General features: G+C 35.5%; 1 protein-coding gene across 1 annotated transcript; it reads left to right on the top strand.

Moving 5' to 3' along the window:
• The first annotated feature begins 5,263 nt into the window (after nucleotides 1-5,263).
• UBP25 (ubiquitin-specific protease 25) lies at nucleotides 5,264-55,369 on the top strand. The gene is made up of 10 exons (XM_089995373.1): nucleotides 5,264-5,748; nucleotides 6,474-6,963; nucleotides 11,197-11,272; nucleotides 11,360-11,452; nucleotides 30,732-30,818; nucleotides 30,899-31,716; nucleotides 35,574-35,696; nucleotides 54,560-54,679; nucleotides 54,796-54,893; nucleotides 55,063-55,369. Exons 1-9 carry the CDS (start codon nucleotides 5,586-5,588, stop codon nucleotides 54,809-54,811), a joined length of 1,986 nt encoding a protein of 661 aa, XP_089851499.1. The 5' UTR covers nucleotides 5,264-5,585; the 3' UTR covers nucleotides 54,812-54,893; nucleotides 55,063-55,369.
• Nucleotides 55,370-72,089: the final 16,720 nt, after the last annotated feature.

Genomic DNA, 72,089 nt, shown 5'->3' on the forward strand with positions numbered 1-72,089 from the left:
TCTTATATAAACCACCACTATTTTCCCGGTTTAGGAGTGTCCTCCTTGTGTGTTGATCGTAAACATAACAGAAATCTGGGTGAAACTCAAACAAAACATTAGTATCTCTTGTGAAACACTGAACATAAAGCAATTTTTTTTTGTAGTTTTTGAAATATTTAAGATTTCGTTCATTTCAAATATGTCAAAATTTTTTGTAGAACCAGTACTATGAATTAGAAAACTTGAACCCCGATCTTGACAACATCATGTCCCTGATAATCAACATGAATGAATAAATTGTTGATGTCATTAGTCACATGATGAATAGCCCTTAAATCGGGATACCAGTTATCATTCCCGGAAGCTGAAGGAGAAGCATCATAGGTCGACACATTGTAGGCTTGAGGATTAAAGTTCTTGATGTGCAGAAGATTGATATATTGATAACTTTGTCTGGCGGTATGGCGTTGTTTCTCACATATTTTACAAACTGATCTGACAGCAGAGTTATTATTGGAACCACCATTGTTGGTCCGACCACCAACTCTACCACCTCTATTTCTAATTTGAAAACCGCGACCATTGATGGTGTAGGCACAAACTAATCAATAGACCCATCTTCAAATTCATCTTCTTGAATCAGAAGAAGACCATGAAGCTCATCTAAGCTCATTGGATCTGAACAAGTCATGATAGAGACCTTGAACGCCTGGTATTCACTAGGCAAACTTCCAAGAATGCATATCACCAAATCTTCCTCCTCAACTGGTATAGAGGTCATGGCTAATTACTGAGCTATAGACTTGGCCTTATGGATGAATTCATTCGTATGCTTCAGGTGCCTTTCTTCAAATCATGCAGTTGAGCTTTCAATTGCAACACTCTAGATCCAAAGTGAGTATCTCATATGAAGTATTGAGGGCTGACCAAACCTCAAAAGAAGACCTGAGATTTACAAACTGGCTATGAATAGGTTTGGTAAGGGAAGACATAATCCAACTCAAGAGAAGTTGGTCCCTTCTAAGCCAATCGATATACTCTTACTAAACTCTATTGAACCAACCTTGAATTGAGATGGCGGTGGTTTTGAGCCATCAACAAGCCCCATCAAATCATAAGTGATGAGAATGGGGGTAAACTGGGAATACTAGATTAAATAGTTCTTGCTATTGAGCTTGATAGACAAAAAATGCTAAAGGGAATTAGGAGATGGAAGCAATAAGAAAGATGAATTTGTACCATTGTTAGAGCCATTAGATGAAGGTGAAGAACCTGCCATCGTAAATCTCTGTCTTTTATGGGCTCTGATACTATAGAAGAAGAGACCCACAGGAGAACACACAATGAACACTCGAATTTTTAACGTGGTTCGGTCTGGTATAGACCTACATCCACAATGAGACTCCTCTCAAACTCTCAACGAGGAGCTCATAGATTGCCAACAATCATATGAGTTACAAAAGGTGGTTGAGACAAGGCCTCATCAACATGTCATAACAATTTTATCTTTTTTTTTACATGAATACACAATTTTATCTTTTTTTTTAATGAAACTAACAACCCACCTTGGCTTCTTTCACACATATCTTGCCAGCCTCTTTCACTAACCATTGGATTCACTCTCTTTAGGATTGTTAGCCATCAAGGTCACCTGTTTATCTTCATTAGAAAGAATATCACTAGAGCTGATAGCGATCCCCGAGCTGACCCCATCTTTCTTTGGAAAGCTAGTATCTATGTGATCTGAATTGGAGTTGACCTTCACGGGTTCTGAGCTGGATCCAAGAGCTGCACTTAGAACTATATTTGTAACAAAGGTCATAGCTTGTTTTTAGATAAGCTGATAGGCCACTTGAAGATTTATAAGAGTTCTGTGATTAGCTCTCACACTGTATCAGTGACATGAATATCATGATATAGAAAATCATATAAATCAATGCAAGAAGTGAGATATTGCAATATAACAACAATAAAGGTTTTAAGAACCGGAGACTTCGAGAAGGCTGAAAAGGGAATACTGTCTCGCCCGTGCATCAAAGCAAAAAATATGTGCCTTTCATTGCCAACAGATCAAATTGACCCGTCATCCAAAATGGTCATGTTTCCACAGTTTTTCAGCTCCATGAAGCTTTCAGTTTAGGCCACCAAAACCAAATCAATTAATCATGTTGAGAATAGTTTGCTTGTATTAGCCGAATGCAATTTTGACACTTATTAGCAAGATGCCAATCAATTAATCATATCTTTTAATATACCTATGCCAAATCCTTCCTTGCATCATGCCAAACTTTATTTCAAGGGATGCACAACGAGCTAGCTAGCTCGGGTACAACCCATTTAAGTTTGCCTCGAACTCGCTTGAAAAAAAAATGAGTAGAGCTTGAACAAGGATTCATGATCGATCTTTGTAAATGGGTCGAGGTTGAATAGACAGTCCAGCTCGAAAAGCCCAATTAAGCTTGGCTCATATAGTTATGTAAAAAAATTAGATTTTATATATGTATGCATTTTTTTCATTATATATTCATAAAGAGAGGTCTTACCTTAATAGATAAGTCATTGGTCATCTTTGAAAGTGGCATGGGTTGAAATCCCACCGTTTTCCTCTCTTTCAAGTCTTTGGATTTTTTTATTCAATTTATTCTCTTGTATTTGATCAACCTTTTTTAGGGGTGGCAACTAGCTACATCTTGTGTTTAAACCATCTTAACAATACTTGTGATCAAACCCTTTGGGCTTGTGGTTGCCGTGTTTGGGGAGTTATACCTTGGTTGACACGATGTTGTAGGGTTCTAAGGCCTCTACGAACCACTAAATCAAGTAGGTCAAAATTGGACTCGATATGTGAATCGAGAAGAGATTCTGATCAAGATATGAAAAGACATGGTTCAAGGTTTTTAGAGAAACCTAGAGATGTGTGTTAGGGTCTAATATAGGTGCTAGGGGTTAGAGAGGTCAAGCTGTGTCTTTGGAAAGACTGATGATGTAAAACGGGTGAAACTTCATGTTGTGTTGAATCAACAGGGTATGGTTTTAGTATTTTTGGTCTCAAACGTGGGTAGGATACTAGCTAAGGCTGGGATCAATTTTAAGGGTTGTGTAATAGGTATAGGGAGGTCCTAAATGGATTTACATATTCAGGTTTAGTCAAGGTATGTGTAGAAGATTAGAAAAAGCAAAACATCCCCCAAAATGAGATTGTACTACTCCTTTTGGTGCGGTCTTAGCCTAGATGACTTAGGTGACTTTAGAGAAGGCTAGTAACTGGTGTTAAAGTAGTATAAGGGTTTAGGAAGTGTATAAATGCTTGAGATAAGGTTGAAGGGATGATTGATCAGCAGAACTAAGATTAACAAGGCTACAACATTAGCTTTTGTAGGTAAAGAGACACTATGCTGCACTTCAAAGATACGAGAAGGGCTTGCACCCTTAGCAGAGGTGGACAACTAGATCCACATGTCTGATCTACATGTGAGGTCAGAGAAGCGAGAGGAAAAAACGTGAAAGAAGAAAGACAATAGAGAAAGAGACGTTAATTAATGAGGGTAGGGACTTATGAAGAGAGGAGAGAGAAAAAATCATTCAAAGAGAAATGACAACTAACAAAAGAGAGAGAGATTGATAAACTTCAATATATTTTATTAATCTAATTGGGTTTTCCAACCCTTTATTTATAGAGTGGAAACCAAGAGTCCAATCCTAAACTCCTAAACTAACAATGACTTTACAAAGAATTCTATAAGAACATGCAACTTAATAAGAGAGAGGTTTTTAGAGGCTCATCTCAATCAGGACTCTTACATGAATTAAAACTCTATAACAATTAAAAAAACAATAAGTCTCTAACTAATTAATTTTAAGATAGATGATAAAGCCTCTAGAAGTGAGGGATGTCCCATGCTGATCTCTTGGTTTACACCTCCTACGTGAGTCTCGTTGGATGACCCTCGTTGGTTTTGATGCATGCACATGTCAAACTCTTCCTTCTTATGGTTTAAACACATGTTCATTGATTTTTCTAAATGTGAGGACATCAACTATCACATCGCCTCTACAAGTTTCACCTAAACCTGGATGACACTTAATGCTTGCATGAATGATGAAGTCCACATAAAATATAGTCGAATAATGACTAATATTTACAACGATAAGAAGTCCTTGAGGTATATGCAATCTCAGTCTAGTATTTGCATAAAATATAAATGAACTTCATGAGTTATATGTGAACTTAGTCTAATATTTGCGAAGTTACGTGGTTTGTTTAACTCCACATATATTTTTATGAAATTTACATATATAAAACAAAGGTCAAATAAATGTCTCTGTAACAATGTCAAAACTTTGCAAATATTATACATGAGATTCACAAATTTATTGAAGACTTAAATGTGAACCTCTCCATATTTTTGCGAAAGTCTCTACCATCACTAATTGTGATGCTTTGATTTTTAAAACAATGTTTTCATAGTAAAACAATGATGGTTCACATTTTAGGGTTTGTTTTCGCCTGATTTTAAAACATTTGAGGGATTGCTTTTGCATTTTAAGGTTTGTTTGCACTGAAAACAATTTTTAGTGCCGATCAGCTACTGCACGTCCAAAAACATTAAGAGGGCGTGCAGCTGCGTGTCCATTTTTGTTCGCTGCTTATGGGCGTTTGAAGATACACCCTTCTTATATACACCATTTATATCAATAGATAATAAGCGCTCTAGGATGTGAAATCGGAAAATTTCAGAAACGATCAATCCTTTTGACGAAACATAGAGAAAATTCAGAGCTATCGACAGCCGCCTATCCCTATCCGTTAACCTCTCAGACTTTCCATGTTAGAGCTATCGACAGTTGACTAGGAGAAACTGATGTGGGAATAGCTACACCTTACTATCATACCATGCATATCAGGGTCCAACTTGTTTCTCCAGTAATATTCGAGTGCGATCCACATGCATTTAAAGAAATATACGGACATTAAAACTTTGCCAAGTGCATGCATATCTGAGTGGATCCAGGACTTGGATTTAGGTCGAACTAGGCTTTCCAAACTTGTACTCATCTTCTATCCACGTTTGCATCACCTTAGATAGATATTGGGCGTGGGTAACTTCTTATTGGACCCGTAACTAAATTGAACCACTTTCATCTTGTCAATGAAATTTCCCCCAAAATCTCATTTGCTGTTTTCTGTGGAATCCAATGGTAGAGTGTAATTTGGTTGTACAACTGGCAACCTGCCATACGTGGAATTTGAGAGAGAGAGGATCACTACCCTTTTGGGTTGGGGTAACGGGGAAACCGAACCACACCCCGTTTGTGGGAATTGGCCTCCGCCTGCCAGGCGACGACAGGCTGCGGATCATTTTTTCTTCTTCTCACTACCCACCCTCTCTCTCTCTCTCTCCTCCCTCCAAATTGATGGCCGTCACACCCCGTTCGCGGGTTCATTCGTAGGGAAGAGGAAGAGGAAGGAGAGAGAGAGAGGGGCTTGGCTTCCTCCCCCTCTCTCTTTCTCCTTCTCTTTCTCTTATGGAGCCATTTCCCTTGTCTCCCTCCCCTTCTTCTCCTCCTCCTTCTTCTTTTCCTTCTTCTTGCTGCTGCTGTTCATGGCCTTGCAAATGACGTGGATGAACATCCAGAGAAGGAAGAGCCCTCCCATCGGCCTGCGGAACCTCGGAAACTCTTGCTACCTCAACAGCGTTCTCCAGTGCCTCACCTACACCCCTCCTCTCGCCAACTTCTGCCTCAACAACAGACACTCTTCCATCTGTAAGCTCTTCCTTTTTCGTCTTATCTTCTCTTTTATTTTTCCTATTGACAGCACCAACCCAAGCTCTTGTTGGGATTCGATTCCTTTTTTTTTTTGTTTAGATTGCCGTTTTAACTGCCAATAGGTTTCTTTCTGTGCTGGTCCATCATTCTATACTTTAACACCAAGAAATTGTATGTGAAAGAATCAACGCTCCTGATTTCGAGTATTTTCCCTTTTGCTCTATGGTAGCTTCTTCCATTCGAATTTCCCCCTTTCTTTTTCTACGCCTTAATTCTCATCCTTTTTTTGTACTTTGTTCACTATTGTACTTCCTTGCTTTACTCTCCGCAGTCTGCTAGTTGAATCTGGTTTTTTTATTTTTTCTTTTCTTCAAGTTTCTTATTGGTACTCGAGCTTGATGTTTTCCTCCTCAGGAGGAGTTTCTTGTTGTCGCATATCTTTTGTAATCGTGGTCTCTTTTTGACTTTGAAAAGAAAATTAATATTTTCTTCCTGCCAATTTCTGCTCTTTTCCATGTGTGATTGGTGTCCCCTCGGTTATTCTTTGTTTCGCAATGGTACCGCAATTATAAAGCATTGGGGAAATCATTTCTGTTTCTCTTTCAATTTGCTATTGGAGTGTGGATAAGGAACTTTGTCACTGTTTGTGTTGGGAAGTCATGCTTCTGTTTCTTTTTTAGGTAAAACATTGAGTTGTATGTTGAACCGCGTTTGTGATACAGGCGAATCATCTAATGTGAAAAAGAAACATGAGTGCCCATTTTGTTTGCTGGAAAAGAGAATAGTCAGATCTCTCAGCATTGAGATCCCTTTGGATGCACCGGCCAAGATCCAGAACTCCATACAGATTTTTGCTAAACATTTCCGGATAGGTAGACAGGAAGATGCTCATGAGTTCCTCCGGTACGTGATTGATGCTTGTCATAACACGTGCCTGAAGCTGTTTAAAGTGCGGAATGGGGTGGTATATCAGAATGGTCAGGCGAATGGAAAGACTGAAAAAGTTGAACCTAGTACCATAGTTAAGGAGATCTTTGGGGGAGTGTTGCAGAGCCAGGTCAAGTGCCTTTCTTGCAGTTCCGAGTCAAATAAGATAGATGACATAATGGACATCAGTCTGGATTTGTTCCAGAGCAGTTCTTTGAAAGAAGCCTTACAGCGATTTTTCCAACCAGAGGTTTTGGATGGGAGTAATAAGTACAACTGTGAGAAGTGAGTAAAACATTCCAACCTCCACTCTGTTCTTTGTTTCTGAATGTGATTGCTTTGTTCCTTGTTCTACCGGTTTGAGTAGTTGTAACGACCCCAAACTGACCTTCGAAAAATGCAGATTTTTTTTAACGAATAAACTATTTTTAAATAGTGCAGAAAGAAGGGACACATTACAAATTTCATATACACAACTCATCACACATTCTAGACATAGAATAAATAAAATCATAAATTTAAATTGAATCGAATTTAATATAATAGTTCCCATTTAGGGTTCAACAAGTTTTAAAAAACAATAACTTCCCAAAAACTATCAGAATCCGGTTCACCAAAAATATAGCCCTCGATCCCTTCCAGCAAGCAGGTCCTTCCATAACTGAGCTTTAGTATTTGAAAAAGGTTTTTAAAAACGGGTAATAACCGGAGTTTTGGTACGAGACCTTCTCAAAATCCAATAGTAAGAAAATTGGTATAAATCAAATCAAATATAAGTTTAAAAATGCTCAAGCAAATATTATATATTCGGAGCAAACTTTCAATATAAGCAGTTCAATTCAACCAACCAACAATCTTATGCTAAATTAAACATTTTTGAGATGCATGAATCAATGTAACATGTATTAATGACTTTTTAAGTTCAATTACCAAGTATTTCTTTTGAATGCATGTCCATACTTAAATGCATCACATTTATGTTTTCACTTTTATAAAACCCGTGGATACTCAAAACGGGCTAAATTCTCGAGGTTCAAGGGAGTTTTCTGTGGTATTTTAATACACAATTTGTATTTTATTAACTGAGTCCGACACATGTCTCTCGATCGACGTCAAGAATCAATATTTTCAATCAAAACATTAGGAATTAACACATAAAGCCGAGACGACAAGAAAATTAATATTCGTTGACGTCACCTTCCTGGTATACCAATAACTGTAGCTGAGTCTAATAACACCACTCCTAGGCAAAGTGACGAGAGTTGCTTACAACTATGACTGAGAACACGAACTACTCATCGGGTTCTTAAGAAAAATAATATACACGGCGTTTAGTATCCTCATGGTCCCCCATGACCACCATCCAAGGGTCCCATCTTTTTAGAAGGCTACAAAGGAAAAATAAATTATTACACTATTTGGTATCTTTTACCATTCTTAATCAATTTAAAGTTTTTTTACACAAGAACAATTATGCAAATCAACATGCATTAATAAATTCGAGCCTTTGCCCTATCAATTTTAGCAATGTAATTAATTCAAAAGCCATATGAGACAGTTTTGCAATGCATTTAAAACTTGTTATTTCATGAGTAACGTATGCACCTGGCCTCCAAAGGCCTAATGGTTCACATATAACCACTATAAAATTTAATGAAATTTAAATGGCATTGCATATTTCGGTGAACAACAATTACACATAGATATATAAGTTTGTGTTCACGGTACAACATCAATGCTTATTCATAGCACATATGAATGAATGCATATTGTAACAAACAATTCAGATTTATCATATTATCCAAAAATCCAAAGTTTTCTAACCAACTAAATTCAACGTCTATAGATATTCACACAAAGCAGCATTGAACACTTTTTAATGAAAATCAGATTTTGGACAACATACGAAAATTTTAAATTTTCAAACCAATTTCTAAATCAGATTTTTAATACATTTAACAGATCAGATTTTAAAAATAAATGGATGTAAAACCAGTTCCCTGCCAACCAAAACAGGGTTCACCCTGATTCAGACTGTCATAATAAAACCAAAATCAGGTTTACAGGTTCAACAGTGCCTAGTGAAAAATAGGTTTATTAAGCCCCAAAGCTCAACGCCAATATATATATATATAACCAAGATCTGATATGCTGACCAGCATGGTTCAGCATCAGCCCCCATGTGGTTTCTAATACCAGCCAATTGATTCTGTTTAGTACAGAAATTTACCCAAAGGAGGATAAATATATATAACAATTTTTTTCCAGCATTGCAGTGTGTTATCAGAACTAGGGGACCATTCAGGTTTCCACTTATGAACTGGAAAACCGACTGTGAAATCAGTCACATAACATTGATCATAAACTGTTTACACATTCAGTTTCATTCTTTTTATCAATACCAGGTCTTAATGCAGGCATCAATACATCAAAAATCTGAGCACACAAAAACCAGTCTGTTCGTGATCTGAACAACCTCAGACTGTTTTTATTATGCAAACGGTTCCATGCTGATCAAAACAAAAAACACAGCTTAAATTTCCAGATTTACACCATGATCTGTACATAAATTTCTGATCCAACATAAACCAAAAAATAATTATATTTGTTCTTGTTAGGCACAAAATTTTCAAAGCAATATACACATTATAGATTAAAATCAATGAAAAACACAGATTAAAGATGGGCCAAATAAATCAACCCCAACACAAACAGACTTTCATTATAGCCCAGTGTGAAACCACAGACCAATATATGTGTATGTCCAGTTTACAATCCTAACCAAAATCAATCGCAGCAAAAGAAAACTAGATCTTTTAGGTTCATAAAAACTCAAATCGAGAAACTGTTACCCAAATAAGGACAGTCATGGGGTTAAAATAATCAAACACCTTAAATCTGTACACAGATTCACAATTTCATTGCTGTTCTTAAACCCATGCCGTTTCGATTTAAACCAAGTTCCTTACCTATTGAATCCCAAGAGGAAAGGACCCGTACCTTGGTGAGCTGCTGTGGACTGAACCACAAAGAAAGAAGAAGAAGGTGATGACGCTGCAGAAGAAGGAATGCTGCAGCCTTCCTCAAACTTAGTACAGCCCTCTCCCTTTCTCTCTCTCTGCACCCTCTCTTTTCTCGCCTTTCACGATTTCAGCCTTCTCTCTCTCTCTCTCCCTCAAAATCAATATTGGGAGAGAGAGCTCTCACTAATTTTATAAAAGGACTCCTCTTCTAATGGGGACGTCCCTATCAAATTTGGAAAGTCTTCTATTTCCTTACGGAAATAGTAGCCTTTTCTAAACAAACTCTTCATTAAAAAAATGTATATATATAATATCTATATATATTATCTATTATTATTAGTATTATTTATTTTTTAAAAGCTTAATTTATCCACACACATATGGATCATGGGTCTCGGCCAGCGAGCCCAGGATCCATATCGGGATCCAATTAGTGTCAGCCACTAATTACATTTCAAAAAACTTGGGTGTGGGGGGTTGCGGCAAAATATAAAATATATATATATATATAAAGTCCAAAAGTTGGACATAAATGACCAGGTTGACCGCACTGGGTGCCGCACCCGCGTCGCATTGACGCAGGTGTGGCATCTAGTTGGCCGAGTCCCTGTGACATAGGGCGCCAGATTATGCAGAGTTATACGAATTAGTAGAAAGATGAAAATATATAATGGTTCATAACAAGTGTTGCTCTTTGTATACCAAAAACCAACAAACATATTTCTGTGGCAATTTTTTCAATTTACCAAAGAAATAACTACTGTAATATCTAGTAGAATTTTGCCTAATTATAAGTTTAATAATATAGTTTTCATTACCTGCACCTGCACCCGCACCCGCACCCGCACCCGCACCCGCACCCGCACCCGCACCCGCACCCGCACCCATGTGACATAGCTGGCGCCTATTGAACTATGAGATGATACAACTGCCATTGTGTGAAAGCCTAATGATCATCTTTATCATATAGTTTGAAATGGAGAACAGCAACTAATATATGATCGGTCATAGATACCTGTTTGCGGTTATTTAGTTACAGCCACAGTAACCAGTATCGTTTGATTTATTTGAATCCCACAAGAAAAGGATATTTTGACAAGTTAACACCTGTAAAATCAGATAATTTGAAAATATCATGATTTCTATCGTCCACTTTTTTTGGGGGAAAATCTTGGGAAAATATTTATTTTAATTTTAAGATATCTTCAATTTTATTATTTTCCTTTTTAAAATTTTCAATTGTTTATTTTTGCCTAGATTTTCCAGAAAAACTAGAGAAAAGAGGAACATTGGTAAATATACTGAGAATTTCTTGGTGAATGAATTGCCCTTTTGAACTTTTGTCGCTGTGGATACAGAGTGGGTTTTTTCATAATACGATTAAGATGGGGATAATTTCACATTGTTTTCGAAGACATTCTTTTCCTATATTTTTATTTAGTTCTGTTTATATGCACCAGTTACTGTGCTTATGCTGTACACAATGAGATGTCAGGTGTAAAAAATTGTCAGCTGCTAGGAAGCAAATGTCTATTTTTCGAGCACCAAATGTCCTTGTAATTCAACTAAAAGTAAGTATTCCAAAGAAGTTTTCTTCTATTCTTTCTTTTGATCTATTGGAGATGATACTTTATTTACTCCATGTGCCTTTTGCATAGAGATTTGAAGGTATACATGGCATGAAGATTGATCGAGCCATTGCCTTCGACGAAGAGTTGGTTCTTTCTGCTCATATGTGTAAAGCAAGCCAAGTATGTTGCCTTTTAACTTTCATGTGTCTATTGGCTTTAGTCAATAGCAAATAGAAGTTACTTGATGTACAATTTTGTTATCATGCCTTACCTGCTACTCTAATTAAAATAAGTGATTTTTTTTGAGCTTTATTCTGCTAAACGTTGCTTTTAATGTAGTAATTAATTTTACTCCAATTTGAGGACTCACTCGAGAGTTAGGATGGATTACCTATATATTGATTTTCATCAAATAGTGAAGCTGGAATAATTTGTATTGCTATGAAAACGATTTTACTGTTTCGTTATAATGTTTTCTATCATATATATAACATTTTTCTCACTAGCCCTATATATTTTGTTTTCATTCTCTTAACTTTTACCATTTTTTCTTTAAATTATTCCTCAAAGTTCATTTTTTTTTTTTCCACCTTCTCTGGTCCTGCTAATAAGTACCATGGCATATTTGAAAAACATACACCATGGGACTTCAACATGAATAAAGTATGTCACTTCATCCATGACTAATGCAAATAAGCGTGAAGTTTGAAATCAATCTTTATTGTAGTTCATTCTTAATTGGGGATGTACCTGTCTCTTGGCATGTATTTCTCATTGCAGTTTGACATCAGAATATATATTTTAAATAATTGCAATTCATTCATATTGGACCTCTTTCTTGTTTAGTATTGACTAATTTAGTTCTTCGGAACTGTATCATAAGCTTTCTCTAGTTCAATTGAAACCATTAGTAATTCTATCCTCAAATTTTAAATTCGAAAATGACTTCTTTTGCTAATCTTCCTGCCGTAAACCCAAATTGGTTCTTTGAAACATGTGATTGTTTGCTTCAGTGCTATTCTACAATTCTTTCTTACTGTTTCATAGTATGACCTCTAAGTTGATTGGCACATTTTGGAAGATCCTTTTGTTTGTGTATAAGGATCTAGCTTCTCATACATCAATTAGTTTTTTTTAGGGGCAAAATATTATTTGAATAACTTCGATAACTGTTTAGTCCCCACTCTACCCATCAAAATTCAAAATTTCATAAGCATACCATCTAAAGTTAATACTTTGTTTTCTTTTTTTTTTCAAGAACTCTATCAATCATTTTGTGATTAAGCCCTCTTGGTCCACTGTATTCTTCCATTATTCATTTATCTTTCTCCATATATCTTTAATTTTATCGTCCTTGACCATAACCTTTCATCTTCATCTTAATACACTTTAGGGTCATGATCTGCAATTTTTCCTTCACTAGACTATATATATATATATATGACAATCGATTGTACCTACAATCTAGTTTGAATACTTAGTTGCCAAAGGTGCTAGGCGGAGCGTAGGCAGTGAGCCCTTAAAATGACTAGGTGGAGCCACCCTTTGTTGCTTTTTATTCTTCCATGATTTCAATGAATCACCCATGAAAAATACAGAAAAATGATGTAGAATGCTTATCCTTGGGTAACACACTAAAATCTGAGTCACAATATGCTCTCAACTTTGAGTTTGATGATGCTGAGGAAATCAAACCATGACGCATAGTATCCCGTATATATAGAATAATCCTGAGAACAGTTGCCAAGTCCACTGATGCAGGTGCACTTATAATTGACTCAACACATGAACAAATGTGATGCCGGGTATATAATAGTCAAGTCAAGTATATCAAACTGCACACAAGCTGCCGATACACTGTGATGTTTAAACTCTTAAGGACTAGGGAGATATGGTGTTTTTTTAACATTGACCAATTCTCAGGGTGATGTGCTGGATAGGATTTTGATAGGGAGGTGTTAAATTTTTTTATCTCTAAGTAAAGTTTTCTAAAAATTCTGAAATTGAATAGTAGGTAGTGGACATGTGTAGCAAGGGACGGTACAAAATTTCCGCAGATGTTAGGAGATACAAAATTTTGAATGCAAGACAGTTTCTGGATTGGGAAATGGTAGTCTCAGTTAGGACAGAGGTTAGACTCAAGACAGGCGGAATTTTATCTCCTACAAAAAATTTCAGACACTTGTAAATTGACCTAGGTGGGCCTAGGCTGACTAGTCAGTACCCTAATTAAAAAAATACACAAAATATGTAAACAAACTACTAAAATTAATAACAAACATGTGTACAACATAATATCAATCAACAATAAGCAATAGACAAAACACGTCGACAAACACTATAAAACAATTATATTAAATAACCTGCTCAAAACAATTAAGATTAAATGAACAATTGAACAAACAAACCGTACAACTAAAAATGTGAATGAACAATATACAAAAAATAAAATCATGTATACAAAAAAATTAACAAACAATAGAAATAAAATATGCAATAGACAAATAAGAAGAAATGAACAGGAAAAACAAACAAACCATGCAATTGATAACCTGCCCAAAAATTTAAGAATAAATGAACAATTAAATAAACAAACCATACAACTAACAATGTAAATAAATAATATACAAAAATTAAAATCATGTATACAACAAAATTAACAACAATAAACATAAAATAAAAAATAGACAAATAGGAAAAAGAAATAAACAATCGAATAAGCAAACCATGCAACTGAGAATTGAGTCAACTGACAATGCAAATAAAAGGAAACTACATAATTTAAACACAATTAAAGCCTTAACAATATTAAAAGTTATAACTGAACTACTGATAGTTCGTGATAACTAAAAACATCACATTTAATCAATGTCTCATATGGTAATCTTCATCTCTAAACTATAAAGATCCTAAAACTAAACTATATAGGACAAGAATTAGGACAATAAATCCTCATTGTTGCATCAAACTGTTGCTTCACCATCTATTCATATTGAGTCATTGACACATTTTCTTGGTAAGTGAAGTTAATTGAGTTTTCCGTGGTGGGTTATCATCTTCAGAATCTGGAACAATGGTTAGAATCTGGAACAATGGTTGAAATTCTTTCTTTGCATTTTTGCAATATTCTTTTTTTTTTCAAAATTTTCTAGCTCAACAATAACATCAACACAAAAAGTTGTAAGAATAGATGGAGAATGACATGGACGTACAAATTGATGAAGACCTGCAATATGTTGCTTAAATCTATGCAGTCCACCTCTAATAATAGCTCCACAAAACACACATGTGAATGACCTTGGTACATTATCCATACTTTTGCGGTGTAGGCGACATCGAAAAATCTAAAATAAAAAATAACCAATTAACCACCAAATAAAAATGTAGGCATACAAATATTCAACAAGTCTATACACACATAACAAACTTAACTAATAAAAAAAGAAAAAATAAGCAAGCAACTTAGTTGTTTAAGGCAACAAATATGTAACACATTCAAATATATTTGCAAATATATAGCACATTCAACACTCTAAGTGCATTCATGTCTAAAATAGTCAAATCCAAACTGATATATGTCTAAAGGATAAGGGTCAAAGAACCCCAATAAATTTACAATAACAACTTAACAAGTTATGCACATAATCTTCCAATTCTAGAAATGTCGAATATGAAGTAGACCCACTAGCACTTGCAGAAGAAGCCCCTTCCATTGTTGTTCTAAGCAAAAAGAATAAAAAAATGCTAAATTAAAAGGAGTAAGCAACAAAAAACATAAGATAATATATATGTGAAAAACAAATGCATAAACTATACAATATGATAATATATACATATACATAATTGCATATGCTTGTAAGTTATAATCTCTCTCTCTCTCTCTCTATATATATATATATATATATATGCATAAAAAAATTACACACACACACACACACATATATAACTCAAAAGTATAACTCATAAACAATCAACCAAAAATATAACTAAAAAACATAACTCAGAAATAGTCAAACAAATTGTATATGAATGACATACACAACTATATATATATGAAACACACAAACACAAAATATATATACTATACATATTATAATAATGAAAACACAAAATATATAATATATATCTGAAATACAATATGTTAATATATATAATTATATATATTTACATAAAAAACATACATATATGTGTGCATCAACCGCTCTGTATGTGGGTGCATGTGAACTGTGAAAAAGAATACTCTAACAGATCATATATGAATTATACACACAAATATACAGATCATATATGAATTATACACACAAATATATAACTCAGAAATATAACTCACAAACCTAACTCAGAAACAATCAACCAGAAATATAACTCACAAAACATAACTCAAAAACAGTCAACCAGAAATATAACTTAGAAATAGTCAAACATATTATATATAAATTACGTTACATACACACACATATATAGATATATAAATAAATGAAACACACAAACACAGTTACACAAAATATATATTATAATAAAATAAAAATAGAAAAGAGAAGCAAAAAGGGGGGGAGGGGGAAGAGAAGAAGAAAACCCAGGGAGAGCTAGTGAGAACCCGAGAGAGAGAGAGAGAGAGAGAGAGAGAGAGAGAGAGAGAGAGAGAGAGAGAGAGAGAGAGAGAGAGAAGGGAAAAGGGAAAAGGAGTTACGCCTTTCCCCTTTTTATACCGCCAGGGGTCAAAAAAAAAAAAACCCCACCACCCAGGTGGTCCAAGCCTAGGCGAGCTAGGCAGCACAACGCCTAGGCGATAAAATAGGACCCCACTGGCCAAACCCAATCGCCCAAGAGGTGGGGCTACGCCTAGGCGCCACCTTTATCAACAAAGTTTTAATCTCACGATGCGAGTTGTTTTTGTAACGACCCCAAACCGACCCTCGCAAAATTTTGCATTTTTTTAAATGAATAAATTATTTTAAAATATTGCAAAAAGATATCCCATGGATCCGAGACACATTACAAATTTCATATCCACAAACAAACATACATTCCAAACATATAATTATTCAAATCATAAATTTAAATTGAATTTAGTCTAATTGAATAATCCCCATTTTGGGTTCAACAAATTCCCCAAAACAATAACTCCTAAAACAGTCAAAATTTGGTCTACCAAATCATAAACCGTCGCTCCCTCCAGCAAGCCGATCCCGCCATCACCTTAATGACAAAGGCGTCACCTAGGCGGCCTAGCCGACCTAGGCGCAGCCCCATGGGGTCCTATATTGCCGCCTATGCTATCACCGGCTAGGCTTTTTTTTTTTTTAAATTTTGTTTTATTTTGAAGACATATCATTTGTTTTCTTCTTCAAGGAGGAGAAAAAGAAGAAGAAGAAGAAGAAGAAGAAGAAGAAGAAGAAGAAGAAGAAGAAGAAGAAAGAGAAGACATTTATTTGTCTATTGCTTGTATTATGTCTATTGTTCGGAAGAATAAGAATAAGAATAAGAATACATTATTTGTCTATTGCTTGTATTATGCCTATTGTTGAGAAGAAGAAGACGTTATTTGTATTATATTGTTGTTGTTGTTAATTTTTTTGTATACATGATTTTATTTTTTGTGTATTGTTCATTCACATTGCTAGTTATATGGTTTGTTTATTCAATTGTTAATTTATTCTTAATTTGTTTGTGCATGTTAAGGTTATATTATATAATTGTTTTACAGTGTTCAACGACATGTTATTATTGATGCCTAGGCCTTTTTAGGGGCTCAAGGCCTAGGCTCCGCCTAGCGCCTATGAAAATTAAGGCTATCATTGAACCTCAGTACCTGAAAAAGGTTTTCAAAAAATGGGGTGAGAACTGAAGCTCTCGTACGAGACCCTCTCGAAATCCAAAGTAAGGAAGATAACATAAATCAAACCAAACATAAATTTAGGAGGGCTCTAACAACAATTCACACTTAAGATAGGCTTGCAATATAAACCAGTTTAATTTAAAACAACCACACTATATGCTACATAAGTATTTAGGGATGCATGAACAAATGCAACTTTCATGAATGACTTTTTAATTTAATTATCATGTATTGCTTTTGAATGAATGTCCTTATTTGATGCAACACATTTAAGTTTCATCTTGCATATGCCTGTAGATACTAGAAACGAGCCAAATCCAGAGGTCCAAGGCAGTCCTCAATGATATCTTATCACATAATTGTATTTTATTAACTGGGTCTCATACAAGTTCCTCGACTAACGTCAGGAATCATCACCTAATGCTGGAACAACAAGGACATCATCACTCTTCAAAACCACTTTTGTTGGTATACCATTAACTGCAGCTGAGTCAAACAACACCACCCTCAGGCAAAGTGGTGGAAGTTCCTTACAACCGTGGCTGGGAACACAAACCACTTATTGGGTTCTTGGGAAAAGCAATGCACACGTCATTCAATATCTTCATGGTATCCCATGATCGCCGTCCAAGAATTCTACCTTTTCAGAGAACCATCAAGAAAGAACAATTATTACACTGTTTGGTCTATTTTACCATTCTTAATTCATTAAAGGTTCTTCACAAAAGCAATTATTCAAATCAACATGTATTATCTAATTGAGCTATTGCCCTTGTTAATTTCAACAGTATAATACATATACTACTTCTAAATTAACTCAGAAGCATACTATGCATTCAAGACTTCTCGTTTTGAAAACATCATACAAGCGTCTGGTCTTCAAAGGCCCGCAAGTGGTCTAACCAAAACTACTATGCAAATATAATATTTTTAAATAACATTGCAAATTCAAGTGAACAACAATCACACATAAATAGAGCAATACCAATTCGTATTGAGAGTACTTTCACCTCAAACCTGACACTGAAGCATATTCATGGCTAAAATTGCATGCACATCGTAATCAAAATCAGATTTATAATGCCAGCCGAAAATCCAATTAATAACTTGACTAAAAACCAAACTTTTATAACCGACCAGAATCAACTTTGTACTTCAATTAAATTCAGCTTTAACTAAATAACCAAAACAAATCAGATTTAATAATTTCAAATGAGACTCAAATTTAGTTGAACTAAATAAATTCAGATTCTAATCAAATTCCAAAAAAACCAGATTTTGAACACATAATTTGCAGCTTAGTTGATTAAATTTAAGCAAAAAACAGTTTTGGATTAGTCAGCAAAATAAAATAAGGGTTTTATTTCCTCACGAATTCCAGATTTAATAATTAAATAGATTAAGCTGTTACTTCAAGTCTCAAACCAGATTTGGCAAGTAAAAAAAACTCAAATTTAAAAGTCCAGATTTCAAAAGTTAAAACCTATTATTGATTTAAGGTCTTATTCTAAAAATCGTAAATTTGGTTTTAAGGTAAATAAAAAAACACATTTAATTAAACCTTAACTACAGTCAAGCATCTCCAAACCACACAGCTGAAACATTTCTTTATGATTAGATATATATAATTTTTTTCAGTCCGTGGCCCACACAAACTGTTCCCGAACCAACACTAGTTCAGCAAAAGAATAGAATCCATCGAGAACCTGTAACGCTGACCCTTCTTTGATTTGGGTCAGGCCAAATCCAAACATAAATTTGGGTTTGGACAGATCGTTAGGATCAACCCAAAAACCCAAACATGTCATAAATTCAGAAATCTGAAATCAACTTAAACATGTAGAGTTCATATCATGCCCAGATTTCAAAATAATACTATGCATCAAAATCTATACAAGAAATGTGGACTAAAATAACCATTAATGCATGGAAAAAAATAATCAAAGTTTGCGTAATTCTGAGTGTGCAAAAAATCTAAATATTCATAAATCTGAGCATGCAAAAACCAGTCTATTCATGCTCTGAACAATATTAGACTTACTCAGTTAACGAAACTGGTTCATTCTAATCAAAACCAAAAAGAAGAAACACATACTAACAACCAGACTCTAGATTATCCACAAGGCTATGCAAAAGAAACAATAATCATGCTTAATAAAATCTTTGAAGTTTGATAACAAAATCTGTAATCAGTGTATCAAACTTGTTCATACGGTTAACATAAGCAAAAATATATTCATTTGTTAATGAGGCCTGACCTTACCTATAAGGGTTGCCTATTCAGGCCAGTGCTAACAGCATAGACAACAAAAGCTAACAGCATACATATACAACAACTACAACAACAACAACTACGCCTTCATCCCAAAACAATTGGGGTCGGCGATATGAACCAACAAAGAAAATCATTATGGGTCTTCCACATGAATCCTTCTCCTCCATTCATTTCTATCCAATGCCATGTCCTCGGTGAGGTTCAAAGCATTCATATCCTTTCTTATCACCTCCATCCATGTCTTCCTAGGCCTACCCCGACCTCTTTTAACTAATATATTTTCCCATTTCTCCATCCTTCTAACTGGAGCATCATTAGGCCTTCGTCGAATATGTCCAAACCACCGTAAACGATTCTCTCTCATCTTATTTTCAATGGGTGCAACGCCTACCTTCTTACGTATCTCCTCGTTCCGAATCTTATCCTTTATTGTATTTCCACACATCCATCTCAGCATACGCATCTCAGCTACACTCATTTTTTGAATATGATGTCTCTTGGCAGCCCAACATTCCGTACTATATAGTAAAGTGGGCCTAATAGTCGTCCTATAAAACTTTCCCTTCAACCGCAATGGCATTCTACGATCGCACAACACTCCAGTTGCACTCTTCCATTTCATCCACCCAACCTTTAACCTATGATTTACATCTCCATCAATTTCTCCATACTTTTGAATGATAGATCCCAAATATTTGAAAGAATCATCCACCGGTATTTTGTGCTCACCAAGCTTCACTACACTCCCATCACTACTTCGTTGCTTACTAAATCGACATTCCATGTATTCTATCTTACTCTTACTCAACTTAAAACCTCTTGCTTCCAATGTTTGTCTCCATAATTCTAACTTAGCATTAACCCCAGCTCTAGACTCATCAATCAAAACAATATCATCAGCAAACAACATACACCACGGCACATTTTCTTGAATTGATCTCGTAAGCTCATCCATCACTATAGCAAATAGGAAAGGGCTTAAAGCAGATCCTTGATGTAACCCAACCGTTATAGGAAAATTGGTTGTCACCCCTCCACAAGTGCGAACATTGGTTACTACTTCTTCATACATATCTTTAATTATACTAATGTACTTGAGAGAAACACCTTTCTTCATCATTGTCCACCAGAGAACGTCCCTAGGTACTCTATCGTAAGCCTTCTCCAAATCAATAAAAACCATATGCAAATCTTTGTTCCTCTCTCTATTTCTCTCAATAAGTTGTCTAAGAAGATGTATAACTTCCATAGTTGATCTTCCAGGTATAAAACCAAATTGATTCTCCGATATCATGACAATCTTCCTCAACCTAGACTCAATCACCCTCTCCCAAAGTTTCATAGTATGACTCATGAGTTTTATACCACGATAGTTTGTGCAATCTTGTATATCACCCTTATTCTTATATAGAGGCACCAAAGTACTCTTCCTCCACTCATTAGGCATCTTATTTGTCCACCAAATCTTGTTAAAAAGATTTGTCAACCATTCTAAACCTTTCTCTCCCAAGCATTTCCAAGCCTCGATAGGTATACCATCTGGGCTAACAGCATACATATGAGCCAAAAAAATTTAGATTGTTGCATGAGCCCTAACATCCAATTCGATCACCTATCAACACAGTTTCAATGGTTTTAAAGAACTATTGTGAAACCCAAACACCTACAGGCTGTGTTTTCCCTGGCATTGTAAAACAAAACCCTATCAAGATTGGTTTTGATTTCTATTTTCGCTTTCTTAACCCCATGTGTGGTTTAATCCATACTGATCCCCTCATCTATCGGAATAAGAGAGGAAACCCGTACTTTATATGATGTGGACTGAACCAAGAAGAAGAAGAAGAAGAAGAAGAAGAAGAAGAAGAAGAAGAAGAAGCGCGGTAAGCCCTCCTCTCTAGCTCTCGTTACCCCCTCTCTTCTCTCGCTGATCTTCCTTCTCACTCGTTGCTCTCTCTCTCTCTCTCTCTCAAGATCGTGATTTGAGAGAGAGTGGGTATGCCCTTTTATAAGGAAAATAGGAATCCCGTCTAAGGATGAGACGTCATTTCTGAAATAGAAAGCCTTCTATTTCATTAAGGAAGGGACACCTCTTCCTATCAAACATCTAAAATAAATAATATATATATTTTGTTTATTTATTATTATTATTAATTCATCTTAAAATAGATGGACCATGGATCTCAGCCAATGAGTCCATGATCCATATTGGGATCCAAAGCTTGCGTCAACCTCTATTATATATATTATATATTATTTTAATCCAAACAACGAAAATATAATTATTTAATTAAAAATTACATTTATAAAGTAAAAAAACCCCACAATTTTTACGAGATATTATGGTTTTGACACAATCTAACCTCATAGATGTGTTCAATATGCTCGGTGTTTTTGATGAAAAAACATGTTTTTATGAATTTGAAAAAATCGATGCCTTCATAACTGTTGATTTTAGATCGCCGGAAAAAACTTGTATATAGGAATTTCAGCGATCCAAAATCTGGTCACTAAACAAAACATGTAAATCACATGGTGTTAGATGTGAGAAAAAACACCAAACAAGGGGGTTTAGCCCCATTTGCTAGGTCGTTTGCACATACAAACAATGAAGCAAATACTAACCCATATATATATATATATCCATGTGTGTGTGCTGAACCACCAAAGTTTATGGTGGTACAATTTTAAGTTACATAAATATGATCTCTAAACTAACGTTTGAATCTTGTTTGACATGTTTTATACTTTTATTTACTATTTCCTTTTGTTAAAGTTTATTCCAACACGATGTTTTGAGCTCCTTAGCTATCATTATCTTCATTAATTGAACTATGCTAAACCATATTTAGGATTGAATATGACATTTGGTGGCTCAATCCATGCAAACAAGCATGTATACCACCCACGGTTACTAGAAGCGCTTATAGGAGTGGGGAAGGACGCTTCGGAAGTGAGAGACTCGACGTTTCTGAAACGCACGGGGAAGCACCCATTTTTAATTTAGAGGCACACTTCCCGTTAATGGGGAAGCACACTTCCCAATAAAGGGTAGCTCACTTCCAAAAATTGGGAAGCGAGTTTCCTTTTTTAAGGGTTTGGATAGTTTTATCCCTTATTAAACTTTTTTTACCAAAAAAATGAAACCGTGTTTCTTAAGAGGGCAAAATGGTCATTTTTAATTTTTTTTGTGAAAAAAACCCAAACCACATAGGATTTGTGTTTCATTCACAAATGACAACTCTCTCTCTCTTTCTTGGCAATCTCCATCGACTTTTGGGCCTCCAACGATGGCAATGGGTGTCCTAAGGTACGTACGCCCTCTCTCTCTCTCTCCCTTTATCTTACTTTCCCTATTCCTCTCTCTCGCGCGCTTTATCTCTCTTTTCTCTGACTCTCCCTCTATCTCTTTTACTGTCTCTCACTCTCTCTGTCTCTATCTCTCACTCTCACTCTCCCTGTCTCTCCCTCTCTCTTCGTTTCTCGCTCTCTCTGTCTCTCACTCTCGCTCTCCCTCTCTCGTTTTCTATGTCTCTCACTCAATCTATCTGCCTCTCCCTCTCTTTGTCTCTCACTCTCTCTGTCTAACACACTCTCTTTGTCACACTCTTTCTGATAGCATTGTTGAATTTTGACAACATTTTTAGTATGATCTACAAACATGTGCTAGTCGATTGGTGTGTGTGGATGCATATTACTTTGTCTTCTTTTATCTCAGTTTTATATCGTGCTAATTTTGGTAGCATCATGGGTAACCCTAACAACATATACTGACTTGCCGGGCATAGTGTTTGCTCTGTGCAAACCCCTATCAGTGATCTTTGAAATCAAATCACAAAATTAAAATAGCAGTGCTAGGAATTATCTGCACATCAAAATTTCAAGCTATGCCACAAAGATTTTGTTTAAATTGTTGCAAATTATGAATTTTTCTTGATTTATTATTTATTAAATGCTTGCAACCGGATGCATTTGTTAAATGGTTGTACTTGCATACATGATTCTTTTTTGAGATTAATAGATCAACTTTAATGTTATCTACTCATGTTTTATTTTTGTCAATGATAACATAAATCTTAGATTTTGGTAAATTAGGAAAAATATAATTACATTTTCTCTCCCCTTTCGATTCCTAATCGCTTCCCACTCAAATCCTAGGTCACTTCCCTTTTCGTTTCTCCTTCGAATCCTGGTTCGCTTCCATATCGATTCCTAAGTTACTTTCAGTTCACTTCTCTTCTCGCTTTTGAGACAATTCCCGATTAACTTCTAAGTCATTCCACGCTTCTCGGTTCCTAAAATTTTAGAACTGCCTCGCTTCCTAAATCACTGCCTCGACTGGCAACTCTGGTACCACCATATGGTAGTGTGGTTTAGACCCATAATCGATTCTCTCTCTCTCTCTATATATATATTCATTGATGCAGTGGCACTACATGCTTCACATGCAACTCCATTGTTGACAACTATCCATCTTGACATTTCTCGAGATGGACACCACAACCATCTCTAGAAATGCCACGATGGGTGGCTGTCAATCTTGTCATTGCATGCCCACTATGTAGCGTTGTTGCATATAATGTGAAGTTCACACACACACACACACACACACACACACACACATATATATATATATATATATATTATCGAGGAAGTAAGGAGTTGACATATGAAATCTTTCCCTTTCATCCTCTTGGTAAAAACAATCATATCGATGACATTTTCGCAACTTTCTCCAGTCAGTATGATGAAGGGGGGATGTAAAGCGACTTCCATTGTCTCTTCACAGGCATCCCTAGCATCTATCTTTGTTGCCTTTGGCAAACAACGAAGAGCCATCCATTTCTCTTTGATGCTGGTATTGGGGGGCCTAAACTTATTGGTTAAGCCTTCTCGTGTTGAGCTAGCTCTAGGTGTTAGCAGAACTCATACTCCCCCTCCACTCTCTGCGATCTTATTTCAACATTTATCATTCTACGAATTTGGTGTCCTTGCCAACATCTTTAGGGTGGTCTTTTGAACATGAAGTGTTCATTATGCATCAGCACATACATCCTATATATGTGTATGTATGTATAGAAAAATGTTTTTGTAACGATCCCAACTCCTTGTAAAAATAGTGATTTTTTTTAAACAATTGCAGAAATAAACCCAAGGATTCGGGGTCTCATAGATTTTATATACCAAACCACAAACAGACTGTGCATTGAATTGACGAAGAATAATCAACTTTATTAATCAATGAATAATGTCTAAATAATTGAAACAATAGAATCGTCTATCACAAGGAGACACTCTTTCAAAGAACCCATAACTAGTCACGCAAGACTTGCAGTCTCCAGCTAGCTAGTCAACCCATCACTAAGCACCCGGACCTCAAATTGTTTTTGAAAACGGCTAAGAACCAAAGTCCTTTTGTACGAATTCCTCTAAAAATTCAAACAGTAAGAAAATAGTATAAACCAAATTCATGCATAATTTCAGAAGAATATCACAACAATTTACCATAACCAACTTACCATTCAAGCATTTAACAAAATATCATGCAATAACAATTATTATGCGAAACAGAATAAGCATGAATGCATGAACTAATGCAGAACAATAAATATGCATGATTCAATGTATATGCATGAATAACTTATTAAGTTATTTATGAGAGTTACTTTTGCATGCATGTCCCTATTAAATGCACACAAATTTAGTTTTCATTTTTTCTCACAATTTTTCGAAGTCTGAGTTAGGTTCTCAGTTGTAGCTTAACACACAATTTGTATTTTATTATTGGGTTCCACACTTGTTCATCTATCGATATCAGGAATCAACACCATCCATTGAAAGATTAGAAATCAACATCTAATAATGCCGAGACATCAGAGAAATCAACATCTATTGACACCACTACAGTTGAGTCAACAACACCACCCTTAGGTAAAGTGACTGAATCTCCCTAAAACTGTAGCTGGGAGGTGAACCATCATATTGTGTTCCGGGGCACAATCACACATGGAGTTTTAGTATCCGTACGATTCCCCAAAACCGCTATCCAGGATTCCTACATTGTGAATGAGATATCAAGGACGAGATTAATTACATTGTTTAATATCTTTTACCTTTTTAAACAAATTCAGGTTCTCTACACAAGAACCATTTTGCAAATTAACATGCAAAACCATTTTCGGGCCCTGGGCCGCACAATTTTAACAATGCAATTAATTTAAGAAAACAAAAAATTTCAAAAATAAATTTTGTAATGTGTAAATTAAAATCCACAACATTGGAGCAATAGATGTTCCTTGCCCACACAGCTCACAGTGGTTCACATTTTACCATAAAAGCATATCAAAGTGATTTATGCATTTTTTGGAAAATTTTAGTGAACATGCAACACACACCTTATTTCAAAGCATGTCTACAATTTACATTCAAACACATGCACAAAAAGCCAATTGCATACACATGCGAACAGAGGCTTGCAACACACATTATCATGATCAATTCTATGCATAACACCCAAACATATCATATTTATGCAAATATCAATATAAACTTTAGAATGCCATGCGTATGATATGCACACTTTCAACATAGTATTTGAATGCATAAACATGCATAGCCAATCAAAACAAATAATCAAATACATAACCCTGTAGTCAATATGAATGTGGGTCCGAACATAGCAAAACTGTTCTGTTATAACATACATGACACAATAGCAAATCTCATCAAATTGCATATCAACCAGAGTTACCGAAAGCGCCTAGGTGCATGGGGAAGCATGCTTCCCCGAAGCGCATTTCGAAAGCGCGTAGGGAATCACATCTTTTTTTTGGGAAGCGCACTTCCCTCACGCTTCCCCCTTGCTTCCTCATTTTTTTTCATTTTTTTGTATTTTTTTTTTACTTTTTATTTTTTTTCGCTTCCCCCTCGCTTTCGGGCTTCTTAAATTGCATATATGGATGAATCAAGGGGGACTTAAGGGTAACACATCAACATTTAGTAGCATTCTTGGCGTCTGTACTGACGCTGGAGCTGTAGAATGGAGACTTCAAATTCATAATCTGAGTATAGTTCTTGGGTTTGAGTTGAATTTGTATGTTGGGTCTGCTCTTGTTGGTTTTTATATGCAATGCTGGAGTATAGATGACGCAATCAAAGTGTTTGGTTTAATGCCGGAGCGAACTTTGGCTACTTGAAACTCGATACCTTGTGGATATAGCAAATATGGTCGATCAGACGAATTGCTTGACATGGTTGGAAAGATGCAGGCAGCATGCATGAAACCAAATGGAGTTAGTTATTGTTATGTCATTCATAGGTGTGATCATGAAGGTGTTTTGAGCCAGGGAAAGCAAGTGCATTGTCGCATGATTAAAACAGGATTGAATCTCATTTTTTCATCGCTAATGCAATAGTTGACATGTATTCTTCTTGCGATTGCTTAAGCGAAGCCATCAAATCATTTGAGCTAATGCAGTTTCAAGATGTGATTTGTTGGAATTCTATTATTTGGGTCCATGCCAGACATGGATATCTACACATAGCTGTAAACTTGTTCAGCTAGATGCGTCAGAGGGGGAAAAACCCACGATTCATTCACTTATTGAACTCTTGAATTCGAGTACTGGCTTGCAAAGTTTTCAACTTGGGGAACAAATATATGGGCCCATTCATCCACATATTTTTTTCCCGCTTACCCTTAACTTAAGCCCTGCTTCCCCGTTCATGATTTTCTTCTAAGTCTTCCCACGCTTCCCGCTTCCTAAAATTTTGAAAGTCCCTCGCTTCCCGCTCCCACTTCCCGCTCCCACTTCCCGCTGCCGCTCCCTGCTCCCGCTTCCCGCTCCCTGCTCCCGCTTCCCGCTTCCCGCTCCCTGCTCCCGCTTCCTCGACTGGTAACTTTGATATCAACACTCTTTGGCAAAACTAATCAGATTGCTCATGCACACATCCATTGACAGCTTGACCAGATTACACCTGCACCAAAGCTGCCAAAATTGATCAGATTGCACCAACACAAGACCTTTATATAAATAAATAAATGTATAAATATAAATATAAATGCATAAATGTATACATATGTATTTACACTATGTATATTTACAATTTTAACAACACCAACATAGACAAAAATTCAAATATGTTTAGGACATTTAAATATGTTTACATATTATAAATTTGAAATTTGCCGATGTTTTGTTTTCTCACAAGTATTTTTAACATTAATGGTGCATTTGTTGCATGCTGTCCCTAGGGAACAAGCAGTCACATGGTGCAACATGCTTTTCATACAAAATGCATCCATTCGCGTGGAAAGCGTGTGGTCTCTACCATGGGATCTCACCTTTCACTTGTTTCACCACCTTGTTGGGAAAGAGTCACACTTTCTTATCCGTTCTTTTGGGCTGAAACAAACACCCCCTACGCTTAGTTGTCAAAAGTGCTAGTCGGCGCCTAGGCGAACGACCCTAAAAAAGACTAGTCGGGGCCTAGGCGGGACCAAGAAAACAAAATATCAAGAAAAGAATAAACATTACAATAAATAGTTAAATTTAGTAGCAAAGATATGAATGTAATTATGAATTAAGAATACATGTGTAATTCAATGTAAAATATCATAGAATTCATAAATTTACATAGCATTGAACACAAAACATATCTATATTGTACATTGTATCTACATAAATAAATAAATAAATAAATATATATATATATATATATATGTATATTATGTATATCATAGTCACCTGTATCGTTAAAGGTATGTTCTAGGCAAGGGTATTTCTCAAAAAGATTTTCAAAAGTTGATAAATCCCGAGAATATATAAAAAATTAAATAAAAATTATAAAAAGTAAGTAAAAATACAGGAAATGAAAAAATGAAAGAAAACTAAGATAAAGATCTTAAAATAGACAAGATAAATTGATAAATGAACAACAAAGTTAGCAACTAACAACTAACAACTAACAAACAGTAAATGAGTAGCTACGTGACTAACAAGTAACAACATAACAAATAATTATAGCTTCCATCTAACAATAGGAAAAAGAGAACAATTTAGAACTTAGAAGTAAACTTGAAATGTCTAACAAGTAACACGTAAACAACTCAAAAAAAAAGTCATAACTCATATTTTTTGAAAACGAGATCTTTTGAAAAAAAACTAACGAAATGTGCAAAACTCATCCATTTGATTTGGTTTTTGAACCAAATCAAACCAAATTTTGAGGCCAAGGTCATTTAAAAAAAAACTAAAGCGATTTTTCCAAATTTTTATCCGTAATAAATTTGTTTATTTTAAAAGAACAATCTAAAAATAGACACAATTTTATGTAGCGATATTTATCGCTATAATATTGCGATATTATCGCAATATTACTGCGAGATATATAATTTGCCGATATATCGAAAATATAGTGATATATTCCCGATATTATCGACTACCTTGAAATAGCCGATAATATCACAATATTTTCAATATATTGACAATATCGGTAACTTTGATATATATACACACACACAGCAGCCCCCCAACACACACACACACACACACACACATATATATATATATATACATATATATATATATACTCACACATATTTGTTTGTGCGAAAAACATGGGCAAACATGTAAAGAACAAAAATGAAATAAAATAAAAAAGAAGAAAAAACAAAAAAAAGGGAAAAAAGGAAGATAAAGAAAAAGAAGAAATGGAAGAAAAAAAGAAGAGAGTGGAGGGGCGACAGGAGGAAGCAGAAAAAAAGAAAAAAAAGAAAAAGAGAAAGGGAAAAAAGGAAGAAAAAGACAAAGAAGAAAAAGAAGAGCAAGAGGTGGAAAAAGAGAAGAAGGTGGAGGGGCAAAAGGTTGAGGAAAAAGAAAAGGAGAAGATAAAAAGGAAAACAAGAAGGTAAAAAGGGAAAAGGAAAGAAGAAAAAAGAAAAAAGAAAAAAGAAAAAAGAAAAAAGAAAAAAGAAAAAAGAAAAAAGAAAAAAGAAAAAAGAAAAAAGAAAAAAGAAAGAAAGAACAAGAAGAAAAGGATAAAAGAAAAAAAGGAAAGGGTTTGGGGCAGGAGGAAGAAGAATAAAAAAAACAAAAACAAAAAGATAATGACAACCATGTCCCCACAGCCTAGGTGGGGACATCCTAGGCGCCACCTAGGTGGGAAAATAGGGCCTTACCACCTAGACCCATAAGCCTAGGTGGTAGCCCTGTGCCCAGTCTGCTAGGCACTGCTTTTGACAACTATGCCCTTAAAAACGAAATTCCATGTGCTTCTCATCCAATTTTAATGTAGTTCTTTCTTGATTCAGTGCAAGGAAGAAAGGTGATTCATTTGATTTTTGCCTGCCCTTGCAATCTGCCATGATCCAGGAATTTGTTTGAGATGATTTTTCCTAACCTAGATGGTGATATGTAATTTCTGAAACATTGAATATGTGCCTATTAATACATGAAACACTGTGCATGTTTTTGTACATTGTTCTACTTTTGAAGTTAACTAAAATCTCCTACTGAATTTAAATCTTGTTGCTCTAATGTGTTCTCTTAAAATTTTCAATTTACACCTCTAAGGTTATACTATGTAATTCTTAGGCTTCTTTTGATTTCTCTTGTTTGATTTTTAGTGCATGCATTTAGAACTAATAATGTATGTTGTGTTCTGAGAATCTGATGCACTCTTTTGATATGGCCTTGCAATTCTTCTGTGTTTTTTATTATCTTTGCTTGAGTAAGTTAAAAAAATAATAATAAATTTATTGATTTACACATCTTCACATTCATCAAGCACTGACCATCTATCTGAAGGATTTTGAGTAAGCTTATTGCTCTCATGTGTTCTCTTAAAATTTTCTATTATCACCTTTAAGGTCATACTATATAATTCTTAGGCTTCTTTTGATTTTTCTTCTTGTTTGACTTTTAGTGCATGCATTTAGAACTAATAACGTATGATGTGTTCTGATGCACTCTCCTGATATGGCCTTGCAATTCTTCCATGTTTTTTATTATCTTTGCTTGAGTTAGAAAAATAATAATAAATTTATTGATTGATACATCTTCACATTCATCAAGTCTATCTTAAGGATTTTGAGTGAGATCATAGTGTAAGAATCTTGAAACTCAACTTTAATTTTTTCTAGAATTTCTCTTGTGAGTATTGTATAATATTAAAATAGAATTAGATTTTTTGCTAATCTTCAAATTTGATGCTCAATCTTAGATTTCTACGTAATGTATCTACTGGGAGATCCATTGCACTTGTTTTATTTCCTTAGTCATGTGATTCTTGTCTGTGGTTCATGTGGTAAGTTGGTTAGGCTTGATGTTGGTTGCCCATTGATGCAGGATCCACGACCAGAATACAATCTTTTTGGTAGCATTGTGCATTCAGGATACTCACCAGAATCTGGGCACTATTATGCATATATCAAGGTTCGGTGCTTATGTTTTATGCTAGATCCACTTTAGCAGTTTTATCTGAATGATTCTTTTCTTTTATAACTTGTTTCCAGGATGCTAGTGGACGTTGGTATTGCTGCAATGACTCTCATGTTACACTTGCAACTGTAGAGGAGGTTCTGTCTGAAAAAGTGTATATTCTATTCTTTGTCCGGACTAACCAAAGGCCAAAAGTTGTGAAGTCTCTCACCTCTAATGGTAATGGAGTCACTCCTTGCAATGGGAAAGAAGCTTCAGCAATTGAAAAAGCAAATTGCATGCATAAGCAATCAGCATCTGTGCTATCTGATGGCAATTATTCTGAAAAGGGTTTGTTGAACACATCAAATATTGAGAAACCACGAATGAAATTTAGCATTTTACGAACAGCTGCTCCTGAATCTGGAGAAGTTGATGCAAATGGGAGTGGTTGTTTGAAGATACATGATAATGCATCAAAGGAAAGACTGAGAAAATCTGAAGGCTTGCCTATTCAAAGGCATCAACAGGTGCTGTCAACTAATAATATTGGTGCTGAGGGGACAAAATTTTCTGAAAAAGACATGGATTCTACAGCAGTTAAGTCCTCACTGTTACCAGAGCGTCCAAATGGCAGCATAACTAATCAGAAACCTTGTTTTGGCAGTAATGTACAAAATGTGGTGGGGCCATGTGGAGAAATGAAAAACAACAAAGTATCACATGATAACAGTGATTGCTACTCCAATGCCATGGAAAACAAATGGAAAGGGCATGACAAAAATGATGCTGATATTTCTAATTCAAGTAATGGTGGCTTGTGCAGTTTGTCTGGACAAGAGTCTGGTTGCAAATCATCAGGAATGTTTTCTGGGAAAGAGAATTTTGTCAGAGATCTAGACTTAAAAGAAGTGTAAGCTATCTTCTCCCATTTCTTTTTTCCAATAAATATCATAATTTCTTTTATCAAAGCAGTCCTTAACTTCATCTCGATAGTTGTGGGCATCTAGCTTATGCCCATATGTGGAAAGATATTAAAAAGTCTTAGAAAAAATAGCAAAAAGCAAAAAAGAATACTTGTCTGATGGGTGTGTGTGCTTATGTATAGAGAAATGTCACATGAAAACAAACTCAGGAATGGGATACAACACAAACATTTGGTATGACATGGGAACTTCCTAGAACTAGGACATGAGGAGACAACTGTACATTGTGCATGTGTGTGTGTGTGTGTGTGTGTGTGTGTGTGTGTGTGATTATATACATTCAAAATTCTTAATCTAAAGCATAATCATGAAATAATCTCGAGTGCAAATCTATGGAAAAAAATTCTAAGATATGATTAATAAACATTAGGGGCATGTTTGCTTCACACTGTGAAAGTGCAATAATCACAGCTTGTGATTCTAAATCACTTTCACAAAACTTCCACAGGGCAAAGCAAACATGAAAAAGTTGCCCTATGATTCTGAATGCCTTGTAGCCTGTGAAAGTTCATTGCAGGTACCCTGTGAATGTGAACAACTTTCACAAGGTTTTTGATTCAGCTGAGAATTAGAAAAAGTAGGAAAGACGTTTTAAAAGACGTTGCAAGTCTGTAATTACTGTTGGGTTGGGCCTTCATAAATGACCCATCTTCTCCCCTGACCAGCATACTACACTTGCCTTCTGAGCTCATCTTTCAGCTTGTATCCTCCTTGCCTCTTTTTTTTTCCCCTCTTTGTCTGTGGAACTCTCCGGAAAGTGGTTCCCAGTGAGCTCTCCTCTGTTTGTTTGCCTTTTTTGGCCGGAATAAAGGGGATTTTTCTTCCTTTAGAGCTGGCCAGAACTCCCCAGAAAAGGGGCCCGACACTCTCTTTCTTCTTGATAGAAAAATGGACCAAATTAGTGGGCCTTCTCAGGCAGCGTTGTTCTCTCACCAGAAAATGGGCCAGGCAACATGCCCCTTTTTCTGGGAACATCCTCCTACTCATTGGAGAGATTTCAGCAAACGTGGAGATTGTGAATCAAAATGAGAATTGAGAATCACAACCTAATATCACAACCCAAAAACCAAACATAAGAAAGTTGTTCCAGAGAATGTCAATCATGTGATATAATTCTCAGGGACAAAAATTTCACAAGTCGTCCAGCCTGTGATCAAAATAAACATGCCCTAAATATAAATACAAGTTTAAAACTGAAGTGTCTGTAATCACTAGCAAGTTCTAAGAGATAGAAAGAACTTCAAGTAAAAGATCAAGATCACAAAAAGTACGGACACAGTTTTGATTGTCCTACAGAGGTTTGATTGTATTCATGGTCTCATGGCATATCAAATGTCCTGTCGACATGGGATACACATGCTAGGTGAAGTGTACATGTGACACTCATACATACATACATGTGTGTGTGTGTGTGTGTGCATGTGAAAACACGTGAGTGTGTGTACGCGTGTGTGCGTGCATGCGGGTGTGTGCATTCATATCTGCGCATGCACGTTGGTGTGCATGCGTGTGTTTGTGCACCCGTGTGAGCGTGTGCGTGTGTCACACGGGCACTTCACCTAGCATGCATATCCTGTGTGAACATGACACGACTCTCGGACACTTCATGGACACAATCAAACATGTCACACGGGCACTTCACCTAGCATGTGTATCATGTGTCGACACGACATAACACTCGGACACTTCATGGACACAGTCAAACCAGTTTCACAACTAGTCAACAATGTCATTAACTTTATCTATTTTCTTTTATGATCTTATTTACTTATTTTCTGTTCACTTGAGTTCTTTTTCTTTTAAAATTTGTCATTAATCACATTACATTTTAATTTCAATTTAGTTTCATTATTTGATGTTCCTAATTATAGTATTTTAGACTTGTTTCACACACACAAACACATACATACATCTATGTGTATACGACCATGTCCCTGTGTCCTAATTTTTGAAAATTATCATATCGTACCAAGCGTATCTGCACCGTGTCACTTACCTGTATCTGTATCCATGTGTAGGTGTGTGTGTGTATAAAGACTCGTTTCACACACACACACACACATGCACATACATACATCTATGTGTGTATACGACCATGTCCCTGTGTCCTAATTTTTGAAAATTATCATATCGTACCAAGCGTATCCGCACCGTGTGTGTGTGTGTGTGTGTGTGTACACACGCCAACGCATCATTAGCTGGTGATGGCTGGCCATCACTAGGCTGCTGAGGATTGATGAGTAGTTGTGTGTGTGTGTGTGCATACACACACCAACACATCATTAGCTGGTGATGGCCGCCAACACATCATTATCTGGTGATGGCTGGCCATCACTAGGCTGCTGAGGATTGATGAGTGGTAATTGTTGGCCTCTCCCCTTTCCCCCCTCTTCATTTTCTTTCTTTCTTCCTCATTTTCCTCTTCAAAACATCGCCTTCCTTCTCTTCAGCTGGAAAGAATCTTAAAATTCTTTTCTTTCTCTGTTATGTGGCTGTGGACTTTTGCCTGATGAATGTCTCTTCCATGTGACCAACCTCATGTTCATCATGCAAGTACCTGGAAAGTGATCTGCTCCTTAGAATGCCATGAACGGTTATCCAAAATGCAATGATTGGATGAACTTTGAAAAGATAGGATTGTACATGTCAGGCCCTAAAATATGTCAAATATATATAGTTAACTAACAATTAATAATAAACAAATATATACTTAACATTAGATCATTTTGATCCTTCGTGTTGTCAATATCATAGTTGCCAAAGAGGGGAACAAAAGCAAGAAGCAATACGAGAATCAGAATTGTGGTCATTCAAATATTTAGAAGATTCAGAAAGAGGGAAGAGAGCAGGAGGCAGTATGGAGGAATTGTTTAGAAAGCGGTATGTGAATTCGTGTGAAATATTGATACATTGATGGAGGTGAGAAGAAAACTTTTAAGCAACGATCGTCACAGTCAATAACGATATTAACCTATTAGAAAATCTCTAGATGACTTATTTTAGCTATTAGAAAATCTCTAGGTCACTCATATTAGAGAATAAAACACAAAAATACATTCAACAAAAGTGCAAAAATATTCAAGAGTAACAACTTAATAAACTTACTGTGGACTCCAAATGTTTAGATAATAAAAGAATTTGTGTAGCAATGTACATACTTTATCACCTGCTTTACAAATCTAAGAAACTTGAACTAGGCCTATGTGATACTTTTGAATAATAAAGGATTATGCTAATGCTAGAAAATATTTATAGATCCATACGTATGCCAAAGTCATATTCAATTCCAATTTAAAGAGAATCCTTGATTCTTGTCATCTTAAAGGCAAACTTATGACTCAATAACAAAATATGTTATTGTTATCTCTAACGTCCAAATCGTGTGATACTTATATCACTATCATTTTATAAAAACTATACAATCATACTTTCCAAATGCTTGCTAATGGGGAAAGTATAAACTATACATTCAAAATTCCAAAATACAAAAAGAAATCATCCAAAGTGGACTTTCTTTTACTTCGCCTCTTTTGTTTTAGGGAAAGTACAAGTATGCCCTTAGTTTTGAAATGATTTACAAAAGGAAAATAACATACACATGGAAAAATTATTTTTTTCCACCATCTGTAACATCATTATATGAGGTAGCATTTGTAAAGTGATTTTTTTTAAATTTGCATTTTCATTTGTTGACTGTCAGAATATTGTTTTCCTTGTCTCTTCCATCTTGACCGTTGTTGGTGGTTAATGCTTTCTAATAGGTGATAAATCTGTGGTTTCTCAGGCTTTGCCAAGATGCATCTTCTTTTCTACGAACATGTTGCTGGTATGATGAAGTGTATGCTTTCATGCGCAACAAAAAGAGGTTATGTACGCGAGATGCAAACATTCCTGATAAGGATTTGAAGTGAGATTTTTTCCTCTTATTTAATTTATTTTTACTGTTTGCAGTTTTCAACAAACATGAAAACCGCATTTGCAATAGCAATTTTTTATTTTTCTTCCCATGTTTCAAGCCCGAGCTGTCACACAGACACTCAACATGGGGTGCCATACTTGGTCAACATGGAAGGAGACGGGTACAGGTACCGCACGACTTGCGGGTACCCCATGGGTTGGGTCCAGGTAAATGCTGGGTCAGGTTCAAACCCGACCCGATCCAATTTTTTTTGTTTTGTGGTGTTTGACCTGTGGTTAAAGGGGCTAGACTATTTTGGTCTCCCCTCACCACGATAAACCCCTACCCTCTCTCTCTCGCTCTTTTGTTCCCCCCCACCCCACCCCTCTGGTTTACCCCCCTCCCTCTCATTTTTTTTGGTCATTGGGAGGGGGGTTACCTACCTCCTCCTTGAGAGAGAGAGAGAGAGAGAGAGAGAGAGAGAGAGAGAGAGAGAGAGAGAGAGAGAGAGAGAGAGTATGGGGTCCTCCTCCTCAGTATATATGTGTAGAGAGAGAGGCTGTGGGGATGGGGTTACAAAGTACCCCTTCCTTTTTATAATAAAAAAAAACACCCTTTTATGTTTTAAAAAATTTCATTCACCCCTTATTTCTCTTTTATATTTAAAATAGACACATATATATTATATATATAGTCGTATCCCCTTACCCACAATTTTCGACCTTGCCATGTCGTACCCTCACTCGTACCTGTACCTGTACCCTCACTCGTACCTGTACCTGTGTGACATAGAGCCTGAGATATGTTTCACTAATGAATATTGTAAAAAATTTAGAATGCCTGTAACTAGTCTGAAAATTATTGAGGTGTTTTATGATAATGCATGTGGAATTCCTGTGCAAGGAATAACTAGTTATCTAGAAGTTCCAGGCTTTCATTGTCTTATTAGTGATTGTCTATAAATCATATTCTATGTCACATGGGTGCGGGTGCGGCACTTTCAAAAACCTTGGGCGCGGGGGTGTGGCAAGGGCAAAAATGTAAATAAAATAAATAAATAAATAAATAAATAAATATATATATAGGGGGGCCTGCTGCGCGGTCAGTGGGCGGGGGTCCGGGGGGGCCACCCCTTGCGGGGGGGGGGGGGGGGGGGTTATAGGGGGGCAGCCCCCCCCCCCCCCCCCCAATTTTTTTTTTAAATTCGCAGCCATTTCATAGGGAATTTTAAAAAAAAAATCTACAAAAATGGACCGAAATGACCCTGGGTGCGGTCAACGCACCCAGGGTCGGGTTGACCGCACCCGCGTCGATGCGGGTGCGGCACCCTGCTAGCCGAATCCCTGTGACATATATTCAACAGATCCTATATTCATGGTGGCATTATGAACTTTTTTATGCCATTGTCCCGCTGGACGCTGTGTATGATAGAGTCCGGTGGTTTTGCTCTCCATTTGCATGTGACCAGTGTGTGAACTTCATATTAATTTACTTCCTTGTTTCCTTTTTGGTTTTCCCTTCTATTCATTATTTCGGTGTGGATGCTGTTATTGATACTCTGAACACATTAGAAGAGTCCAAAAAGCTCTTATTGGAAAAAATGTAGTCTGAAACTATATAAATAATTGAAACATGGTAAGTAATTTGTTTAAAATGACAATTTGTCTTTGAATTAAGATTAATCTAGTCCTGGAAAGTAGGAATCACTAGATGCTGAGCATAGAAGACTTCCTGTTGGTTCAGTACCATAGTTACCGGAAGCAAAATGGATACCTGAAGCGGAAGTGGGGAAGTGAGTGTTAAAAAGTAGAGTGAAGCGTGGAGCGGGATTCGTTTTGGAAGCGATTGTGGAAGCGTATGAGAAGCGAAAAAGAAAACGTGAAGGAAATGAGGGGGAAACGAGTAGGAAGTGAGGGGCAAGCGAGGGAGAAGCGAAAAAAATAATAATAACATGAACAACACAAAAAACAAGGGGGAAGTGAGGGGAAAATAAGAGAAAAGCTAGGAAAAACTAATGGGAAGCGAGTGGGAAGTGAAATGGAAGCAAGTGGGAAGCGCACTTCCCCCCCCTCCCCCCTTAGGGAGGCGCTTCCGGTAACTATGTTTAGTACTATTACATATATGTTCAATTGTTTCAAACTTCTAAATAAACAATGCTTAGGGCTCAACGAAATCTAGATAGAGAGACAAGTTTGACATTTATATTTTTTTTTTGTCTTCTAGAGAGAGGGTGACATCCCCTCTAGAGTCCTCTATCCTTTAGAAGATAGAGTTCTACCAAATATAGAACTCTTTTTCTCTCTAACTTCTCCTATTATTTTATATATATATATATAATTTTTTAATTAATTAGAGATCTATCTCGAACACCTATCTAGGTAGAGTTCTACTCCATGTAGAACTCCACCTTATCCAATAAATACAAATTTTGAAAATTAATTAATTAATTAATATTTAATTATTAAATAATTAATTTTTTAGAATATTCCAAAGGGTGTCGCCCCCCTTTGGAAGTCATCTCATAGAAGAATTTTCTCTTAATTTAACCTTTAAATTGATTTTAAAGTTTTAAATTGGCTGTACTTAGATTTTGGATTCGGATCTAAATCCAAATCCATATCCAAAATTCATATGGATACCAACTTGGACCGGATCCTAGTTAATATGGGTCTTGGACTAGGTACAGATCTATATCAACTCAGATCAAACAGATCGTATCCAATCTAGAAAATGGTAAGAATAGAGGTGAGTTATTTTTGAAAAACGTGATTTTCGGGCCAACCATAACCCGATTTCTGAAAAACGAAATACCAATGTTCTCAGAATTACGAGACGCATCTAACGGTATACTTACCTGATTTTTGCCTTTGAATTTTACCTAAATTTAACCTGAATTTCACTCATTTTTTTGCTTGATTTTAAAGGTTAAAAATAAAATGTTTCTCAAATATTATCCGCCTCATTTTGGTCTTGTCAGTGGGCCTAGACCCAACTGATGTCACCTATAATTGAGGATATTTTCTATGATTTTTATCACATTTATAAAATACTTAGCCAAAATTTTAGAAATTCAGAATTTAAAACTATGGAAAAACACACGATATTACAACACGGGAGCAAAAATTTCATCATCGTCTATTCCATACTCTTCCTTTAGCTAAAAATCTAGCTTTATACCTCTATAATGTCTTATCACTTTTAATTTTATAAACCCATCTATACCCTATTGTTTTCTTTTCTTTAGGTAATGTTTGAATTTTTTAAGTTTTTGCTTTCTCTAAAACCTTTAATTCATCATTCATGGCTATAATCCATTCTTGATGGTTCTTAGCATCATTATAAGAGGATGGTTCTATATATGAGTAGATGACCATTAGACATGCTCTCTACTTGAGTTCAAAAGAGTCATATGACACAAATCTACTTGGAGCTTTGGAAATCCTCATGGATTTTCTAATACTAGATGAATCTATGTCTTGAGTTTGAAAATATCTTTCTAGGACAAATGGTAGATGATCTTTGGTGCGTCGAGAATAAGTTTGAAGTTTGAACTTCGTTATGTGTATAGTCTATACCGTCAAGACCTTCATTCCCATTCTCATGTGCATTATGAGTGTCCACATTGTCACTCTCATGCACATCATGAATGCCATTACTATCATAATTGGCAACTTTATCATGCTCATTAGCTAGATAAAAAAAAACAATAATCATAATGTTCTTTGTTTTTATCTTTATCAAATCCATTTTCGTTTTTAAGAAACGTGACATTTCTTGAAATATATAACTTGTTTTTTCTAATTTCATAACATCTATTCCCTTTTTGGTTTTCAGCATATCCCAAGAAAACACAAGTTATAACTTTTGCAGAAAGTTTGTTATTCCTGTTGGTTAGGACAAAACATTACAACAAAAAATTCTTAACCTTGTAAGAGCGGCTTCGTCCCAAAGTTTTTTAGGAACATCTTTAAATATAAGTGTTCTAGTAGTGTTAATAATGTCTGTTTTCTTCGGTTGACCCATTTTGTTGAGGAGTATAGGGACAAGATTTTTGATGAATAATCCCATGTAAATCAAGATAATTTTTGAAGTCATTTGATAAAAATCCTCATTCGGAATCATATCTAAAAATTTTAGTGTTGGTTTTAAAATTACATTTTTTGTATAATGATGAAATTTTTGGAAGCAATCAAATACTTTCGATTTATGCTTAAGAAAATATATCTATGTCTACTAAAATCATCCATGAAAATAACATAGTATGATACTCCTCATTTGGACACAACCATAGCCTTTTCCCATACATCTGAGTCCACTAATTCAAATGTTCTTTAAACATAAAATGACTAAGTCCATATGACAAGGATTTCATTTTACCAAAAATACAATATTCACAAACTAAATTTTGTTCTTTATATCTTGTAAGAAATGAAAATAAATTTAATTTTGACATACTAAGATGTCCTAGTCTTTTGTGCCAACTTTCTATATCTTTCTTTTCCATAAAATTACAAAAAACATGGTTTGATAATTCAAGGTTGTCTATTACATAGAGATCTCTCTTTCTATGACCTCGTTCAATCGGCTTCCTGGATTGAAGATCCTGTTTCGAACAACCATTAGATAAGAAAGAAATTTTACACCCATGATCCGCAATTTAAAAAACATATAAGAGGTTTAAATTTAATTTTGACATTATTCTAACATTTGGTATATGAAAAGTTTGATGTTTTTGCAAAGTTTCAGAACTTTTGATTTTTAAAGAGGTTCTATCGACGATTAAAACATAAGAATCATTTAGATTAATATGAAATCATTTGGATTCATATGAAAAGAAGCTCCAAAATCAAGAATCCAAGAAGTCTTACTTAGATCAATATATGTGGATACGGCCGCACCGAAGAGAGAGAAAGCTTGATTTTTTAACATTGGTTGTAATGCTTCCATGAGTTGTGCTAAAGACAATGATCCCATGCTTTTTGAGTTTTCATCTACACCATTTCTTTCAAAAGATGGTCCCGTGGAAGCCATCTTCTTTTCATCTCTTTGTTTTTCTCTACTTTTTGGGCAAAACGGCTTGATGTGACCCGGTTCATAACAAAAATGGTATATTAATTTGCCACTTTTCTTATATTCATAGTCTTTTCTTCCATGATCATTTGAGCTTCTCCCATACTCATTGGAGCTTCTCTCATAATCATTGCTTCTTTCAAAGCGAGGAGGCTTATAAGCCCTTGAGTGATTTTCGGGCCTTGACATAGCAAGAACTGACATAGCAAGAACTGATTCTTCATCTTTAGTAGATGAGGGTTATTTAGTCTATTTTTTTCATAATTAATTCTTCAAGAGTTTCAACTATGGTAGGAACTCTTCTTCCATGAAGAAGGGCCGATTTGGTTCCTTCGAATTCGGGTCTAAGGTCATTTTGAAATTGGTAAAAGTGCTTTGTTTTAATTTGATTTTCACGAAGTTTTGTATCTTGGGGGTAATGCCACTTATGCTCTAAAAGAGTCAATTCATCTCAAAGAAGATAAAGAGCATTATTGTATTTCTTAATGCTCATTTCTCCTTGGGTCATGCATGGCTTTAACTTTGTTTTACACATTACATATATGAGTTATGTTTTTTTGACAATATATATCCTTAAAATATTTTCATGCATCACTAGTAAAATCAAAATTTTGCCAAACTTAAACACCTCTTGATGTCAACACTATTAATGAGCCATCCAATAATTTTTGAACGACCCATCCTCTATTATTTTCATCTTTTCTCGTACTCCCCAACGACCTTAGACATTTCATGTCTTTGAAGTGCTACTTTCTTGCCATTGTCAATCTTGGTGAGCATAAGTTTGGGTTCTCTTTCGGTAACATCAACCAAACCCCATAAACCCTTTTTCCATATTTTGTATTTTACTATGGATACCCATATCACACAGCTTATATAATTGGGTCTCACGGGAATGGAGATAACATCTCTTTTATCTTCCATTTTTACAAGAGATAGAGATAGAGACCAAGAGCAAAAAGAAGAGCTAATAAAGAGCTAACAAGAAATGAGTTGAAGAGGTTTGATGATGCGCTTCCTGAGGCAATGGACCGAGCTTCACTCACGGTCCTTCTCTTGATCTTCACGTACAAGCCACATTTTAAGAGATCCAATGACACTGATACCATGTAACAAAACAAGAAATATAACTAGAGGGTGCCTCTTATGGGCTTACAAGAACACAATCTCAAAGGACACAAAGACCACTTATGGGTAAATCATACAAGCACATGGGCCACTTAGGAGCCAAGAACAACCTAAAAAATATAGAATTTGTATAACAAATATGATTCAACAAGCATTACATGCAAGAGGGGTTATACCCCCTATTTATACACAAAAGCAAGCAAAGAAGAGCCATTGGGAAGTTCTGCCAACAACTATACACTTTCCAACAACTAGAAATATAGCGGTTGGGAGCACTCCCAACAACTCTATTTCAAGAGCATTATAAGGACTATAATGCCTTTGATAAAAAGAATAAATTACAAAAAATAATAAAAACCTAAAGTGCCCCTAAAAGTAATATAAAGGACTATTGTATCCCTAATGGTTACAACTTATTATAAGGTTGTGAAAAGACTAAAATACCCCTATTAGGTATTTAACTATTATAATGAATACTAATGTATATATACATTACATTATATATATATACATATCTTAACACCCCTTCCCCTTCTCTCTGTCTGTTGCAATAAGACAAATAAGAAGATGAGAGGAGGTACTCTCTCTCTCTCTTTCCGTGGTCTCGCTCTCTCACCCTTTTTGGCTCTCATCCGCCCGCCCCCTCTCTCACTTTTTTTTCTCTCGATTCCCCTCTCTGTCGAGAGAGAAAGGGAGATAGAGAGGAGAATTGAGAGAGAGAGAGAGGGAGACAAAGAGGGGGAAGATGAGATCCCGAATAAGGGGGAGAGCGAGACTAGGGAGAGAGAGTCAAGTGTTTTGGGTAAGGGGGGAAACAACTCTATTGAGCTGCCTTGTGGCCTATTTAAAGAGGATTTAAGCCCCTTTCTTGTTAATGCTTTTCTTAAGCATTTTGAATACAAATTATATATATTTTTATTGTGCTCTCGTGCTCCTTTTGTGAATCATCATGTTCGACAAAGATGCGAAGATAAATCTGTCCTTCAAGTTAAATGAAACCAACTACATAATGTGGGTAGTCGCTATAGAGAAAAACCTCAAGGGAAAGAAACTTTGGGGATACATTAGTGGTTCGATTCTCGAACCACAATTAAAACTCACTAAGAAGGAAGGATAACTATAAAAGACTCTATGAAGATGAGAAAAAAAAACTATAGAAGATTATCAATCCAAAATGGAGATTTAGAAAGTGAGCATTGTTAAAATAATATCATGGTTTATGAGCAATGTTGACCTAAGGGTATGCGCTAATCTTGTAAAGTTTAGAAGGGCCAGCGAAGCATGGATATTCATGAAAGGTATGTATACACAGAAGGACTTTGCTAGGCATTTCTTTTAATACAAAAAAATAAGATCTATGATGCAAGGTGATATGTGTATACAGGATTGCTATAGTACCTTATACCCGTTGTGTGATGAACTTGCTCTTCTTGAATCCCGATGGAAATGAGTTATTGAAATGAGACAACACCAAATTGAGAGAGAAAACTTCTTTAGCTTTCTGCATGGCCTCCGTTCGGAGTTTGAACAATTTAGAGGTTCTTACTCCATAGAATTTCCTCTCCTCTTAATGAAGCATTTGTCGAGTTATGCCAAGAGGATACTCATCTATATGCGAACAAGAAAGTTGACGAAGTACAATCTATGTCTAGATTGGGGAACAACCTGAAAGTATATAAGCCTCCTTATTTTGTGAGAAATAACTATAGTAGAGGGAGAGATTATATGCCACTTTTGTAATGAGCTGGGACATATCAAGCCCAATTGTTCTAAGCTTAAAAGGAAAGTGTTTTCTGTTGGAGAGAAGCCATTCAAAGCAAATGAAGAATCAAAGAGGGATGAAGACATCAAAGATTCCATTGCTCAACTTACGAAAATTCTTCAAAGAGTCTCTTCTACTCCATCCACTTTCGGAGCTGCGGTCTCATCACCTCCCGGTATGTCTTGTTGGATAATTGACTCGGGTGCTTCTTTTCATGTAACTCTGAATGCCTCTTCTATTTAAACAAAGTTAAAATCTTTTGTTTCTACCGCTTATGGTACATCCTTAGATGCTAAAGGTATTGAAGATCTTAAAATGACTTTTAAACTAATCAAAAGAATTCTTTGTTCCAAAAATTAGAATAATTTCAAAACTAAATTTAAATATTTTTTCGGTTTCTCAAATATCTGATCATGGTTGTAGAATCTCTTTTTCATGTACGGATTGTTCTGTGTCGATCTCTAGTCCGGGAAGCTGATTCGGCAAGGCCATAGGAGAAAAGATCTCTATTATATGAATTTTTTGTCTTTACGCTATAAATCATTTTATAATCATGTTCAATCTAAGGATGTTATCACTTAGCACAAAAGACTTATTCATTCAAGTGCCTCTAAATTGTATCTCTTTCCTTTTTTAGAAAAATTTTGTAATAAAAAGGAACTTACTAGCAGTGATTGTATTTGTGAAAAAATGCTTGTATTTGTGAAAAAATGCATTCTTCTTCTTTTTCTAATAGTAACTTTGTTTCTAAACGACCCATTGAGTTGTTGCATTCGGATGTATGGGGATCGACGATCATGTCTAAATGAGGTTTTTCTTATTATGTCATTTTTATTGATGATTATACTAGGTATATTTGGTTGTACTTAGCTTCAAATTCGATGTCTTTTCTATATTTAAAGAATTTTATAACCTTATCAAAAACCAATTTCAAACCAACTTATCTATTTTTAGATCCGATTTGGGTGGTGAATATATGTCAAATCAATTTAAACATTATTTTAGATAAAATAAGACTATTCACCAAAGATCTTGCCCCAAAACTCTCCAATAAAATGGACATGCAGAAAGAAAATATAGACATATTATTGAAACAACTAGGATTCTTCTTATTTCAAAAAATGTCCCTAAAAGTTTTTGGGTCGAAACCGATCATACATCTGTATATCTTATCAATAGAATGCCTTCCTCTTTAAAAAACATTTCACCTTTTGAAAAATTATTCAAAATATCTTCGGATTTCAAAAGAATAAGGGTATTTGGGTGTAAATGTTTTGTTCTCTTCTAAGGAGAGGATAAACTTTCTCCTAAAACTTTTGAATGTGCTTTCATAGGTTATGGAGAAATTCAAAAGGGATATATATGTCATGATTATAAAATTGACAAATTATATATTTCAAGAAATGTGACTTTTTTGGGAGATCAAAATGAGTTTGAACACAATGAATCTAAGGAGGAAGTTGACTACTCTTTTCTGTTTGAGTTATTACCTAGGAACAATTTTAATGTTTCTATTAATTTCAATAATATTGAATGTGGCGACGAGAGTGTTTCTCTTGATATTGATAGGGATAATTCCTTTGATAGGTATAATACCCTTGTTGAGAACTTCAATGAAGTTCGTGTGTATACTTGGCAGGATCGTGAAAGTAGTCATCAAAATGCTTTTGAAATCTATTCCCAAAATGTGCCTTTAAAAGAAAATCTAGTTGAATCATTGCCTAGAAAAACTCCTAGGATGTCTAGACTCTAGACCTCCTCAAGGATATGTGTCCTATAAGTCTTTTTCATCGAGATATAGAGCTTGTTTGATGATGATTTGTACCTATCACGAACCATCAAATTTCCATGCAGCCAAGCAATATTCACATTGTGTAGATGCCATGACATTAGACTTAGAAAGTCTTAACAAAGCCAATACATACATACAACAACAACAACAACTACGCCTTCATCCCAAAACAATTGGGGTCGGCGATATGAAGCAACAAAGAAAATCATTATGGGTCTTCCACATGAATCCTTCTCCTCTATTCATTTCTATCCAATGCCATGTCCTCGGTGAGGTTCAAAGTATTCATATCCTTTCTTATCACCTCCATCCATGTCTTCCTAGGCCTACCCCGACCTCTTTTAACTAATATATTTTTCTATTTCTCCATCCTTCTAACTGGAGCATCATTATGCCTTCGCCGAATATGTCCAAACCACCGTAAACGATTCTCTCTCATCTTATTTTCAATGGGTGCAACACCTACCTTCTTACGTATCTCCTCGTTCCGAATCTTATCTTTTATTGTATTTCCACACATCCATCTAAGCATATGCATCTCAGCTACACTCATTTTTGAATATGATGTCTCTTGGCAGCACAACATTCCGTACTATATAGTAAAGCGGGCCTAATAGTCGTCCTATAAAACTTTCCCTTCAACCGCAATGGCATTCTACGATCGCACAACACTCCAGTTGCACTTTTCCATTTCATCCACCCAACCTTTATCCTATGATTTACATCTCCATCAATTTCTCCATACTTTTGAATGATAGATCCCAAATATTTGAAACAATCATCCACCAATATTTCTTGCTCACCAAGCTTCACTACACTCCCATCACTACTTCGTTGCTTACTAAACCGACATTCCATATATTCTGTCTTACTCTTATTCAACTTAAAACCTCTTGCTTCCAATGTCTGTCTCCATAATTCTAACTTAGCATTAACCTCAGCTCTAGACTCATCAATCAAAACAATATCATCAGCAAACAACATACACCACGACACATTTTCTTAAATTGATCTCGTAAGCTCATCCATCACTATAGCAAATAGGAAAAGGATTAAAGCAGATCCTTGATGTAACCCAACTGTTATAGGAAAATTGGTTGTCACCCCTCCACAAGTGCGGACATTAGTTACTACTCCTTCATATATATCTTTAATTATACTAATGTACTTGAGAGAAACACCTTTCTTCATCATTGTCCACCAGAGAACGTCCCTAGGTACTCTATCGTATGCCTTCTCCAAATCAATAAAAACCATATGCAAATCTTTGTTCCTCTCTCTATATCTCTCAATAAGTTGTTTAAGAAGATGTATAACTTCCATAGTTGATCTTCCAGGCATAAAACCAAATTGATTCTCCGATATCATGACAATCTTCCTCAACCTAGACTCAATCACCCTCTCCCAAAGTTTCATAGTCTGACTCATGAGTTTTATACCACGATAGTTTGTGCAATCTTGTATATCACCCTTATTCTTATATAGAGGCACCAACGTACTCTTCCTCCACTCATTAGGCATCTTATTTGTCCGCTAAATCTTGTTAAAAAGATTTGTCAACTATTCTAAACCTTTCTCTCCCAAGCATTTCCAAGCCTCGATAGGTATACCATCTGGGCCAACTGCCCTTCTTGATTTCATTTTCTTCAAAGCCTCTGCAATTTATTTCTTTTGAATCTTGCGCATGAAGTCACGATTCATCTCATGAAAAGGAATGGAGAAGTCTCCAAGATCCTGAGCATGACTTCCATTAAATAGCTTATCAAAATAATCTTTCCATCTCTTCTTAATCTCCTCATCTTTGACTAAAACCCTTTGCGTTTCATCTTTGATACATCTAACCATACCCAGATCCCTCGATTTCCTATCTCTCATCTTTGCAAGCCTATAAATATCCTTCTCGCCCTCTTTGGTATCCAACTTGTCATAAACCTCCTTATATACCTTATCCCTCGCGTTTCGAACTACTTTTTTAGTTTTCTTCTTTGCTATCATATACTTCTCCAAATTCTCATTATCACGACTCTTACTTAGATTTTTATAACACTTTCTTTTAACCTTAATAGCTAATTTGACATCCTCGTTCCACCATGATGTATCCTTACCTAGCGGTGCACTGCCTTTAGACTCACCCAATACCTCCTTAGCCACCTTTCTCATGCCACCCACTATCTTATTCTACATTGATTCTGAATCCTTCTCGAGACACCAATCCGCTTCCTTAACTACCTGCTCTACAAACATTCCTTGTTTAGCTCCTTTCAGCGCCCACCACTTAATTCTAGGATCTATCCTATGTCTATCCCTTTTGCGGCATTGTCTAATTCTAAGATCTAAAATTAAGACTCTATGTTGTGGAGCCACACTTTCTCCCGGTATAACCTTACAATCGATGCAACAACCCCTATCTCTCTTTCTAAGTAGGAAAAAATCTATCTGACTCGTATTAACCCCACTTTTAAATGTTACTAGGTGAGACTCCCTCTTCCTAAACCAAGTGTTTGCTAAGATCATATCGTAGGACAAACCAAAATCTAAAATCCTTTCTCCACTTTTGTTTCTTTCTCCTATACCATAGCCTCCATGGATACTTTCAAATCCATCCCTACTAATGCCTACATGTCGATTAAGGTCACCGCCGATGAAAAGTTTTTCTCCATAAGATATCCCTTGTACTACTCCATCTAAATCTTCTCAAAATTGACACTTAATGGAATCATCTAAACCTACTTGAGGTGTATAAACACTAATAATATTAATAATATCCGTACCTAATACTAATTTAATAAGTAAAATCCTATCACCCTTCCTACGGACCTCAACTACATTATCTATAAACTCACGACTCATAACAATCCCTACTCCATTCCTATTCCTACTTATTCCTGTATACCAAATCTTATATCCTCAAGGTTTTATCACTTTTGCTTTCTTACCTACCCATTTGGTCTCTTGTAGACATAAAATATCAATCTTTCTCCTACACATAACATCTACTAACTCTACCAACTTACCAGTTAAAGACCCTATGTTCCAAGTGGCTAACCTAATTCTATGGTCTTGGACTAACTTCTTTACCCCCACCCGTCCAACAAAGTGAGGGAACCCTTGCCTATTTGACACCACAACCAGGCGTCGGTGTGACGCGTCGCTTCTGGGCGACGACCTAGCAACCCTTGCCCATTTATCACTGCCTCCGGGCCTATAGAGTACAACGCGTCGCTCAGTAGGGAACGCTCCAACGAAATTCTCATATTGGTTCATATTCATAGGGAATGACTAAGTTTTTATGCTGGCTATCACTGGCCTACCACAACCCTCCTTTATCCGGGCTTGGGACCGACAGTGTATAACTAAATAGTTATACACAGACGGAGTTAACAAAGCCAGTACATGGGAGGTAGTAAACTTACCCTTTAAGAAAAAGACTACGGGGTGTTGATGGGTCTTTAAAGTAAAAACAAAAAAGTGATGGTTCTTTAGAGATATATAAAGCTAGGCTAGTTGCCAAAGAATACTCACATGAGTATGGCATTGATTATAATGAAACCTTTGCCCCTGTTGCTAGAATGACTGGTGTTAGGACTTTGATTGCCTTAACTTCCATCAAACAATGATGTATCTATATGTTAGATGTCAAAAATGTGTTTCTTAATGGTTAGCTTTGTTAAGAAGTTTACATGGATCATCCTCCTAGGTTTGCAGGCCCCAAAAGCTTGATATGACCAATTTAATAGGGATGTTATTGATAGTGGTTCTATTTCTTGTTATACTGACACTACTCTTTTTGTGAAAAATGCAAGAAGCAATATAATTATCTTATTATTATATGTTGATGATATGATTATCATTATGATTGATAAAAAAGATATTGAAAAAATAAAAAATATTAAAAAAAAGGTTTTGATATGTTTGACCTTGGTTTTTTGGAATAATTTTTAGGTATTGAAGTTGCATATTTTCTTCGGGGATATGTGCTTTCTCAGATGAAGCTTGCATCATGTATTATTGCTAAATTTGGTCTAAATGACGAAAAAGAAGTGGATACCTCAGAGGTAATCAATGCAAAGATGAGGGCTAATAATGAAACTCCTTTAGAGAATCCCACTCCCTATCTTCAGTTGATTGGTTCTCTTACCTAGTTATCTATCATCAGGCCAGATATAACAAATGCTGTTCGTACTGCAAGTAAATTTCAGCATGCACCTACTACTGTTCACATAGCCTCCGTCATGCAAATTGTTTGATATCTTAAGGGGATAATAACAAAAAGAAATTTTTTATCCTCTTCTTCATCTCTTAACTTAATTGCTTATACTGACTTTGATTGAGGTGGTAACCCCAATGATAATATTTCTACTATAAGATACTGTGTATTTCTTGGGGATTCACTTATATCATGGCAATGTAATAAACAACAAAATGTGTCACATGGCGACTGCTATTACTGAACTTGTTTGGCTGAGGAGTCTGATCAAAGATATGTGAGTCATCATCTTCACTCATTCGAAGATGTGTTGCGACAACAAAAGTGTGCTCTATATTGCTAGCAACCACACCTTCCACGAATGCAAAAAGCATATTGAGATGAACTATTATTGTGTTAGAGAAGAATTTATAAATGACACTATTAAGCTTCCTTATGTTACATCAGAATATCAACTTGCAGACTTTTTCACCAAAGCAAGCTTTGCTTTCGCCTTGCTTCTCTTTCCTTCTTGGAAAACTCTCGGTAATCTCACTGTCAGTTTGAGGGGGGTGTTAAAATATATACATATATTCATATATGTATATATTTATTTATATATATATATACACACACATAAATGCATGTATATATATATTTCTTGTTTATGTATATATATATATATATATACATGTATATGTATATATATTATGTTCTTATGATTGTAAATTAGTAATGCCCACCAGGGGCATTTTATTCATTTTCTCCTTATGTAATAGGAGTTGCCCATCAGTAGCCGCATTGTAATCTTTATTTTTTTTATTTTTCTTTTTGGCGTCCCTTTCACATCAGTGAAAGGGCATTTTTGTAAACAGCCAATAGAGCTGAGCTGTTGGGGCTCCCCAACAGCTATAATTATAGCTGTTGGGAGATCTCCAACAGTTCTACTGAACTGCTTTGTGACCTATTTAAAGAGGGTTTCAACCTCTCTCTCTTGCTTAGTTGTCATAGGCGCTAGGCGGTGAGCCCCTAAAAAGGCCTAGGCGGGGCCCAAAATAAATAAAAAAATAGAAAAAACACAAAAAACATATAATAAGAAACATGTATACAACATAAAATGAATTAATAATCAGTATACAAATAATATGTTCGTTGAACACTTTAAAACAATTATATTACATAACCTTAACCTCCTCAAACAAATTAAAAATAAATTAACAATTGAATAAACAAATCGTGAATGAATAATGCTCAAAAAATAAAATCATGCATACAAAAAAAGTAACAACAACAATAGACATAATACAAACAATAGACAAATAATGCCTTCTTCTTAACAATAGACATAATACAAGCAATAGACATAATATGTCTTATTCTTCTCAACAATAGACATAATACAAGCAATAGACAAATAACAGGCTTGGTCGCCAAGGCGGTGGGGCTGCGCCTAGGCATCACCTTTGACAACTAAGCTCTCTTGTTAATGCTTTTCTTAAGTATTTTGAATATAAATTATATTTATTTTTATTGTGCTTTCTTGTTCCTTTTGTGAGTGATGTATTAGCCCTTTGTGGCTTATTGTATTTTGCCCATTAGAGGCTTTTGTGTGTCTGCATACATTGTAGCCGTAAGTGGCATTGTTCTTGTTCACTTGTGTTTTCATTACGTGTGGAAGTGTAGAGTAATTAATTGAGAGGATAGACAGGTAGAGGGAGTGTGAGGTTTAATAAATAAAATACGAAGAATGATTATTAAAAATCCAACATACTTTATTTTTCTATTGGTCGAAAATTTGGGTTAATTCCCCTCCAAAAGATTGGGCTTGGCCCATGCACATTAGGATCTAATAGGATGAAATCTATGCCTCTTATCTATTTTGAAATATCATTGATGGTTTTATGCGTGAAGGGTGTTTATAAACATATAAAAGTAACATGTTGAAAGATGCCTTGCATTCCTGAAGTATTGTGATTACTAGTGTATAGAACTATCATGCTATCTCGAAATATGAGGGGAAAACAAAAAGTGGTTTCACTTGTTAACGTCCATGAAATGTCATGGGTGTTAACGACACATGCATAAATACATTTGCCATGATCCTATATGTGGGTGCCTAGAATAGCCAATACGGTTTAATGTATTCTGGCTAATCCAATGCAAGATGATCTTCACCTTTGAGGCACAAGTGATTAATATACTTTTCAACAAAGGTTGAGTATATTAAATAAGCCTTTTGGACTTCTGTCAAAGATCAACCAAGATCCATTGACCTAATCTGTTATCCTAGTAACTTTTTTCAGCTAAACCATATTGGCAATCGACCAAGATCCTTGCCTGGAAATATTTGGTGTGACTTGGCACATCAGGGTTGGGTACATGAGCCTATTGAGCCATCTTGACCTGATGCCTATCAGTGAATGGGTATTGCACCAAGTAATGAGACAAATAGAAGATATAAACAATTAAAACTAATAGTACATCTTTTCTAACTAAATTAAAAGTTGTATTCTAGGAAGTAGTATCCTCTGTCACATGGATATGAATGTGGGAATGGGAGACAATGCGGATACACTTGTTATGATATGGTGGTTCTCAAAAATTAGGATACAGGGACATGCAGTCTTTCACATGAGCACTTCACCTAGCATGCCTGTCTTTTGTTGACACTTTGCCTAGCATGTATATCCTTACTAAACTAACCTCATAGATTTGATCCATATACTCAGTCTGGTAAGGATCCTCCTTTGGGTCATTGAAATCCGATGTGTACAGGGTTTTCTGATGCAAAAATTAAGTCATAAATGCACCAAACTTTCCTGACTCAAGAAACCCAGTTTTCTCATCGAAAAAATGATCCATGGGTCAATTAAATCGACCATGTTAAATGCATCTATGAAGTTAGATTGAGTCAAACAAGTGAGTTCCCAACTAGATTTTAGGTACAATTGTTTGTAGCAAATATATATAATTATAATATAATAAAAATAACAATTTTTAAAAGAAAAAAGAAGGAAAATGCAAACAAATGCAAAATAAGTAATCGAGATCATAAAAGTTAATTGGTAAAGTTAATCACACAATGTTGACTGTGTGCAACATTGGTTTAACTATGTCCATGAAGAGTCCTGGGGTACACAATGTAAGTGAAGCATCTGTGTCATAAGAGATGCCCATCCTAGTCACTATGGACATATTTGCCCAATTGACACATCTGAAGGAATCAATGTTGGACTTATTGGTTCTTAGCTATTCATGGAAGGGTTGGTGATTGGGGTTCTATAGAGACCACGTTTTATTAAAGATCTGAGCGATCAAAAGATGAACAGATGGTTTATTTATCACCGAGTAGAGGTGAATGCTATATGGTGGCAGTGGGGAATTCTTTGGTGTTGAATTGTGGTATTCAGGAAAAAGTTATGTTGACTGCGAGCAATGTGTAAAATTCAAACACCATGGTCTTGCAACCTGATTTTATTTTCCTAAAATGTCACAAAATGCAAAGTTCCTGTACTTGGTAAATGCTCTTTGCCACCTAGCATGGGAATAAATAGTTTGTAGGCTAATTATCAGCTGGACGTTTACGATGAGCAAGCTATAGAGTGAACTGGACTTCCTGACTGTGACGGTGGCTTTGTAGTCTTTGGAGACAAAAAAAGTTGCAAACTCTCTAACAAGGCTGGATTTGGGGAACCTCAATATTTCTTTCATTTCTTATGCACTGCCATCATCTCCGTCATCATTATCAAGGCCTTTCCCATGTACACAGGACCTACTTGATGATTCTTATCCTATGTTCATCTCTAGTTAAAGCTAAGGCCTTAATCAAGCTGTAGTTTTGAATGCCTCTTGTTGGCTTCTCCAAGTCTTTGGTCTGCCCCTATTTTCTTCAACCTATATTATCTCACCACTTGAAATAGTTGCATCCTTCTACATGCAAAGCGCAACCTATGGAAATGTCTGTCTGCTGGTAAAGTTTTGATGAGTGGTATCTCATTGCTGCCTTTTGGTCCTTTAAAGTGACACATAAGGCTGTAGGTAGGTGATCTGATGGAACCTTGAAAGTAAGTCTGCAATCATTTTGCATCTTCATGATCTCCAATAGCATTTTTGTGTCAATGGAAGACAGAGAACAAAAAGATAATGGGAATTTTTGTGAGATCACTGAACAATATTGGAGGGTAAGTATATTTTGATATTCTCCTATCTCACAACATGCCATGCTAGGTCTAAGGCACGTGGATACATGGTTTCAGGTACAACGCATACTGGGTTTTCATGTTCACCTGTCACATGGGTGTGGGTGCGGGGGTGCGGCACTTTCAAAAAACTTGGGTATGGGGGTGCGGCAAAAAAAATAAAAATAATATATATATAAAATTGTGCAGGGGAAGGGTCGAGCCCTCTCCCTGCGCCCTCTTTGTGCAGGGGAGGGGTCGAGCTGATGAGTTGTGGAGCCTGATTCAGAGTTTTTGCCCTTGCAGAAAGGGGGGTGGGGGGTCCTGGGGCTCCCCCCGGCGCAGCTCCCTCTTTGTGCATACTGGGTTAATAAAAAAATTGGACAATTTTTTTTTAATAAAAAATTGGACACAAATGACCCTGGGTGCACTCAACGCACCCAGGGTCAGGTTGACCGCACCCGGTGCTGCACCCGCGTCGAGTCGCGTCGACACGGGTGCGGCACCCTGCTAGCCGAATCCCTGTGACATAGATGTTCACCAATATACTATTGCTAACCAAAAGAAAGCATTTTTGAGATGGTCTAAGGCACGTGGATACTTGTATATACACAGCTATCTAGATGACTTGTTAAAAATTTATGAACTTCTCACAATATGAGATCTCATCATTTTTGTTATGTTAAGAGTCATCAATGTCTTATCAAATATTTTGACTTCATATATCTAACATATACTTCCTCGCTTTATTTTCAGGCCACTCTTGATATCTGATGCTAAAGCAACCTTTAATTCACAAATTCCACAAGCATTGAAGTCACATCTACTTGAACGCATAGAATCATTCATGTTAGGGCAACATGACTTTATGCTGAGGTTGGCTAACCTTCTGCCTTGTTTTCCTTCTCATTTTTTCAGTGCATCTTTCGAAAGTAGCCATCAGCAATCATTGTAGCCATGTTCAGCTCTTACGCATTTGTATTTGCTTGCAGGAGCAAAGGCATATAGCCGCTGGTGTCTTCCCCACTATGTATTATGTTCTTTGAAATATTTCACAGCATTGATGCCTCGCTTGAGATGGAAATCACTGGTACACATCCTAATCCATTAAACACTTTTCTTTCACACCGTTTTTTGGCATTGAATTTTTTTATGGCATTAAATCACTGTTCTTTTTTTATGGTTTTTTAAATTGACGATCCCTCTTTTGGGTTGCCATAATATGCTGTTTTTATTTTTCCTGCTGTGTGATTTCCCAGGTCAACACCAGAAAGATTGAAAATTGATCATGTGAATATCATCCAGAGCAATTCTGTGGCAGTTTGTTCTTTACATTTTTCTGCAGTACAGAAGAGGCTGAGGAGATATTTTGCAAAATTATTAAATATCATTTTTGTCACTGTCAAAGTTTCTTTTTTGTTGAGCCAAAATTTCTCTTTTCATATCCCTGATTTAGAATTTCATGGCTATGCTTGACGTTTCGTATTGGCTGCAAGTTTTTGCATGCGGCTTTTTATTTGTGGAAAATGACCATACTGTGCTACAAAAATGATGTGTTTCCTGAAATGCCTTGCAATTTTTGAAATCCGCTCGATGTTTAGTTCTGCGATTTTTTGTTGTAAAAAGACATTTTTACCCTTCATATGAATGAATTTTTTCCGATATGCGAACTTCATCTCAAATATTCAAATATGTGAATTTTATCCTAAATATGCGATTTTTCTCTTAAATATGTGAATTTTCTTCCCCACATTTGTGAATATCCTCCTCCTTGTGTCCCTTATGCAATTTTACTAAAAGGAGGCTTGGACATTTTGGGAACTTTCACAATTATGAGTTATGAAGGTCCTCAAAATATGCATACTTTTTTTAAATAAATAACCTAAAAAATGTCTCACATCCCTCACGCCCCTGAACTCCCACCTTACAGACAAGGGGGTGTTGCCTCGTTGCAACCCCCAACTAACTTACCGTGAAGTTGGTTATTTAAAAATCAGGGGCTTATATCAAGGTAGAAATCAAGCTTCATACTTCAACAATTCACACATTTTGGTGACCTTTGCAACTCATGTTGTGAATGTATGGTAAATGACCTCATGCTTGATATTTGCAAAAGTGTTGTTAAAACTTTTAACTGTGCTTCAAAAGTGCTACTGAAATTTGCATATTTGGGAAAAAAATTGTAGTTATATTTGAGTGAAAATTTACATAATCAAGAGAAAATTTGCATGTAAGAAAAATTTTATATTTAGATATTTGTGATGAAGTTATCATATCCGAAGAAAATTTGCTTGTGCGAAGGGTAGAAAGATTCTTTTATAGTCAGAAATTTATAAATTTTGACATCGGGCGAATTTCAAAAATTGCAAGGCATTTTTTTAGAAACATGTCATTTTTGGCGTACAATACCATCATTTCTTGTTTTATTTGTGTAGTTTGCTATGTTGCTCACAATATAGTCTTGCATCAACAAAGAACAAGAATTTTGTGCAAATTTTTTATGATTGGCTTTATCATATGAAAATAGCTATGCGTCATGCATTCCTCTTGCCTGAGGTGGGAAATGCCTTTATATGAAAATAATTGTGTCATAGATTCAGTTATCAAAGCACAAGATTATTGCCACTACTTTGGGGGCACCAACCCAAATCAATTTAGATAACCATGCAAGGTCATGAGTCATCTATTTGGGCTCAAACATTCAATGGATTATATATCCAAAAGTAATCACATATTTCTATCAAATGTATTTCAATAATTTCATATATGCATCAATCATATCAGTTATCATATTTCATGCCCGTCGTAGGTTCATAAACTGAATCTTGAAGCATGGATATATAAATCCAAAACATGCGTATTGAATACATCGAATCAATCATATTTCACAATTCAAAACATATGAATGAAAAATCCAAACATGTGTATATCAAACATGTAATTTCATGTTCGTGGACATTTTCTTCTCCATTTCCTCGAAGTTTCTTTTTAATTGAATCTTTGTTAACTGCCTCTATCGAAGGTATGTTGTTCTCTGAAAATCCAAGTTCTAGTTGTAATCGTGATAGCTACATTCTTTGGTCAATTTTCCTGTGTGTTATATTTATGATGCCATCCAATTGTGTGTGAGTTTGAGCATTATGTTTTCAATCGATTAAGTGGTTTCAGATTGAGAGTATAAAAAAATATTAATCATAACTATATCTTGTATTAGCATATGCTAAAAAATCTCAGCTCACTAGTAATTACAAAAGAGGCTAACCATCTGCCGCCTCTTTATGATATTTCTGGGCAAAATGGCCCCTCTTACTGCAATAGCCACCGGCATTACGGGGACATGGTTGTCTATCTTGAGAATCATTGCCTTTCGAGTTTGGTTGCTAATGGGGCAAACTTCTTTTTTGAATGAATCGTGGATGATCGACTTTTCTTTCTATTTTTTCTTTTGTCATATCCCAATCATTTTTAGAAATTGTTTTCATGACTATGAGGGGAATAAGAGTTCTTTGTTCTTTGATTATCTATCCCTAGTCCTTCAAAGTGTACATATCTCATTTTAAGGATCATGTTGCATCCTTTTTCATGTTTGGCGAATTATGGATATTTCTTACATTGTCTGAATTTAACATCATCAATTTTTTCAGATGATTTGAAAAAGTTAGGCTTCTTAGAGTATTCTTTCGTTGCTACTCTAGATGTCTTGACGGTATTGGTTTCAATAGTTGACATCTACCAAAAAAAATTTTAGTATCTCAATATCCTATGTAATCACAAACATTTAAACAATAATAATCTATGCAAAGAAGTACTTCTAGCTGTGTGCCAATATTTTCATCTCGCTTTGATATCATGTCTATAACGCCCTGAGATTTTCAACTCTTGAAAAATACATGAAAATTTAAAACTTTTTCGTTCTTTATCAAAATCATTAGCCGAAATATTTTTGAATAGTGGTTCGAAACCTCGGGCGAGTTACATTACACTTAAAAGTATTATACTTAATTTAAAAGAGAATAATATGATACAATTAAAATACTTTCATTTCAAAGAAATGTGTATCATTTAAAATTTTACAAAACCAATACAATATCATGTATCGGAATTCAATGCCTGTGAAAGGAAAATGATTGGTTTGTCGATAACGTTGTAGCATCCTTCATTCACTCCATGTCTAAATTTGTAAATGCCCAACTTTTGTTGGACCCTTTTACCTTTTGCATGAGTGAACCTAAAGAGGTTTGCATGACATATAGGTACACTATCTCGATCTTACACCCTCTCACTAAAAAGTACATTTGCATGATGATTTCACAGACCTCACAAAGTTCACATAACCAAATATATGAACCTGAAATTTGCGTACCTTCACAAATACCATACAAAATTCAAATATATAGATGACATTTGTGAGCTATCATGCGAATCTCTTTTAAGTAATTGATCATCAAGAGGGTCTGCAAATATGTGACGCATTCACATATTAATGTTTGCGAATGTCCTCGACCTTTGCACTCTAGTTAATCTCTGCAAATAAGGTACTACCTTTACATATATAGTACGACATTCACGCGCTATCATACAAATCACCTTAAAGTAATGGCAATATTCACATATAATTTTTGTGAATGCCCTCGACCTTCACACTCTTATACGAAGATCACAAATATGATGCTACTAACAAATAATGTATAACCTTCGCGAAGAGTGCTTGTTAATCTTCCTGGATGAAATTCTCTTAAATGAGATCCACAAATATGTGCTGACATGCACAATTTTTTAGCATGCAAATTTTCATACATTCGCATGCTTGCTAAATCATATATAAAGTAATTTTTTTTAATTATTTCTGAAAAGAACTGTAACCCTTTTCCCTCTAGAACCCATAAGCCTTTCCCTCTTCCCTTGCTGCGATTTCATTGAAATCTTTTTGCTCCATTCTAACGTGGTTGCATTATCCTTCTCATCTTTTTTCCTAGTTAGGTTGAAATGTGAATTTCATACAAATAATATATATGCATATTGTTTTATTTATTTATTTTGTTTTTATAGATATAAGTATTTAATAACTTTGTAGTATGTGTGTTTGGTTGTTGTGATGTTTATGTATGTTTTCTTATGTTTTATTTAATATTTGTCACTAGGTTTACCGTTTATGCTTTACTATGTTGAGATTTTTTCATATATATATATATATATATATATATATATATATATATATATATATATATATATATATATATATATATATATATAAAGTGGTAGCTGCACAACCCTTAGATGCACAACTACCTAAAGGATCACGCTACGACTAGCTCAAAAATCATTAAAAAAACACTAAAATGTGCTTTTGCACGTTTTAGCGTATTTAGCGGTGGTTTTTGTCTGCCGCTAAAAGACCCATCAGAAAATGGGACCCTTAGCAACGGTCAAAAATTGCCTCTAAGGGCAAAAATACGCAAAAAGCGCATTTTTGCCCCTTTGCATTTTTTTGTGACCGTCCATCACTTCCTGTGATGGTCAACCATCATGGTTGTGCAAGTAGCTGTGCACCTAAGGGTTGCGTAACTATCACTCAATATATATATATATATATATGTTGGTGTTGTAGTTGATTTGTATTTTTTTGCTTGTCCTTTATTTAATATTTGGTGGTTTTGTCTTAGTATAATAGGGCTATGTTGATTGTACACAAGCATTCAATTAGTGTGATGAGGTTGGGGTTGGGGTTGGGGTTGGGGTTGGGGTTGGGGTTGTCGGGGTTAGGGGTTAATGTGTGTAGTTGGTTTTCAAAGTGGTTGTTGTATGTAGTTTTGTTAATTGAATGCATGAATGATATATGAATGACCTTTTCTTACATGCTATTATCATTAGATGAATGATATGTTGTATGATTGGTGTAGGTAATTAATAATGACCTTTGAAAGTGTTAAAGTATACTAACACAATACTGATCACCCTACTTAGAGATCTATATTAGTCTAAAAAACCAGTAACTTTAAAGAATTTATGACTTTGATATATCACAAAATCAGATATGCATAAGAATTATTGAGACTCTAGTATAATTATTCTCTTAAAGTAGGTAGCCAAGACAAGCACTTGGAAGTGATGTATAAAAAGTTATTGATAAATAAAATGATGAGAATCCTGTAGAGAACGTGCATCTATCTCAAACATCATCTATTGAGCTCAATATTTTAGCGAACATCTAACTGTCCCAAATAATGAACAATATTTATATCTCAAATATTAAGTTAGACATGCAGAGGGCATGTAGTTGCCTGAACCAATTAAAGATATAGATGTTCTACATACAGGCAATAAAGAACTTCTATGAACAATTGATGTTGTACATGATCAGAGGATCACTGTTGGGGTTGTAGAACTACGTGGGCAAACTAATGATACTGATCTTTATCTCTGTAATTTGGATGACGTGCATTCTTACATGGCAAATGGCATAGCTAGGTACAAGTTGTTGGACTTTATAATGTGTGCTTGAGATGTAAATGTGATGAGGGAGGTGTTATTTTTATGAAAAATCTTGAAAGTTGAAAATACAAGAATATTAAATGCATAAAAGCAAACGAAGTGATAAATACATCAGATTTTGATTTAGTTTATGCAACTGAATAATTAATTAGTGATAACAACAATCATGTTGACAGTGAAGAATCAAATGATATTAATGATGATGACTATACCATATCGGCTGAGCCAAACCAAGACACTAATGACATGAGACAAATAATAGTAGATGAAAATGATGCACATATGATAATTGAGAAGTTGAACCCTTGGTATGTTGTATAAGCTATATGTGCATTTATGGAGCAGTAAAATTGTTTTATGTTTTTACATTAATAAGACATGATTGAATAGTCTTGTTTAATGAATTCACATACAATGAAGATCAATTGAAAATCATTGAAACGAAGGCATCTCAATTGTATGACGAGTTGCATAATGAAAAGCTTAATGATTGGGAACCTTTTTAATGTTTAACAATAGGTTCAAACGATCAAAAAATTACTTTTGATCAAAGGTTTAATGATCTTTAGCATCGTCGTGAGTTTTTGAAAGATCATGCTACTAAAAACAACTATAAAGCAAAATATATGGAGCTACAATAACAGTCATTGTTGTATGTACGAGAAAGAACCCACAAACTATGGTTGATTGCTCCTAGAAGATCCATTATATAAAAGTGCGCAGAATAACGTTCTTTTAAGTGAAGAAGTATAAAAATGAGCATACATATGATAGATCATTGGGTAACTTCTAGTGAAAAAGTGTCTTTCAAGTGTTATTCACAAACGCCTGCACAATAACTTAGAGATAACTCTAAGAGAAATTATGAATAACATCAATCATGAGGATGGTGTAAATGTGACTTACAAACAAACATGGTGTGAATGAGAATAAATGAGAAAGTGGGTATATGGTTCATTCGAAGAGTCCTTCAGGATACTTTCTGCCTATTTGAATCATTTGATGAAGGCTAACCCCAGAGCGATAGGGTACATTCGGATCGATAAAAAATATCGATTTAAGTATTTATTCTTATCATTTCGTTTATGCATCAATGAGTTTTTGAAAGGATGTCCTCTAATTCTTATGATATTTGTGATATCTTTGTGATAACACATTCCTAAAAAAAAAAATTATGGTATATTATTGTCATTCCATAGTATTGATCTTTGTGGTGAGATGTTTCTGATAGCATTTGCAGTTGCAGACAAGGAGTCGAAAAATTCATGGGTGTGGTTTTTGATGCATCTAAAAGAAGAACTCATACGCTTCGACGAGTAATATGCGAATGCCGCCACACATTTGTAGACCTCCTCGATGATCATTTTACTTAAAAGAGATTCACATGGTAGCTCACGAATGTTGTACTATATATGCGAAGGTAGTACCTTATTTGTAGAGATTGACCAGAGTGCAAAGGTCAAGAACATTTACAAACATTAATATGCAAATGTTGCCATACATTTGCGGACCTCCTTTAGGATCAATTACTTCAAGGAGATTTACACGGTTGCTCACGAATGACCTGTATATATATATATATATATATATATATATATATATATATATATATATATATATATATATATATATATATATATATATATATATATATTGTACGATATTTGAGAAGGTATGCAAATTTCAATTACGTGAGGTTCACAAATTTGGTTATGTGAACTTTGTAAGGTCTGTTATATCCTCGTGTGAATATACTTTTTAGTGAAAGGTTGTGCGATTAGAACAATATACCTATATATCACGCGTAAAAAGGTTATAAAAAAGTTAGGTATTTGCGAATTTGAACTTGGGGGCAGATTTAAAAAATTACCGGGCATTTTGGAAAATATATCATTTTCAATATAATACGGTCATTTTCATTTTCAGTAAAATTTTCAATGCTAGATCAACCCTAAATAATACCCTTCTAGACGCTTAGATCCTCTATCTAACTGAGATAGCCCCAAATGCTTTTGTTCCATAGGTATTTAGTTCTCATAAACGCAACCCACAAGAAATTTTATGATAGATATCCAAAGCTAACTTAGGCATATGAGCCTTATTCACCTCTTCTATTGTTCGAATGCCAACACCCCATCAGACTTTGGTTTGCAATGGACATCACAAGCCAGAGGGTGCCAATGTTTCCCTACCTCTCCATCGTTCCATAAGAAGTTACAAAATAATATCTCCAATTGATTGATAACCTTTTTAGGTAATTTGAAAGAGTAGCCAAAATACGGGAATGCTCGAAAGAGTATTCATCAAAAGAATTGTACCAAAATAAGACAATAGCTTTGAATGCCAACAATCAATGCGATTCTGAACTTTGGAGATAACCTGCTGACACATTAGAATCCAGTTTGCCGACACATAAAGGAAGACCCAAGTATTTAATAGGCAAATCTTGGAATTGCCAACCAAGAACCTGAGAAATACGAGGGAAAGGACCTCTCAATGTAGAGAGGTATAATAACTGATTTGGTGTCATTTACTTTCATACTAGCTGCCAACTCAAACTCCTGCCAAATGCATTTAAGTTGCAGGAACTGAACCTCTACAAGCTTACAGAAAAGTACATCATTTGTAAAAAAGAGATATGAAATATGATGCTCCTAATAAGGGAAAGAGATCACGTCCAGACGATTCTGATCAATACCCATAGCAATATGCCTAGACAATCGTTTCGTCACCACCAAAAATAAATTAGGGGATATAGGATCCCCTTGTCTAATGCCTTGAGAGCTAGAATTTTTTTTCCTTGGCACTTTATTATCGACAATTCAGAAAGAGGCAATGGTAATACATTTGGATCGATGCTAGTTAACCCAACAGGTGTCGATGTAATTGGGTATGGACCCAATCTCAGCCCAGTGGCTCGACTAAGTGAGGGGTCAACACCAGTTAGGCTAACTGGTGACTACCAAGTGAGTGTCAATGGCACTAATTACCCTCAGACTCTCATGTATATTCTTTGGGTACCATGATGTTGTCAACGCACTTTGACGAGAGGGACGGTCTTGGATCTCACACTTGTTCTCTTTTGTTCATAATCTCTAGTGACTTCAAGAACAATATTCAGGTGAAAATCTATACAATGACGATTTTTGATGCTTTAAACATATTTACATCATTATACAGTGCATCGTTGATCATATTCATATTAATCTTTTTAAAACATTTACATACATCATCCAAAAATTAAAAAATCTTCATAGAATATCTCAAATATAATTTCATCTATGCAAGAATCATAAGAAAGCCTAAAGAACATGAAATCATGGTTTTTTTATGCAATAACATATTGTTTAATCATGCTAAACATGAAATAATCTACCATATATGCTCTGATCAACTTTCTTTATCAAAAACATCAAAACCCTAAAAATATTTTTGTCAAAACTTTCTTAAAAAATGATATCTGCATAAAAGAACATGGATTCAAGCATATATCGAATTTTCAAAACTTATAGAACTTATATTTCATCAATATAACTTAATATTAACATCTTAAATATGCTACAACAAATAAGATCTAACAAATAACAATAAAACAAGTTTTCTCCAATCATTTTTCACATTGGAAGCTTGAAAATCATCCTGTTTCAAAAAAGTATTTTTCTTTTTGATTCCATGGTGACATAGATCCACTAAAACATGTTCTCTAAATTGAAAATCAATCTTAGAGAGGTGTTTCAAGGTCTGATCTTCATTGGTTCAGATTTGAAAATTGTTTTTACAGATATTTCATGCATTTAAAAATCTATGTCTACGTGATTGATATACCTATCTTTATCAGGTTCTCAAATATACATCGGCCTTCGTTTAGAGGAAGAAGATGAAGAAAAAGAAAATGATGAAGAAGAAAAAGAAGACTAGGAAACTAGAGGTAGAGAGCTTATAAAGCTCTCCATAGGGGGTTGTCCCCCCCTGGGACTCCCTCTCTCCTACTTGAGATAAATCTTATCTCAACTAACCACTAGGTGGGTCGACCCACTTAGAGGCCTCCCCTAATGATCCTCTATCATGTGGAGTCCACTAGAGGGGGATGTCCCACCCTCTCTAGAACCTTCTTATATTAAATAAATTTATTTATTTATTAATTAAATATTTTCTAAAAAGAACAAAGTGGGTCCTACTTGGGTGGTACCCCACTTGGGTTCAGATCTAAGTGATCTGGATCCAAAACCTCAGATCCAAATCCAAAAACCATTGAATTGGATCCAAAAACCAAACAAGAATCCAAAATTTTCCAGATCCTAAAACTTGATCCAAATCCAAAAGTTTAATCCAGATCCAAAAGTCTGATCTATATCCACTCCCCATTTGGGTTGGATCTAGGAACAAAAAAAATCCAAATCCAAAATCAATTTAAAGATCCATATTCAGACATACGATTTAAATCAACACTGGATCCAATTTAAGGTTTGGATCTGAACCTAACTCATCTAGGATCCATATGACCCAGAGTCACCCTTGAACCCATGTGGGTCATCCTAGCAGCACCTAGCAACCTCCTGGGCTATGCGTGACCCCTCTGAGCCTCTCCTGGATCCTACTTTGAGTAAAAAACACATGCCGATCAACTTAGACTCTCGATTTTTTCTTAAATTTAAAACTGATTTTAAGCTGAATTTAAAAGTTGAACTAAAACAAAATTGCAGGTGTTACTTACATGACATTGTTGGGAGACACTCCTTTCTTGACCAGTATTGTCCTATGACGATCTAAAACTTAAATATCTTTAGGGTGATTCTCATAAATAATATATATATATATATATATATATATATATATATATATATATATATATATATATATAAGCATTTTAGTTTGCTTAGGTTGTAGTTATGTAGTATTTTGCATTTAAACACCATTAAGGTGTTTCACAATGTCACATTTTCAACTTTCTTTGTGTCAGTTGGTATCAGAGCGAGGGTTGTCGAATTTCTTAATTCGGCACATTCGACATTTATAATGTTTAGGGAGTAGTGTGTGCATAGTCCACACATGGATCATGACGAGGATATCATTGATGCCCTATTTATGATTGAGGTTTATGAAGAATCCCTTCATGAATTTGAGGGCGAGGGTATCTTTGACAAAGATGTGGGAAAAAACGATGTCCTTCCAACCTCTATCATTTTTGTTGACGAGTCTCGCGAAGAACCTCTTCATAAAATCTTCGTAGTCTCATCTTTGATGAGTTCGAAAATAGTAAGGACCATGGAGAAGCCTGTATGTTGAGTCTCTCTTGAGCAATGTGACACCCATCACTCCTGAATTTGTTTCGAGTTTATGGAACAACTTGAGGGTGTTTGTCTCCAAATGTTTTTGGTCTCATCATATTAGCGATGAAGGAGAAATTGCTTGTGAAACTTGGAATGATTCACATAATTGGTTTGAATTGTTAATTTTTAGACTGTATTTCACTTCTAGTTCTAAAATAGGATTTGAGTCATCATGCAATATTATTCACAAGAAATCATTTCTTTTATCTGTAATATTAGTAGACAAAATTTTATCTACTGATGATCCACAGTTTTTTAAGGTCTTGATCAAATTAGCACAAGGAAAAATTGTTAAATAATCTATTTCTAATGAAAATACTATATAAAGAAAATCTTTTGCGAACCTCACATTTTCTTGAAATTCAAGAACAGGTAAATTTCAATTTTTGTGAAGGTTCAACATATTTAAATTTGAACCTGATAAGTTTATATTTTCATCAAAGGATATATCACATCAAAAAGTGCCTGAACATTGTTATTTTGTTCCTCTTTATTTTATAAAGTTAATTTTGTTCAAATTATTTATTGGTGAATGTTTTTACAAGTACTATGACAATCCACCTGCGTATGCTGCAAGGACGAAGCCTTTTGACCACAGTGGGAACAAATATAGCACATCTAGACTTGCGTTCGGGAAAAATATGTTATCAGACTTGAACACATGAATTTTCTTCATCTGAGATTTCAGATGAACAATTTTTGATTTTTGGGTGTTTTCAGAATTTTAGAATTAGATTTATTTTTATTTTTAGGATTTTTTTGAATCTAAATTAATTGATCGATTTCAGATCTAGGTCTGATAGCCCATTAAGATCTCTTTAGGGCTATTGGAGTGTGTGAGGGATAATATGGGTAGTTGTTTTGTGGACTTGAATCCTCTTTTTTTGCCTAAGATCCATTTTCTTTTGGTCTAGATTTATTTTATTTAGATCTGAATATTTTATCATTATGGGTTTGGATCCCTTAATTCTAAATTATAGATCAATAGAATAGCTCATTGATTAGGAAAGAGGTAGATGACCTGTTGCACTGATAGGAGGAGGGTCACCTCCCATTGGACCCAATAAAGGCAACTCTCATTGGCCCAATGAGGGGTGGGTCACCTCTCATTAGACCAAGAAGAGGCACCCCATGCTATTGGTCCTCATGAGAGGTGGAGAACCCACTCCCATTGGGCCAAGAAGGGGCCACTGTGTATTGATCCCAATGTGAGGTGGAGAACCTTCATTAATTGGTCTAGGGGTGGCAGCCCTATCCTCCCCTCCTACATGTTTTCCCCTCTTTTCTTAAAAGAAACTCCAAAAAAACGAGAACCAACTTGTTTTTTTGTAAAAAAGGTGTGGAAGGATTTCTTTCTCTTTTACCATTATCTTAGTGGCCGTCCATACTAGATTTTGCTTGGTCGTGCGTAGAAGTGTGAGCTAAGAAAACTGAAGAAGATCACTGTCGGTGTTGGCCAGACCTCGAGCTGAAGCTAATTCATATTTGGGCATTTTTATTCTCTCTCCTATTTCTAATTCTTGTTCTGATTGCATTTGTTTGTTTTTGTTTATGGATATCTCTCTTGTTGATGAGAGCATATTTTCTATTTGGGAATGAATGTTATTTTAAACTTGGAAAGAAACAATGTTTTATGTTTGGACGTGAATGTGATCTGAAATAAATTTTTTGGAGTTCCTGTTAAAAAAAAGGGGGGTAGATATGCTCTTGGTTACATGTTATTGCTTGGATGTAGGTTTGATTGAATTTCTTCTAGAATTTGTTTAGAGGTTTTAGTTTTCTATCTTGAGCTAAAATATATATTTTGTTGGATTCCTCAAAACCCGTTTAACATCGTCTCCTGTTGAGAAAACTAAATATGAAATATTCTGTCTTCTTCAAATCTATAAAAATAATATTTTGGACTGAATTTTAAATTTCTGTGTTGTTTTTGTGACTGTGCGTAGGGCCCAGGTTGAATGTTAATCTGTCAACACCCTTTTTGCACTTTTCTGATCTCTGCCCTTACTAATGCTTGTCATCTAAATCACTTAACAACATTTTAGTTGTTCAATAATTTCATATTTACAGTAGCTGCCCTGTTTTGCCTGATTTTCTATTTCCCGTTATTGTTTAGGCATTAAAGCGCTGTTAAAAACCCAATCGAGGTTGTGCGCAATGAAAATTTAAATTCTGTTTTTTTATTGTTGACAACACGGAAAATCCATTGACCAACCCATGTTCATCTATTGGGAAATTTATAAATCCTATTTGTGAAATTGTTTGTTCTTATTGAATATTGGATCTTTTAAGGTCAGATTCATAATTGAGAACTCGTGCAAATTATTTACATAACATTGTTGGGACACCCCTTTCCCGATCAATATTGTCCCATGAAGTTCTGAAACCCTAAATATCTTTAGGGTGATTCTCATAATATATATATATATATATATATATATATATATATATATATATATATATATATAGAGAGAGAGAGAGAGAGAGAGAGAGAGAGAGAGAGAGAGAGAGAGAGTACTGAACATATGTCTTCTTTTCTTGTTCTGCTCTGTTAGGCCCCATAGTTTGAATTGTTTTATGGTAGATCTGAACCATTAGATGTGTCTAGCATGCTCGATTTAGTGAGAATATACTCTTATCATGTTTTTTCGACAAAAGAATATATTTTTATGAGCCAAAAAATATTGATGTCTTCATAGCCATTGATTTTGGATCATTGAAAAAACCTTTATACAGGTTAGATTCCAGATCCAAAAGCTGGTTCCCACTAAACAAAACCTATAGATCATATCTATGGTGTTAGATGTGAGAAAAAATACCAAAAACTATGAGTTTTGGGGCCAAACGAGAAAACGGGGCTGAACGAGCGCATTACTCATATGTATTGTTGTTTTAGCTTACGTAACTTGTAGTTCCGTAGGATTTTGCATTCGAACACCATTAAGGTGTTCCTTGGCATCACATCCCCAACTCTCTTTGCAACAAACATGGATCAAGATGGAAACACTTGATGCATTTCAAGTTCGTGGGTCAACTATATTCTTTCACTTTGGCCCAAAAGATACCCAAACCCAATTACATAATATCTTGTTAGATTCTACCCCAAATAAGTCTTCATTTAAATCCATTCAAGACCTATCTGAAGGTTCAGATCCAATTAAAGTTTATTTGGATCCAAACCTCTTTTAGTGGATCCGCTTAAACCCACCTCAGGTCTCAAAGATCTAACCCTGGACCTACTTGATCCAATGTATAATGACCTTATGCAAACCTTACCCATTGCTAAATATATTCAAGATCCAAACCCTAATAATCAAATCCAAAACTATCCAAACTCTATCTTTCCTAACATGAGCTTGGTCCAAACTTTTATCTTACCTGGATCAGATCAGTATAGGCTTCCACAAATAGCTATGGATGAGGTTCCTCAGATCTCACATGACTTTCGTTGGTTTAGAACGAAAGTTTTTTAATTTTAGTATGCATGCTTGATTAGTTGGGTTTAGTTTATAAAGCAACATCAAGATCTAATTCCATATTGTGGGTGCATAACCCATAAGGTAGAACTAAATTAGAAAAACACAAGTGGGATCCAAACTTGAGAGCAAGTCTTCTCCAACCGAAAAAGAATGATGCAATAAAACAACGCTGACTCCATTTTTGCTTAAGTGGAACGATGCTGGCTCCATTTTTGCCCAAATCGAACCCACAAGGTGGGTTCGACCTTTGTTTGACAGAAAGGCTGTCCATTGTTATGGCCTTTCCCATATATATATATATATATAATCAGGTTTAGTCTAACTCTATCTTATGTTATGCTTATGAAAACCAGGTATGGTTTTGCCTATGATAGGTCTGATCTGACTTGAACCTGATGAAATGTTTTAGAAAAGCTTCATTTAAGAATTAATCGGATAAATTCTAAAACGATGAAAGAAAAAAATCTATTTCCAATAGTTGAAATTCTAAACCAGTGTTGCCAGAATGGGCATATTCATATGTATCGGCTCAAAATCGATTCAACCCTTCAATTTTTAATATTTTAATATTTTGGAAAGTATTTTAATATTTTAATAATATGGTTTTTATTTTTTAACGTTTTTTTTATTAAAAAGTGAAAAACGTTGATTCTTCAGATAGATTCAGTTCGACTCCGAATCGATCGATTCTCTGGATCAATTCCAAAACCGATAATGACAACATGGATCAAATCCAACCTGTCTATACCCCTATCTGACAAAAACACCGCTGGCCACGAGTGGCGGGCCCCCACATAGTTCCTGTTCCATGCTTTAGGGTGACATCAGCTATATGCCAAACATTGGAAACCGTGGGTATCATTCCATTATTGGCTTATGGATTTGGAGATTCGTGTTGATAAGGTTACTGTTAGAATCCAGGTGCCCAACCAAATTTGATGTTCATGGAAAAGATTAGGTGCTACGCTAAATCACTATATGATCAGTCCTTTGTCATCTTCACCGTTTATCGTGGTCATCAATGGCTACTTGTAAAGCGCTCGATGATAGGTTCCACCGTTTGCACCAATGATGCCGTTGATGGAATTGATGAACGGTGAAGATACGGGAACACCGACTGACTTTGATTTGACATATCACTTTATCGCTCTCCATCTTAGAGGTCTTTTGAAGGTGGACTGATAGATGGCACCTGCCTTTTATGGCCCCCCACTTTCCTGAGTCATCTGATGAATGGTGCTTTCGCTCTTTATGTTTACAGGGAAAAAAGCCAACAGTCAAGCCTGCCATTGCTGCGTTGCCATTTGTAATAAGCTGAGAGTACAGATTCCAAAAGCACCCCAAAAAATGGAGAAATTAAACCATCCCTTCATGCATGACAACATTTCTCTGTCAGGGCTTACTTTCTCAAAGATTGGTGGTACAGTGGGGCCCTCCTTTAATGGGCCATACTTATCCTCTGGTTGGCAGAATACTTATACAAGTGTTATGAACACTGGGTTTGCTCACTAAGATTGAGTTCAGGGCAATATGATTGCAAGGCAAGCATCATAGGTGAGCCATACAACAAAGCATCAATCTCTCCTGAGTCCCACAACCAGGTTTTCCTCGCTAAATATCCAGACAGCTTAAGCAATTCTACAAGAGAGCCTCTCAAAAGCATATATATATGGAGAAAGCTAGGCATGGCATCCGTAACGAGGAAAAGATGCAGGAGCGCTATGTGAAGGAGGAGCCCTATATGAGCATCCAAGAGAAAAGCAAGGACTCTTCCAGAGAAAGTGTGCTAATCTTGAGGAGCACATCCACGCCAAGGGAATTCATTTCTCAGTGGAGGTTCCCTCTAAGGTCAAGGTAAAAATGCCTTCACTCTGATACCGCGATAACTAGTTGATTGATTACGGATTTCTATTGTGATCGGTTATTGCCTTCCATTGTCTGTTCACAATTAACAACGATTGAATCATGCACGATTCTATGACTTGCTTTAGACATGAGATCAAAACTGAAGGAGTATATATATATATATATATATATATATATATATATATATATATATATATATATATATATATATATATATATATATATATATATATATATATATAAGAAATAAACCGAGTTTTGAGTATGCTGCTCAGAGAAAACAGAAAACGTAGTAGTTGAGAGAAACAAGCCCCGACAGCTCTCTGCAGGCATCTCTTCCATCCCAAAATATTCATTTTTGAATATGCACACAGTTACGTGCACAAGAATGCTCCTCTCTCTCTCTCTGACGCTACCTCTCTTTTGCCGCAATCTGGGCAAGCGGCTCTGGCGTGAGCCCATTTTATCTCTCTGATGTTCTTTTTCTCTTCTGCTTTCTTTATTTGTTTTGACTTTGCTTTTGTTCAGTTCATGAGTTCAACATTTTGGTGATCTCCATGAGTGGTAATGTTGAATTTCTTTCGGCTCTCTCTCTCTCTCTGTCCTGTTCAAGGACGCGTGTGGACGTTCTGGTATATCCTGTCCATGCACGTCCGTGATTCAAACGCACCCTAAACGATTGAAAGAAGGCACCAAGGTGATAAAGGATGTCCATCCATGAGAGAAAAATGTCCAGCAGGGCTCAGACTACCTGTAGCAAGTTACCATGAGTTATATACTTATATAGTGGTAAGGTGAACAATGAGTCTGGTCATCTTCTTGTTCCGTGAGCTCTTCTATTTCCTCTAAGGGAACCACTCTGCAACAGCCTTTGTACAGAGTGAGAAATACCATGGATTTAGGTCTATTACAGACTGAACTACACTAAATCAATTGCGCATACTCTGTGATATATATGGAAAAAATATTGTCGCCTTAAACAGCAACAGCATACAGTGTTGCACACTCTTGTCGTATGGATTGAGACACAAAATGTTTGACCTAACAATACAGATCTCTTTAACATACTATGTTTACTGTGTTAATAGGTTTAGTCATGTATATTATATCACAAAATAA

The sequence above is a fragment of the Nuphar pumila genome, chromosome 2 (assembly GCF_984573655.1).
Source record: "Nuphar pumila chromosome 2, dmNupPumi1.hap1.1, whole genome shotgun sequence".
Lineage (NCBI taxonomy): Eukaryota > Viridiplantae > Streptophyta > Magnoliopsida > Nymphaeales > Nymphaeaceae > Nuphar > Nuphar pumila.

Excerpts from the sequence above, each read along its gene's own strand:
- UBP25 (XM_089995373.1), top strand. The coding sequence starts at position 5,586 with ATGGCCTTGCAAATGACGTGGATGAACATCCAGAGAAGGAAGAGCCCT. Across the intron at positions 11,273-11,359 it reads TCCTTGTAATTCAACTAAAA|AGATTTGAAGGTATACATGG; the intron begins GTAAGTATTCCA and ends CCTTTTGCATAG. Across the intron at positions 31,717-35,573 it reads GATCTAGACTTAAAAGAAGT|GCTTTGCCAAGATGCATCTT; the intron begins GTAAGCTATCTT and ends GTGGTTTCTCAG.